At 36.2% G+C, this 72,089-nt stretch overlaps 1 protein-coding gene, 1 non-coding gene and 1 pseudogene across 2 annotated transcripts; 1 reads left to right on the forward strand and 2 right to left on the reverse strand.

Moving 5' to 3' along the window:
• Nucleotides 1–4,053: 4,053 nt before the first annotated feature.
• LOC150078308 (soma ferritin-like) lies at nt 4,054–54,264 on the reverse strand. Its single transcript, XM_090385221.1, has 5 exons — nt 53,854–54,264; nt 37,486–37,601; nt 21,667–21,813; nt 11,558–11,686; nt 4,054–4,382 (listed from the first exon to the last, which is right to left on the reverse strand). The coding sequence occupies exons 1-5, from the start codon at nt 53,921–53,923 to the stop codon at nt 4,233–4,235; spliced, it is 612 nt and encodes a 203-aa protein (XP_090241347.1). The 5' UTR covers nt 53,924–54,264; the 3' UTR covers nt 4,054–4,232.
• Nucleotides 20,382–20,500, forward strand: LOC150078309 (5S ribosomal RNA; annotated as a pseudogene).
• TRNAR-CCG (transfer RNA arginine (anticodon CCG)) lies at nt 27,730–27,802 on the reverse strand. The gene has a single exon. It is a non-coding gene; the product is annotated as a tRNA-Arg (tRNA).
• Nucleotides 54,265–72,089: the final 17,825 nt, after the last annotated feature.

The raw sequence follows: 72,089 nt of genomic DNA on the forward strand, positions 1-72,089 counted from the left end.
GAGAATATCGTGTGTGCTTCCTACTAATATTCTCAACTTCTCTGCCAGGTTGTCTTACTGGTATACAATAATCTTCTCTCACAATTACAGAAGCATCGTTTATGGTTTCTATGGTGGTAGCAGCAATGGTTGGAGCTCCAGGCCCACAGATTTTTGTGATTGAATGACATTATCTTTAAACATTCTTAAAAGCACCTACAAGCTGTGCTATCTCTGCGTAGATTCACTATAAGTCCTTTACCATTTCATATGCTTCAGCTGATATTTTCTTCAGACAAAAACAAAATTTAAGAGCAACATACTGTTCCTCACATGTCACATGCATTGTCATGCAGGCAAAAGTGAACAGGTGTAAACTTGACTGACCGCCAAAGTCATACTATACACAGTTAACTGCGCAGTCACTATGTGATGCAGCTTGGTTTGGTCTTAAATTCTGCACTCAGCTAGAAACAGTAAGCAGTACAATTTTTTGTGAAATATTATGATCATTCTTTATTAAACAGCCCTCATACAATACAGGTAAAATCAATGTGTATTGTTTTATCTTTTAATGCATTGCAATGCATAGAGAAAAAATGAAACGATGAAATTACACAAATTATGAAAATATAAAACACCGCACAGACCATTAATATAATAAAAAGAGCAAAGAACACAAATAATTTTCCAAAAAAAATTAAAGCATTTTTAATTAATATTAGTAATGCATTTATTTGTAACTATATACCTGTGGGCCAGCCAGTAGTAGCAGATTTTCATATCTTGACAAAATATAGAGGTCTACTTCAGCAATGCTGGATGTTCTACAATTTTATGTTTGAACAAGTGTGCCACAGCATAATCAAATTCCTGCCAAAAACAAATCCAAACAAATTGGATTTGTTTTTGGGTGTTGTATGTAGATCCTGTCTTATGTTGTAACAAGCATTGGTATATAAGCACAAAAACAGTTAAGCATATATGTTCAATGACCCAAGTCACTCACTTCAGAGGCACCTCTGTAGCCAGGTGGGCAGGAGCAGTAGTGTGTAGCACACGCTTCTTGATTAGACCGGGGTTAGATCCCATGACCACTAAATACAGAGGATGCAGGAAAGTCAGGGAATGACCACCGCATATCCCTGGAGCAATATGGCCTTAGTTGCTAATGCTCCTAAAAACTAAATAACTCGCTTCAGAAAATAGCCATCACTATTTCCTATTCGGTATTCTTACATTGCCCTTTTATTTTGCCCCTGCAATTTGCAATTTTCTGATAATTGTTATAATTTGTTTGCTTTAGAATTAGTACTACAACAGCTAAGCCATGAGTCAGCAATATATGTAATGGCTACACATAAATTGCATGCACTGTGTAGTGCATTTGCTGGAGGAAAAGCAATGTAATCATCACCCAAAACTAACTTAGCCACAGTACAAAGAGCCCATAAAAATTCCGGCATAATGTTGTGGAACTGCAATTATAACCATCACGCTAGTCACAAAGGAATTGTTCTAGAAAATCAATTTTTGATTCTGCAGCTCCCCGAAATCTGATTAGAAAGTTGCAGCAGTACTCCCCCATCCCATAATTATTTTAGTTAGGATTCTATAACAATACACATTTATTATATATATATATATATTTTTTTTTTTTTTTATTAAATACTAATAAAATAAATGTTACATAAAAACATAACTAAAATGAACTTCAAATTTCTGCAGCCTTCAAGATTACTAGCTACTTTGAGATAAATGTAATTACACATTTTTGCATAATAATTCAATATCCTATAATATTTGAAATTACTACTTTTAGATTTGCCAACACTTGCATTGAAAGACATGCATGTGCTTGTTTTTTTAATTACCAATAATAGTTTTGCAAAAATTATGTTGATGTAAAGGGAATTATCAAAGGGAATTTGTGGCAACTGACAAGTATTTTTGTCATTTATTTACTTCAATCAGTTCTTGCACTGATTGCAAAGTATGGTAATATTTTAAAGCAGCAGCAGCAGATGTTTTTATACAATTGTATTCACTCAGTAGTTGAAGGCTATGCAAGCACAAGAATGCTGGATTAAATTTCATGTAAACATCATTAGGAGGGTTACCATTTGGTGCAGATGCCAAAGTCTGTTTGCATGATTTTTTGCAAAACTTTAATACATTTTGAGCACTTACAATTTTTTAAAAATTGTTTCTGTAAAAATTTATTATATTATTTATTTCTATTATATCTTCTGACATTTAAAATTATATTACTATATATTTTAAAAAAGGCATGAAAGAAACAAATATCTTGAGTGGAAGGGAAGAAAATGGTATCCAAGGGATATTACATATTATGCAATGACAACAATGGTCACTGTGATAGTGTATCAAAAACTGTTGAGAGAAGAGGGGGGGGGAGTGTATCCTTTAGAAATATCACAAAGCAAATATTTTAAGATGCAACAGCATCCCATAAATGAGAAATTGAAACAACAAAAATCAAAACAGTTTAAAAAAAAGTAGTAATGCCAAGAACAAGTGTCCTTTTCCCCCCACTAGAAATCTTGGTAAATAAACTACATTAATAAGAGTAGCTTTAAATAAGAAGTACAATTTTTAAATCTAACTGCCTTTAAAACTTCCCTGAGACATAGTAAAATATAATGCAGGGATAAAACTGACTAAGGTTAATGTGGAAGTTAGGATACAAGCCCTGTACCTATACTCATGTTTCCAAAATAAGTGATACATCTAACAAACATTATATACAAACTATATAACCTGCAGGTGACATTAAAAGTTTCTCCCATAACAGCATAGGTTAAAAAAACAGTCACAGCTTCTTACTAGACACATGATTAAGTTGTCACTGGTATATCTAAATCAACCTGCCAGGAATTACTACCATTTATTAGCATGATCAGAGAATTGTCAAATGGCAAGATATTTGCTTTCAATTTATAAGCAATCAGTTTTTTTAAATCTAGCCATACCAATCCAACTAGCAGGATTGTTTCTTTTATTACATGTATAAAAAATAAAATAAAATGAATATTTCCAGGATTATGCTTCACTAAAGCTACTGTCTTTTACAAAAACTGCAACAAGGAAGCAGAATATATTTAAATTAATGTTTTAATGATTGAGGTACAAAGGAAGCTAAGTTAAAGTACTGGATCCCTCCTACCCGTGTGTGTGATTCTGCTCAGATGCTATGAAAGATATAATATATATTTCACAAACCATGGGAAGTTGTACTGTCCAACACAATTCTCAGATTCAAATTTTAAAACCTAAATACATTTTGGAATTTTTTTTTTTAAGGCCAAAGATGTAATCTCTCAGAATCATACCCATAAAATCAGTCTTGCAATATGGGAAATTTTGGTTGTATTCTGGAAGGCATAATCATTATTAATGGCTGCACCTCCCCCCCTCAATAAAATACCTTGGAGCCAGCTCGTAAATGAAATTCTAGAAAATAGATATCCAGAAAATGGAGCAGCCAAATCTGCACCAACTCTAGAGCATGCCTTGGATGTTTTTGGAAGTCATCCTTAAGTGGGCTCAAATGTACCTTCAAAGAAAGGATTTATTACCTGCTCTTTATTGAATAAAGGATTTTGTACTGAAGGATTTATCATCTTGTTGGCAACAGGGCTTGACGTGAATAGCAGCGAGAAGTAATTAAACTAACTATTAATCCTTTTACAAGTTCATGATGCACATTCATGGTTTTTTTACTAGTTATTTATACCTATACAAAAATTATTAAAAAATCACTCAACTGGTGGTGATAAGATATTTCTAAAAATGTACACCTTCCTTTGCTTTCACAAGCAATCACATATATATTTTAAAAATAATAACGTTCCATAGTTGTTCCAAGGTACAAAACTTGCTGCTATCTCAATATCAATTAAAATGTGGAATTTTTTTATTAATGCTTGTAAATAACCATTTCACAGCCTATATTTTATCATATGTAATGATTATATAAAAATAACTATATTAAAAAAAAAAAAAATTCCATAATGATGAGGAATCAAAAAAGAGAATTCTTACACTGATGAGTACATAAACAGTATAACTTGTAATATACAAGTTAAAATGCAAAACATTTTTTTTATTTTTAATTTCTTTAGCATGAGTTATGCTGAGAGATATCGTTGCCCTGAGTATATTTGTTACTATAGGTTTAATTTTTTGTGAACAAAAACAAAAAAAGATAATAATATATATATATAAAATTTTTAAAGTTCTGTTTTTCCTTGGAGCTTTTCATCCAATAGATATTCACCCATACCAGTATCCATTGCTTTTAGAATGTTAATATAACGATGCAAACCATCAATGGATTTAACTTGTTCTTCTAAGTATTCAGATTCTAAGAAATCCATGAGCTGAAAAAACAATGAATTAAAATCATCACTAGAATAAAATCAACTTAATAAAATAAGACTTTAAAAATTAAGTTGTTTAAGTCTCTCTCTCTCTCATAACAAGTATAAAATTAAAAGATATTTATAAAGGGCATTTGAAATGTTAAAAATGTTAAATACTTACTGTGTAACAAGGTATTTTTTGAAGCATTTGCATGTGGAAGACTTGTCCATTACGTGTCCTGAAGTCAACGTTGTATGAAAGAGGAAAGATGGGCAAAACCATTTACCCTGCAGCCATCCAATATTTAGGAAAAAATAGGACTAATGCTAAAGGCAGTTTGTGGGAATATGGTCACAACATTGGAAGATGATGCACCTTCCTATTCCATGGTCAAGAAGTGAGCATCAGAATTTAAATGGGTTTGTTATGTTATTTTGGTTTTTAGGAGCATTAGCAACTAAGGCCATATTGCTCCGGGAATATGCGGTGGTCATTCCCTGACCTTTCTGCATCCTCCATATTTGGTGGTGATGGGCTCGAACCCCGGTCTAATCAAGAAGCGTGTGTTATGCACTGCTGCTCCTTCCCACCTGGCTATGGAGGTGCTGCAATTTAAATGAGGGGGAGAGAGTTTGGAAGATAACCATGCCGTGTAAGACCTGCAACGTCCATCACTCCAGAAGTTGTCGACAGTGTGCACAATCTGGTGACAAGTGATCAATGAATTACAGCTCAGTACATTGCCAGAATCCTGGTAATCTCATCTGAATGAGTGTGCCACATAATAACAGAGGAGCTCTCACTTTTAAAAAAGTGTCAGTACAGTGGGAACCAAAGTTGACAGCAGATCAAAAACACACAAGAGCTGTCAAGTGAACATTTGCATTGTTTTCAAGCAGATCAATAAAATTTCCTTGCAAGGTTTGTGACCATGGTTGAGACATAGGTCCATCACTTTCAGTCAGCCAAGTAGCAGTCCAAACAGCTCGTCTCCTCTCCAAAGAAATCCAAGTTGATTCCATCAGCTATCAAGGTAATGACATCAGTTTTTTTTGGGATGCTGATGTAGTGTTGTTAATGGATTATCTTTAGAAAGGTAAGACAGTACAGAAGCATATTACAGTTGCGAGGCATTTAGATGAAAACAAACCAAGGAAAACTCAGCAAGTTTTGTTCCACCAGGACAACACACCTACTCGCAAGTCTGTCACTGCACAAGTACAACTTTGAAATCTTGGACCATCCTTCAGATCTAGCACAATTGGACTTGCACCTATTTCCTAATTTGAAATAATTACCTGGCTGACATCCAGTTTTCCCACCAACAGTGACATCATTGTGGCAGTGGATGCATTCTTGGAGGCCCAAGAGAACTTTCTTCGCAGAAAGATCAATACGTTGTAGCATCAGCGTATTGACTGCAAAGGGGACTAGAAAAGTAACATGTTGCCACACTCCTCAAATAAACCCTTCATACGCAGGCCGTGGACTCCTCAAACATCCCTAAGCTACAAATATTTTTCTCTTCAAAATATTAGGAGTCTCCCTCTTAAGTGTAAAGTTTAAAAAATTTAAGGACTTGTTTCTTCTTGTTCTTTCTCCAGTGTAAATTTTAACTTAATGTACATATTATTAAAAGTTTGCAAAACTTTGTTTGTAGTGTCTTTATCCATTATAATGAGGATGTCATCGAGGTATCTTCCATAATATGTGATTTTTGGTTAAAACTATTAAATGTATGTAAAATTTTTTAAACTTTACAATTAGAGGGAGGGCAAAAATATTAATTTCAGTATTTATCACAAGCCCACGAATACGGGGATGTTTCTACACTATAGTAGCTACCACCCATACTCATAAAAGATCGATCATGTTAAATCAGTTCTTAAATGCACTCAAATACTCTTCTACACAACTTGCCCTACAGATAGAAATAGAAGAACTGACGAATAGGTTCCTAAATAGAGGATACCCGATTACCTCTATCAATAGCATTAAATTAGAAGTTAAAGACAAAATAATCAATAACAAACATGACAGAATTAATAAAAAATATTTTATTTCAATGCTGTATGTTGAACGCTGGTATAGACAAATTAACAACCTTTTTAGAGGTACAGAAATGAAAATAGTAGCAAAACCGGGCCGTAAATTATATGCAACTAAAAAATCGCATGGTACTATCGACTTCCGAACAAACACACCTCGTCTACCACATTTTACGTAAGGATTGTGATTCTTCTTACATTGGATCTACCAGATGTATTTCAAATACTCTAGGGTTAAGCAACATGAAGCATCAGTCCATGCATCACGTGCGAATGCATCGGAACTAGATTCCATGCGATAAATGAAAACCACACATTCCTGTTTAATGAAGCCAAAATTTTAAATATTCGACATAATTATACTAAATTATTGATTGCCGAAACTTTAGAAATTAAATTACAAAAAAACTAACACCAACGCCCATTTTTCTTATCTAATTCGTGGTCATTCGAACGCATGCTTACCAAAGACTAATCTCTTATTTATAAGATTCCGAACATTATAAGATTCCGAACACACACCCAGTTCATTAATTTCATTCCACCCTGTGAACATGACACTTGTCAAAGTTTTAGTCCGCTTAAGGGAGGAATTTTTAGCATTTTAAATTCATTGCTTTGTCGTACTTTTATCTCATTTTATTTCTTTTGTATTTCAAATTCGCGTTTATGACAAAATGTCTTCCTTCACTAAAGGTTGCATGGGGGTTTTGATATTTCTGGGGTCGGGTTGGGGTTCACCACTGTGATCCTGGAGTATTGGACTGCCCGTTTGTCAACAGTGAGGAACACATTATGAGTTTTAAATTATGTAATCTGGTTTTAACTATCATTTCATAATTTATTCACATAAGGAGAATTGGTAAAGAAAAAATCCTACTGACTGAATAAAAGGTAACTCCTTGTTTATTTCTAAAATATTAATAGAATGTAGGAAAAATTAAGCTTATGTAAGCTCTCATTTATATAATAACAGATAAAGAAAATACAAGTCATAGAGGTAACAGTTATGATAAATGGAAAAGTTATGAAATCATAGAGAAAGTATCTGAGAGGTCTGAAATCATACCATAATCATTCATGTTTATTCTATCCATATGAATATGGATTGAATAAATAAAATTAAATTAACTACCTCTGTGTTTCCCTCCTCTACCAGGTGCCTATCCAGCTAACCTTTGAATTTCCCCAAACTATCAAGCCTCAATTATCCACAGATAACTCTTCCTACAATCCAGTCTAAATTTTTTTTTTTCCCCTGTAATTTGAATTTACAGCTTCTGGTTCTGGAATCATTTAAACTGAAAATTTGGCTTCAGTTTACTATCTCTTCTCAGTCTTATAGACTTCAGTCATATCCCCTTTAAGGTACCTAAGTTTCCAAGGTCTGTAGTCTGCATATTCAGCATTTTCTCATATAGACAACATTTTGCTAGTATCACCAGGAGTGCTACCTATTTTTGGACCTTTTCATGTATCACAGAGGGATTTTTTTTTTTAAGCCAGTATTCCAAGTTTGGTCTTGCAATTGCCTCAGAGGCATTATAACCTCCTGTCCCTAGATAACAAAGAAAACGTCCTACAATCCAGTCTGTGTTCAACAAATCATCAACAGGACACCATGAGACCTCCTACAGAGAAAAATACATGTCCACCCATATAACTTCCAAGTACTGAGATGTTACCAGATGTATGGATTTGGGCACATTAACTAACGACTTAGGCCATATTATGCTGTATATATATTATGTCTGTGAGGTAAGTTACATGTGTTCTATGGTCAATTTGCCTGTTTGCTGAACCCCGCAGGGTTTGTTGGGTCTCTTCCTGGTTTAACTTACATCATGGGATTCAAAACTCTGGTCTCTTCCAACTGGTGTGGAGAAGACAGTGATTCTAATAACTGTGCTACCTGCAAGGGAAACAGTTTCTTCCACTACTATTTTTAATTCGATCCCATTGTGTATAAGTTATTTTGATGTTGCTGTTCTCCAGGTAAGACCTTGAATTTTGCTGCATTAAAACATAGCTGCCACTTTTCTGACCATCCTTTGGACCTATTTAAGTTGTTCTGCAAGTTGTTTTGTCCATTTAGTGCATTAACTACTCTTCCAATTGCAATATCTGCAAATTTTGACACCACATCCTTTAACCCTTCAAGTCATTTAAAAAAACCAAAACAGTGGTCCTAGTATTGATCAAAGGACCCACTTCTAATATTAGTCCAATCTGAAGAGTATTAATCGCAATCCTGCCTCCTACCCTACAGCCACCCTGGCTGTAGGCAGGATTCAACTAAACATCTTTTCCACAATCCCAATACAGCTTATATAGTAAGCTCCTATGGGACTGAGACAAATGCTTTGCTAAAACCCAAATAAACAATGTCATCTAGCTCATAAGCAACTGTTAGAATAGCTAAACAGGTTAGTTAACATGATTTTTCATTTACAAAACTATATCACATTTCCTTCAGAATACCATTTATCTAAATGCCCCATATTGCACTCTTGATCATTGCCTCCATGATTTCCCTACCATTTAAGTCAGGGAGAATGGTCTGCAGTTACATGCCTCATGCTTAAGCTCACCTTTATACTAGCAATATCCAAAAGGATATCTCTTCCTATTCCAATGATGCCCTCATAATTAACCTTAAATGGTTCAATGCACTCTCACCACCTCACTCAAAATTATCTAGTATATGCCATCCAACTGTCATGGAAGTCTGATATTTATTATAATTTTAATTAATAAATACAGTCAGTCCTCGTATAGCACGATAGTTGTGTTCCTAGAAACCCTCGTGCAATGCAAAATCATGCAATATAAACAACAGGCCCTATGGGAAAAATAGGGTTAGGTGCCAACCAAACAAGATTGAACACACACATTTGTAACCAAAACATTACCAAACACAATAAATAGTTGTAATAAAATACTTAAGTATTTTATTACGATTATTTATTATTATACTTAATAAATTACGTAATATGTAAGCATTTTAATTACTAAGTATTTTAAGTAATACGTAAGTATTTTATTACGTAATAAAATATTGCTAATGCTTTTGCTTCTATCGTAAGCAAACTTTTGTTTGATTTTCTTTCCAAACAGATGACAGCCATCCCATCTCTTCCAATTCTTTGTGTCTTAATCTAATGGATTTTAATTACACTTTGATTGTTCCTGCTATTAAAGTTGTTTTTATTTTCTCTGCATTCTTTGTAATTCTCGGCGTTGCCTCATTTAGGCCTGTAGCACGTGCAATATCACATGGTCTTTCATTTCGCTCAAAGCGTTTCACAATTTCATATATTTTCTTTATCGACAGACTGGCCATAAGCCTTACCGGGGAACCCCGGTGGGCCAGAGGCCGGTGTGATTTTGCCCATAAACCACAGTATGAGGCCACTATAAATTTCCCCGAGTAAGAATTTTTGATCCAGTCCGCCTCTGTTTATCGATATTGCTTTTCTTTTTCTCTCTGAATCTGCAGTGTTTTCACCAGGACGCTTCCTTTTCACATCTTTTAATTAAGAATTTTACTCATTTTTAGGGAATAAAGCACAATTACAAAACAAGGAGGCACGCTTGATACACATAAACAAAGCTGCGCGCGTGTAGCAACTGAATAAACAACACCGTAAAGGCAGAGATACACTATTAACACCTCACATTTTACTAAAGCACATTTCTAGGGGTTACTACCATAAAACAATAAACACAATTTCCAGTTGCGTTTCTGCTAGTGGAATCTGTTATAAACTGGTAGTAAATTCAATCTAATTGCATTTGCAATTATACCGATAGCTGGAATTGTGCTGGTTTTTACGTTATTATGGTGAAATGTGTTTCCCCTTCACTGATATAAAAAACAAATACATTTTAAGAATCTTCTCTTCATTCCTATCGTGTTGTATGCAATCGTGCATAAGTGAATTCGGTTCGTGTTATATAAGATATCATTCCCCTATTTATAAATCGTGTATGATTGAATTCGTGTAATTGTAAACACGTGTTATACGAGGACTGACTGTAGTTTGTTTTTTCCCTCGAGTTTTGTATTAATGGAGTAAAGATGTGTGAAAAGTGTAGGCAGTGTTTATTATGAAATTGGAAAAAATCTGCTTCTCACTCTCTCCTATTCAAATATGCCCATAATGGCTCAAATAATGTTCAGGTCTAGTGACTGTGCAGGCAATGGGAGATGCTAAGCCTCAGTTTCATGCTCCTCAAACAAATGGTCACATTTGGCTGTGTGTATTGGAGCATTATCATCTTGAAACAGTGTTTGCACCATGGAATGAACCTGGTCACTCAAAATATCAAAATAGTCAAGGGCAGTAATTTGCCTATTGAGGGTGGTGACAGGACCTAAAGAATACAAAAATATTTCTGCCCAAACCATTGTTTGGCATTCATGAAATAAACTCTTCCTGCCGCTGAAAAAAAAGCGTGAACGATACCCATCTGAAAATATGATATGTTTTCAACTATCAAGTGTCCAGTTTTTGTACTCCTTACACCACTGCATCCTTTTTCTAGCAATACCATCAGTAACAAGAGGCTTGGCAACAGCACTTCCATAAATTTCAGCTTTATGAAGGGTTCTCTTGTCAAACTGTTTTACTAGAAACTGGATTGCTAAGACTCATTAAGTTCTGCAGCTATTTTTGAGGCAGTAACTTTTGTTTTTGGGCTACAATCCTTTTCAGTGCAAGATAATTCTGATTTTTGTACACAATTTATACTATCAGATTTTCCATACTTGGTGGATGTAGGCATCAATTTCATTACAATTGCTCTGTGTACATTAAAACAAATCAGCAGTTCAGTCACTGATGTGTCTGCTAAAAGTGCACCAACAATTTGAGATCTTTAGAATTCAGACAGGTTGATCATTTTCTTCATGTACCTTTTTTGTATCATATCTAAATAAACATCAGCTTTTATCTTGTTTCCTTCACAGTACTACCTGCAAGAAAAAAAAAAAGGAAATCGTTGAATGTTCATCAATACGTCATACAGCCATTAACAAAACCTATTCAGGTGTTTCCATTATTTTGTCCACCCTATGTAGACACACAAACAAAAATTACTCTGTAAAACTAGATGGATAAAATTATAAACATGGAACTTACATGAGGATCTGAGCATGGTTTTTCAGCCAAACTATGCAATCGGTAAAGCTTGGTATTAACACGATTTTCTAAAGCCAAAGCATCTTGTAGAGCATCTAATGCACTAAGCCAGCTGGTCCTTGATGGCATCTAGTAAGAAAATTTTTTTTTTTTTTTAATATCAGACCTACCAGTATTCACTATTAATAATGATTAAAAAAAAAGCACTTTCCTTACATACTGTAATAGAAATATTATCTACTGTATTACTATCAGTTTAAAAATTATATGATGGACTAATAACAGAGACAATAATAAATCTGGAGGCTCAGTTACCCGAGTATCCAATACTATGCCAAATGATGCTGTCCTGAATCATTTGGCCCTGGGAATGAGTCCCAGGAAATGACTGGTTTAGCTCTGAGTGAAGTAATTTTATTGGGGGATTGAAATGCCTTCCTGATGAAAGTTCATGATGATACTAATCACTTGCAAGTTCTTAAGAGTGCACAGTTATCCATGTGATAACAGCACCTTTCAATGGAGGGTTTGCTGAATGTGTATGTCTTTCACACTGAACTTTCAGTAGTAGTGGCATCTAGAGAGCAAGTACTTTTGCAAAAATGTAAACTTCATACATGAATGCTTTAAAATCTTAATGTGTACTTATTTTGACTTCAGTGCCCAACCCTAATAAAACTGCCAAAAATCAAATCAGAATTAAAAAAAAAAAAAAAAAAGTAAATAAAACAAGGCATTACTTTTTTGATGTAATGATATCCTACGTTCTGTGTATTACTTGATTCAGTTTTATCGATTCTGGATCTGAATTCCACAGAAATCAATTTTAGCTTTTATAAATCTAAACCAGACAATAGGTTTGATCTTCTCTTCCAATTTTCAAAGCTATTTTCATGCTGCCATCTATTTTAAAACTGTCTACAATTAGTAGAAAACATACACAAAAGGAGAAGCACATACTAGAAATAAAGTTAATTCATACATCTACATACATACTACTTAAATGGCTAAAATGAAAAAAGAACTGAGGTTTTCAACAAAAAAAAAAGTCATGCAGAATAAATGCCATTGTTTTAAATCAGGGTTAGAAACCAAAAAGTCTGAAGCCACAAGGAGAAATACTTTGCTTAAAATTTTTTTTCTATATGTCTACCCTCTTGTAGGCTAAAGATCACTTAAGGACACCCTGAAAAAGAAGAGAGAATTAGTTCAAATTCTCAATTAACTATGGCTCCAGGACTTTTCAAACATCCTGTACTTACATACATTTGAAGTAAACTTAAGCTAAATCAAGAAAGTAATTAATGAGAATTTTGGCACTGGTGTTCTCCAGAACATTATATTTTTTATTTCTATGCACTATGATCGACCAAAATATGCTTTCCAATTGACCATTATGGCAGCATGTGTTTTAAACCATGTTGATAAAGTCCTAAAATGGAAATTAAAAACCTATACAAATAAATAGTTATCAGAAAAATCCATTAGTATTTTTTATTAATAAATAAATTATTATTTTTTAGTTAAAATAATCTAAAATTTGTATTTTATGTGAAAAAAAAAAAAAAAAACTTTCAGAAATGTTTTCACTACCTCCCCAACTCAAATCATTTTCAGGTGGGAGATTTTGAAAAGGTAGCAAACCTAAACATGACAGAATGGATTACATTACATGATGATAGCCCTGTCAAGTTTAATACTCTAGCAACTGTCAAGTTTAATACTCTAGCAACTATACAGCTTGCAGTAAAAGAAAACAAATGTTTTTCAGTAAGACCTAGCCCTAGTTAGGAATCTGTAATACATTTAACGTCACACAGGAAACTGCTAATTGGAGAAGAGAGTCTAGATCTTGATTACAAGTGTGGACCAAGATTCTTACATCATTTTGAATGTCTGATTAGGATGGCTCCATCTTCAAAAGCAGTTGCATTTTTCCTCTTATATTAGGTACCAATCCAACCCTTTGAATTTCAAAGCAACTGGCCTCAGCTACCCATAACAGTGGCATAACCAGTATGGGGCTGCAGCCCCATCTGAGCCTATACTCTACTCTGATATTTTTACTTTGTACTACTATTTTCCTATTTCAAAACACTATTCCAATTTCATTACTATTTGACAACACTGCACAAACAAAAGTTCAACTATGTCCCTTACTGTACCGAAGTTATCAGCTTGAGCTCAGAGTATTTTTGCCACCGTCCATCTGGCTTTCGCGGCTTTTGTTTGGTTGGTTCAACTGTAAAAATGCATAAGTAATTAGGCTAATGCCTAACAAGGTTTTCGGCTTAGTTGTAGAGTGACATCAGTGTGATTTGCAGCTTTTGTTTGTATGTGTTTCTTTGGTGTAGTTACAATTCGTGTTTCTGTGAAAATTTATAATCCATGCTTGGATAAATTTAATTGCAAGAGGCAAAATATAGAAAAGAGGTAATTAAATTTTAAATTGGTGTATAAAGTTTATATTGAGTATTTGACTAAAAAATGAATAGCAAATGCTTAGAAAACAGTACTCACCTTGTATAAATCTGCAATAAAATTTTTTTTGGTAGATGGTGGTTAAATTTAGGTTGAAAGAAGCATTAAATAGAACTAAGGCGGGGAATGGGATGAAAATATTTTAAACAGATTTTAAAATGAGCGCAAGGAAGTAGAAATGCAGATCTCCAATCCTTGGTTATCATAAAGAGGTTAAAAGACGTAAATGAAAAATGAAAAAAAGAGAGAAGATTGGTGGTGCCAATAGTCGTTACGATGGACTTTCGTGAGTAAACCGTCATCAGTTGGCAAATGGAAGAGAAGTGAGCACGTGTTGTATTTTAAAGTTTATCTAAACTCCCATGATGCTCTTTTTGACACGTGGGAACTTTAGCTGCGAGAGGTTCCAAGCCGGTGAAAGGTTGAAGGGAAGTTTAGCGTTAATAATGTTGAGATCAGAATGGTGTCGGTACCATTCGATGGTGAGGGCTTCATATTGAAGAATTCTGTAGCTCGATTTAAGTTTAATAATAGTGATGGCAGAGTCAACAAGGGGGGTGTGGTTGTGGGTTTGAGCATGGGTTGTTAACTCAGTGCAGGATTGACTTGTCTTGAAACTGTTGAAGTGGTAGTATGCGCGGGTATTGGAAGTTGTGGAGGAACCGAATTTGGTGGTTGTGCTGCTGATGTAACAGGTGTCGCAGTTCGGTTGGCATTTTATGAGATATATTAAGTTATTGAGATCATTGATGGGATATTTGTGTGTATCTTTGTAAGAATTAAATAGGGAACCTAGTTTATTGTAAGTGGAGAAGGTGAGGGAGTTGTTGGTATCTTTGAATGTACGTCGGAATTGTGCTGCGAGTTCACTATGGTAAGGGAGAACTATGCGAGTATTTGTCTTGTGACTGTGTCTGGTGGGGTTATTAATACTGTTTTTAACTGTGGATATTGTGTGTTGGATGAGTTGAGGGGGGGTAGCTCCTGGCTATGAATTTATCAGTAAGGTATTGAAGTTCATTGTGTAGATCGTTTTGTGAAGAGGTGAATTTGATAGCGTTGTAGATTTGGTTGTGTAGGACGGCTTTTTTGGTACTAAGGGGATGATGTGAAGTGAAATGTAGATATTTACCGGTGTGCGTATTTTTTCTGAAAATCTTGGTATTTAAATTTGTGTCTGTTGTATAAATAGTGAGGTTAAGAAAATTAATCTGGTTGTCCGTTGCGATTTTGAGGGTAAGGTTTAGCCTGTCATGTATTGTACAGAATTTTAAAAAAAAGATTGTCTATGGTTGTTCTGTTGCCTATTATTAGGATATCATCGGCGTAGCGGATGTATAATTTAATTTCAGAGGGGAAAGGTTGTAAAATTTGGTTTTCAATAGTGGCAAGATAAATTTCAGAAAGGGGGGCAGAAATGCCTAAACCCATTGGTAAACCAAATGTTTGTCGATAAATTTTATTGTTGAATCTAAAATATCTAGCGTCTAGTAAAAGAGTGGTAAGTTCAAGGATGTGGTCAACTGAAAGAGAGGTACGTTTCGTTAAAGTGTCATCAGCTGTTAGGAGTACGCGTAATGCTTGCAGGGTGAAAGGAATATGCACATTAGTGTATAGGGATATGACGTCAAAAGAAGCTAATACGTCTCCGTCGGATATGGTTATATCTGATGGAGACGTATTAGCGTTTATATGGATAAACTTTAAAATACAACACACGCTCACTTCTCTTCCATTTGCCAACTGATGACGGTTTACTCACGAAAGTCCATCGTAACGACTATTGGCACCACCGGTCTTCTCTCTTTTTTTTCATTTTTCATTTACGTCTTTTAACCTCTTTATGACAACCAAGGATTGGAGATCTGCATTTCTACTTCCTTGCGCTCATTTTAAAATCTGTTTAAAATATTTTCATCCCATTCCCCGCCTTAGTTCTATTTAATGCTTCTTTCAACCTAAATTTAACCACCATCTACCAAAAAATTTTATTGCAGATTTATACAAGGTGAGTACTGTTTTCTAAGCATTTGCTATTCATTTTTTAGTCAGATTTATCACGGTATTATAAGGATACTATAATTTCACTATTGAGTATTTGTAAAAAATTTAGGATTTCATTTTGTTGATTCTCACAGTTGCTTTCGTTAGGCTTTAATTTACCAGCATACATTTATTGACTAAATTACTCAATATAAAAGATAAGCTTTTTTCATTAAAAATTTCATTAATCCCAAACTTGGTGCTAAGCTTGGGGATCTAGCTTCTAGAAAACTAGATGTAAGAGAACGAAGTCTGTTAAATTGGGGCAATGTTGCGTAACTGTGGCCTAATAATGATCTGTTGAAAAATGAATAAAGAGGTTTACTGGAGGATTAAACTTGAGAACTATCTGATCAGCGGCACAATTTCTATTCGACAGAAAAACTAAAAACAAGTCTTCCTCAGAAGTTAAAAGCGAAAATTCAAAATTTTACATTTTTTTCAAAATTCTCGAAAACAAAACAAAAAAAAAAAATTTTAACAGATTAGGCCCCCAATTGTGCAATTTACACCAATTTAACCGACCTTGCATCTATTTCTGTTTCCGAGATCCTCATGCTTAGCCTCGAATTAGAAGGTATATAAAAAATTTTGCTTGACTTGGTTTATTTATTTTTTTTTCTTTTTTTTTTTTTTTTTAGATAAAATGGAAAAATGAAAACGAAGTTCAATGTTGCAACTTATGGCAAAAAAAAAATTCAAAACGAGTGATGATGGTGCATCTGGGCATCAAAATTCTGTTGAAGTCCAGGATATGAAGTCAGTGAATGCAGAGGAAATTGAAGTTCAAATCAATGAAAAGTGTGAAGTTAATGACATTGCGTTACTTAAAGACAAAAAAATGCTTATCGTGGATTTAATCAAGACTTTGGGTAGTGTTTGAGTTCCCAATTCTAACTATAAATTTCCTCGATCTACTGATCAAAAAGAAAATTTTCATAGAAGTTTTCAATTTTCTTGGTTGAGAAAATAAGACTGGTTAGCCTATTCAAAAATAGAAAATGCTGCATATTGTAAACATAGTGTTTGTTTTCTAGTACAAATATAGATATTTGTAAAAATATCAGACTCAACAGGTTGGCATATAGTGAAAACTGGGTATAATAAGAATAAGTGGAAACGTGCCACTAGAGATTTTAACTTGCACTATCATGGAATATCCTTACGTCAAGCTAACAATTTACACCAAGTTCTTAGTGGCAAACGTTTATCCATACAAGAATTGCTGGATAAAGCAAAATACGAAGAATGAATGGAAAATCGGAAAAGACTGGTGCTAATAATTAAAACTATTCTACTTTGTGGAAAGCAAGGAATATCATTAAGAGGTCATCAAGACAGTGGGCCCATTAACTTATCAGAAGCTGTAAGCTACAATGAAGGAAACTTTCTAGCTTTGTTAAGGGAACGAGTTGACACCAGAGACATGTTTTAGAAAATCATTTAAGAACTGCCGGTAAAAATTCATTATACACTAGTGCAGGCATCCAGAACGAAATAAGTGAATGTTGTGGTTCTATAATTCAGAAACAGATTGTGAACAAAAGTGAAAAAAGCTAAATATTTTTCTGTGTTAGCTGACGAAACTACAGACATTTCAACAATTCAACAAATGTCGTTTTGTGTCAGATAAGTAGATGAAACAAATTTTCAAATATGCAAAAATTTGCCCCTCTAAATTCTGCAACTGGTGAAAACATAGCAAAAGAAACACCTTGTCCACAGATATAAAAAATATCTATGGACAAGGATATGATGGCGCTGGGGCAGTGAGTGGCAGAATAAATGGTGTCCAGGCTCATATACAAGAATTAAAGCCAAAAGCACTTTACGTACACTGAGTATCTCATTGCTTAAATTTAGCAATTTTGGATTCATGTTATTTGCAAGATATCCGAAACTGCATGGGAATCATTCAAAAAGTTTACACATTCTTTCAGTATCCAAAGAGGTAGTTGGTATTAGAAGAACAGATAGAATTGTCTGAATTCCAAGAAAAAGCATCTCGAAAAAATGGCCCCATTAGATGGGTGGACAAGCATGAATCTGTATTATATTCAGTGAATTGTTAGAACTGACGTTTGCAGCATTAACAGTAATAAGCTCATGGGAAGATAAAGATACAGCAACAAATGCCCAATTACTTCTCAATTCCATCCAGAACAGTAACTTTTTGGTTGCTTTATATATTATTAAAAAAAAGTATTCAGCAATAGTATTGGCTTGAGTAAATACTTACAAACCATTAATATCAATCTAAAGAAAGCAATTTATCAGACTAATTTGTTAAAAATAGTACTACAAGAAATGAGATCAGATGCTGACAAACAATTTCATCATCTTTTTTTTAGAAGTTCAAGGTTTATATAAAAATTACCAAATAAGTTTGAAGGTACCACGAATTACAGGTCGTCACACAACCTCTGTAATATACCATGCGATAATGTGGAGGACTATTATCGGATCTCTACTTCTGTGCCCTTTTTAGATAATTTCTTAAATCAGATAAGAGTCGTTTTTTAACACATAAGGATGTTTTATTTTCTTTTATGTGTCTCCTTCCAAAAAGTAATGTTATTGAAGATATCTATATTCAAAATTTAAAAAAACTATTTTCGTTTTACACAGATGACCTTTTAAATAGCAATAACTTTGTTAATGAATTAATTTCTGAATATAACCTCTGGCAGAAGGAATGTGCGAAAAACTATGAAATACTGTGACCACCATAGAATCCTTAGCAATATGTAATAAAGATATATATCCAAATATATATCAGTTACTGAAAATATTTGCCACTTTACCGGTATCTACTGCAAAAGTGGAAAGATCTAATTCAAACTTAAATCATTTAAAAAGTTATTTAAGAAACCGTATGGGGAGGAAAGGCTGGAGGGATTAGTTCTTTTGAATATATACTATGACGTAATCATTAATCCTGAAGAAGTCATAGATCTTCTTGGAGAAAAAAGGTGTTTAAATATATAACTAGTTTATGTTTCTAACACCCAATTAGTATTTTGTTGAGTATAAAAGGCTTCTTTTTTTTTTTTTTCTCTTTTGTGTTTGAATGCAAATGTATAGTTTTATGCTAATATTTTTGTGAAGAGTATAAAATGTTTATTTTTTATTGTAGGTCCTTGAAATAAAGTTTGTGAAGACATTTATTTTGTTATTTTATTTATCTATGTTCAATTTGTTTTTAAAGCTAATAAAAAGACATGTACAAAAAAAAAAAAAAAAAAAAGGATAATGGTCCGGGGGGGGGGGGAGATCTGTAAAATTTCGAAATTTAAGGACTAGTAAAAACCTACGTACAATTTTTCTCGAGGTATGCAGTTATTTCATTATAATTGTGTTGTTCCATAAATCACTGGCTGGACAACATTGGGCCTTCCGTGGCCCCTGATAAGACTACACCAGCTTCCAACATCTGTGGCCAACTTCTGGCAAATTTTCAGGCATAATTTCTGATGAAGACATGTTGCATAGTAGTCTCCAGTTACTGATCTTCCACATGGCACATGATCAGCAGCACAATAATACCCTTGTGATTGGGCCACAGCATTTTATTTCACCTTTGATTGTTGCTAATGGCACTTGGGGGGGGGGGTAAAAATGGATGCTTCCACCGAATATGGTTTCTGCTGATGACTTCAGTTCAGGTTCAAAGTTGCATGTCCAGTTCTCATCAATGGCAATAATGCAGTTTAAAAAAAAAAAAAAAAAAAAAAAAACCACCTTATAACAACTATCACAATGTGTTGTCCATAGATATTCTCAGTCTACCTAAGCATTGCTTGTCTTCAAGATTAGCTGCACACTTCCTGCAACAATTCATAAATTTGTGTCAGTCTTTGCCCACAAAGTTTTAATTTTGATGAAAGAAAGATCTTTGATCTGAAACTAATCTGACCTGAAACAATATCACTATCCATTTTTAAAAGTAGCTACACAAACATTCAATGCAGGAACTCCGTTTGAAGCACACATATGTAAAGTTTAAATTATTATCCTGATAAATGTCTGTCCAGAAAGCTCAGGAGACCCTGGCAGAGAATCACGGGTAGCCTGGCTACCTCTTAGCAGTGTGCGCAGGCAATGTGGTGTCCCACCAGGGGCCCTACGGCCAAAATCCCAAACACACAACAGAACCCAACACAATAGTTCACACAAACATCACTTTTTCTGGCTTGCAAAGAGATAATGTTTATCTCCAGAGAGTTCATATGGTGCAGATGTGGGAAACCACCAGAGGTACCTTTCCCCTAACACTATGTGCAGGCAATGGCATGAGGAGCATAACTATCATACTAGGCTGAATACATCGGTTCTCGTCCGATCACCGAAGTTAAGCAGCGTTAGGTCCGGTTAATACTTGGGAGGGTGACCACCTGGGAATGCCGGGTGTAGTTGGCTTTTAAATACCCCAGGGGCTCCCATCTGGTGAGTATGGGCTTGGCACACCCAGGGTCCTGAGCTGGATATCATCATTCTTCTCTTTCTTGGTGATTCCTTTCGACTCTCTCTCTCTCTCTCTCTCTCTCTCTCTCTGTAACACTTGGGAATTTTTTTTTTTTTTTTTGGCTGGTGCAGCATAAGCCTCAGGCTTCTTTGCACCATATGGCTAATAATAATAATAATAAACATTACTTTTGGCAACAAGAAAAGCTACAGGCTTTTGCTGCACCAAAAGTAATGTGCATATGATGTCAGTTGGCAACATACAAGAGGGCAAAAAGAGATGAAATGGAAAAGGTCAATGTCATAGCTGCACAGTATCAGCTTTTCATTCACCATCACACTGCACAGTATCAATGCAACACAGTCTAAACCACTTTCTACGCAATTTAACTTTTTCTCCTAGTTTTAGTAGCCTTTATAACTGTAAACATTTCACTTTCTTTCATTTTACTATTCCCTTTCTCAAAGCCATACAGATTTCATTCAGGTCTCCTCTAAGGTACCTACTTACCAAGCTCCACATATCAAGTTTTTCCTTGTGCAGATCTCAACCAAAGTGGACTGCCCATCTTTGAACCCTTTAAAAAAAAAAAAAAAAAAAAAATGCTTTTTTTTTTTTTTCATTTTACTTACAGCCGTTTTATAATACAGCTTAATTACTTTCTAATTGTTTGTTATTTGGTTTTTAGGAGCATTAGCAACTAAGGCCATATTGCTCCGGGATATGCGGTGGTCATTCCCCGACCTTTCTGCATCCTCCGTATTTGGTGGTGATGGGCTCGAACCCCAGTCTAATCAAGAAGCGCACTGCTGCTCCTTCCCACCTGGCTACGGAGGTGCCTGCTTTCTAATGTAGGTGAAAATTAACCAAATAAAACAAAAATATCATAAACCATAAATCATTAAAAAATCCACTTCCCCTTAACCATAGTGTAACGAATAATAATCGTGTTGAATTGCAGTACAAGTTATCCACAAAAATAATTAAAATCTTTTAAAAGATATACATAGTCTTATAAAGCCTACAAGAACAAATTAACTCAAATTCTGAACTAGCCACATTCCAAACTACCTTTTAGATCAGAGCATTGAATACAAGTGTATGATTGTTCTACACATACCTTTATATCAAAGTTTTCAAAGGTTGAACCACGCCTATTTAAATAATCAATAAGTTTTTGTGCATGCTGCCTCTCTTCCTCAGAATTTTCAGAGAAAAATTTGCTGAATCCTTTACGTGCAACAGAGTTCTGGTCAAAATGTGCTGCCTAAGGAGGTAAAAGAATAAAAGAAAACATCTTAATAATAATTCTTCAAAATAAGTCTATATTTTGAACACCTTATGGACACGGTGTATCCATAAGGTCTTTCTACCCTTTAAAACTGCAAACCTACATTCCACACAAGGCAAAAAACCTGTAAGATGCACTGGAAGGGTAATTTATTCTAGTTTTTTTGCATGTATTCATAAAATTGTTAAAATTCAACATAACCTCATTCATTATTGATACAAAGTGTAATACATTTTTGCAATGCCATAAACACATTCTAAAGTTGTTTCAGTGATGGCATTAATTGAATTTATGATCCTGGTATGAAGATCATTTAAAGAGTGATTTTGAGAAGTAAGCCACACTTTTAACATGCCCCATAGAAAAAAGTCCAATGGAGACAAATTTGGTGAGCAAGCAGGACAAGCAATTGACCCACCTCTACCAATCCATCTGTTTGGGAAGACTATATTTAAAAATTGTCAAACATTCTGAGCAAAATGCTGAAAAACCATACTGGCTTCAGTTCTTAGTTCAGCAATTAAAAAGAAAAATCCTGTAAGACTGCAAGATAACTATCACCATTAACCACTTTTTCTTAAAAAAAAAAAAAAAAAAAAAAGTGCATTTTTCTCATGGCACATAAGTCAATTTTTTTCCTCCAAAAATTGACTTTAGGGGAATCCCTTTCATGTTTCCAGACTCCTTATAATTTCTGTGTCCCAAATACAGTCAGTTCAGCAGAGAACCGACTCTGTAATGCAACTGATATATTAGGGAACAATGCAAATATAACACAAATTTTCACTTTGGCTCATGCATGACTTTGTCTGCAAGTAACACCAGATGAATGCAAAACCCAGCACCAAGTTGAACATAGCGACCTGCACAGCAATACATAAAGTTTACAAAGTTTAAAAAATGTCAAACATCAAATGTGTGACAGCTATATTTCCAATTACTGCAGTTGTATTGGTCGGAGACACTGTTGTCATTCACTGCATTAACAAGAAAATAGGTGATATTGTGGGCCGACTCACGTTCTCAGGAGCTCACATTCTTCTGTTCAAACAGAAATTTTGAGGTGTGATAGAGTAAGCAGAGGTGTACATTTCTGGAGGTCACTAGCATAAAACAATTTGCATTTCCTGGTTTATTAGGCTTTTCTGTTAGTGCAATCTAATTATAAACGGGTGGTAAACTATCTTACTTCATTTGCGATAATACTGATAGCTGAAATTGTGTGGGTTTTTACATTATGGTGAAATGTTTCCCTTCCCATGAAATCTTCAATCATATAAAAAGCATAAGTAAATTTTCAGAATCTTCTCTTAATTCCTATTTTTTAAGCATCCCTATTTTCCCTGTAATATTTATTTATTTATTGGAAATTTAATGTTTAAACCTGTTAGCAATTTTATTGGGTCTTCAACTTTTTTTTTTGGTGTTTTACTTACCAGAGTGAATTTTTTTTTTAATTTTTATCGTTGTGTTTATTGCGTGAAATACTATAATGCGGGAATTTTTGGGAACACATGTACTGCGTTATAGCAGAATTGACTGTACAGCAATTATGGCAAGTAACTTTACACTATTGTCAAACACTGTTTCATCATTAAACAGACTGTCAAGAAATTGACATTTTCAATGTTTTCATTAAACTACTGACAGAAATTAATCTTGCACGGTAGCCTTCTTCCAGCAACATTTGATGCAGTTGTATCTTGTAAGGTTGCTTGTGCAATTTCACTGTAAGAATTCTGTGCATTGTTTCTTAGGAACACAGTTCCACAGATGCAGTCTTAGCAATTTTCATGGGCTTCGCTGAAAAGCTTCCTTAACAAATGTCCCAGTCTCCTCATTTAATGCAAGCCATCAATTCAGAACCAGGTCGCTTTATACTTCTTAATCCAGTCTGAAATTGAATTCTGTGCAGCGATTCCTTTGTGCAACATGTCGTAAGTTTTCTTCTAACCACTAAGCTAGCCAGAGGACACAGTTCACTACTCTCTTCTGTTGAAACCATCCGGTGCTTGAGGTTGTCACAGACATTCTCTCAGATGTGCCAAACAAGATGTACTTGCTACCTGGGAGTCTAAAACGCTGATGGAACTGATATTCGGGTGACATTCAAGTCAAGTGGACCCAATTTCGGCGAAGTCCGGATGGTCTGTGACAGCCAAATCCTCTGCTTGCACCTTCACGATGGTGAAACTGTTACTAATCCTGGGTATAACCTCCAGGCACAAGCACGCTGTGGGTGACCACCCAGGTGTGAACCAATGTAAGCAGGGGTCAAGGTCTGGTGCCCACACCACATGGAAGAATGCCGCCCCTCTGTGTTACCAGGCAATACTAGGTGGTAGATGACTCTCATCAACCAGTGCAATACCACCACTTTGTTTATTGGAGGCTTGAAGTCGTGGAACCCATGTTTAATCTCCAAGAGCTAAGTTTAGCATTAGCATTAGTAGAGGCATATGATGCAAAAAAGCAAGCTTATGCACCATCAGTCAAAAAAAAAAAAATAATAATAATAATAAATAAATAAAAATAACCACTTCCAGTTCACCCCTCTGTTCGTTCGTAATACCTGTCCAGCTGAGCCTTAAACTTATTTAGGCTATCAACTTCCACGACAACGGATGGAAGTCTGTTCCACCAACCAACCAATCACCCGCTGGCTAAAGGCAAATTTCCTCACGTCTATCCTACATCTGTCTTTCCTCAATTTGAATTTATGCCCTCTCAGGTGATTATTCTGAGCAAGAGGAAGAATCCCATCAGCATTGAGCATGCTCAAACCATTCAATGCTTTATACACCTCTATCAGATCACCTCGCTGGTGCCTAGTCTCCAGACACTAATTTGCAAAACTTAAGCCTTTCTTCGTGAGAGCACCCCTTTGTTCCATTCACCAATCTTGTTGCCCTTCTCTGTACTCATTCCAGCATCTCTACATCCTTCTTGAAAGAGGCCTCCAGACCTGTATACAGTACTCTAGGTGTGGCCTGACCATTGCCTTATACAAGGGAATAATCACCTCCTTATCCCTGCTAGAAAAATTCCTATATATCATCAACAATACACCATGAGCTACTCTTGCAGCCCGTCTGCACTGTCTCAGAAAACTTCATATCTGCCTGCACAATAACCCCCAGGTCCCTTTCATTCTCTACCACTCTCAGTGTAGTACCACTGAGTTGATACGTTGCTCTGGAGTTGCTGTTTCCCATGTGTAGTACTTTACATTTGTCAATGTTAAACTTCATTTGCCACCTCTCAGCCCATCTGCTCAACCTTTCCAGATCCTTTTGCAGCAGCATAGCGTCAGTATTGTCCTTGACAACCCTGCCAACCTTCGTATTGTCTGCAAACTTGGACACTAAGCTTGATATACCATCATCAATATCATTTATAAATACAGAAAACAATAATGGACACAATACTGAACCCTGAGGGACTCCACTAATAACATTAGTCCACGATGAGCAATGTCCATTGATTACCACTCTCTGTCTTCTCCCCCTCAACCACCCCTCCCTTTATCCATAGCAGCAATTTGCCTCCACTGCCACACTGCTCCAATTTGTGCAGCAGTCTTCCATGTGCAACAGTATCAAAAGCCTTTCTAAGATCCAAGTATATAATATCAAAGTTATTCCCTGCATCCAGTTCTTTTGTGACTGCATCATAGTATCCAATCAAATTGGTCAGGCAAAACATCCCCTTAACAAAACCATGCTGTGTCCGAGCTATAACTGAAGTCTTGTCTAGATGACCCTACAGTGCTTCTTTAACCAGTGTCTCCATTAATTTTCCTGGAACAGAAGTTAAACTCACAGGTCTATAATTACTTGTGTCAGCCTTTGATCCTCCTTTGTGAATTGGGGTCACATTTGCACATCTCCAGTCTATGGGTACCTCCCCTGAGTCCAAGAAAGCTCTCATAATTATGGCTAAGGGTTTGCTTACTTCCTTTGCTGCCTCCTTTAATATAACTGGATAGATCCCATCCACCTCAGGTGCCTTTCTTGTGTTTATCTTCAACAATTTCTCCTCCACTTTACTCTCAGTTATTACAAGATTATTTAGCTTAATGTCAGAGTTGAATACACCTCTGGCATTCCTCTCGCTGAATAACTCCTCATGTGTGAATGTCGATGCAAAATATTCATTTAGTTTGTTAGCTACCTGAGCAGGATCATCAACTGTTGAACCATCGATATCAAGTGGACCGATCCAATTCATCCCCTTCCTTCTAGAGTTTACATAAGAAAAGAACTCTTTGCTGTTTTTCTTTCATCCCTTGCCAACGACTTCTCGTAATCTGCCTTCACCTGCCTGACCTCCTTTGTAACTTGGTTACAGATCAACTTATATCTATCATAGGCTTCTGTGTCACATGTTAATTTATATGTATCCCATGCATTTTTCTTCTCTGCCATATGTCTCATAGTTCATCTGACATCCATTTAGGCCTAAACCTTAAACAATATTTCTTAATTGGTATGTAAAGCCTAGTAGCTTCCAAGATAAGTTCTTTGAATGCTTCCCATTTTGAATTGCTGTTGGTAACATCATCAGATGGTCCCACTGTATAGAATTTAAATACTATCTAAGACCATCGTAGTCGCCTTTACGAAAGTAATAACCCTTCCCTTTACCCCTGATGGTAGTTACCTCTTTGAGTAAATCCCTCTTCAGCACACTGTGATCACTGCCACCTAGTGGTTCCTTTATCTGCAAATTCTTAATGCCTGAAGATTCACTACTGATAATCAAATCAAGAGTATTACTCCCTCTAGTTGCCTCTCGAACATACTGATGTAGAAAACAATCATCCAATAAATCCACAAAAGCCTTGCTAGTGTGTGAGTGACCAACCTACAAATTCCAGTCAATATCTGGGAAATTAAAATCCCCCATTATAAGACTCTCTGATTTACTGGCCCACTATTTCCGTGTATAGTTTCTTATTATACTCATCAGAGTCATTCGGCCTATAGCACACTCCTACTCTCAATTTTGATCTCCCAATGCTTATGTCACACCAAACTGACTCAACACTGCACTGTCCAGTGATGTCGACTGGCTTCACTTGCTTGGATTTTATGTGTTTCTTAACTAAAAGCATAACCCCCTCCTCCCTTCCTATCCTGTCTATCCTTTCTGTAGACGTTGTACTCCCCAAATTCCAGTTCTGCATTCCTTATATCTGTGAGACCACGTCTCTGATATCCCAATAATATCCGCCTTTGATGCTTTGAGCAATACCTCAAATTCATCAAATGTATTTACCAAACTCCTAGCATTGGTGTACACGCAAGTATATATGCACTTGTTCCTATTCTTAGCTACCCTAACAACCCATGTGTTTACTTGTACTGCAATGACTCCCAGCAGTCTCTGAAATATCCTGCATCTTGTTTTCCAGGCTTCTGCTCATTCCAATAGAAAGAGTGCAAGAATCAGTTTCATCTCTGCCAGTGGCTAATGTTAATCTTTTAGTCCTTGTATCCCCCCAAGCTATCAGTTTTCTGACCCACCTAACACTGCCTCGATAGCATCAGCAAATATTCTTGCACCCTTTCTATTTAAGTGTATCCCATCCCTGTAGAAGCAGTCTCTCCTGTTAACAAGTACAGACCAGGCTGAAAAAAATTCTACCCCTTGAGCCTTGCACAATCTTTCCAGGGCCGAATTGATCGACCAGGCTCTCATCATATACTCCCTCCTATTGTGTCTGGGCAGAATTGCAGACACTTTCAAATTCAATCCTAATTCACGGCTTTTTTTCAACGGTGACCTGTACTTGTTAAGTAATTCTGCCAGTCTCCTACTCTTAATATCATTAGTGCCAACATGTACAACTATATCACATTTTGTGCCCTTAAAAGATGAAAAATGTAACACCCCTGGTGGGACTTGAACCCACAGTCTTTGGCTCCGGAGGCCAACACCTTATCCATTAGGCCACAGGAGCAACTGCAGTTCCGGTCAAACCTTCCCCATCTCTTCCATCATGCAGTACGACTGATGACTTTTGAGGTTATGATGAACATCATGGCGAGATCCGATCTTCCTTACATTTTGAGGGTACAGCTCCAAAACAGTGTTCACAGGTTGGCTGCTAGTTAGTACACTGGACCAAACCTACTGGTAACTCTTTAGGAGGCTTCCAGATCAGCTAGTGTATAATCTTGCTACCTCTACTCTGGCAAGTAGTGACTGAAGGAAGTTAGAGTAGGCGTAAGCGGGGGGGGGGCATTGTCGAGGCCACGTTATGTCAAGGATCTGGGTATATTCTTACCACGTGTATGCCATATCCAAAAATTTCGTTACTTCATACAGCATGTCCTTACACTTTTTCTTACTATTGAATACACCATGAATTGTCAAACTAAACCTTCCAAACATTTCCTAGTTCATTTCACAAATATAAGTGGTCTAATCTTCCTAGTCAATTCTAATCTTCCGTTCTCTGAAGACACGGTGCCCCACCTACTCATCTTTTATAATAACAAGCCTTCCGTCACAAATGGAAAAAGTGCTCAATAAAACGCTTCACAGACAGACCAACAAAGCAGTCCAAAATCTCTTCTCCAAATGCATAGCAATCAGTGGCCCTATTATCTACACATACTACACTTACACTCTCCTCTCATCACAGAACTCAGCTGTTCAGTGTTTACCTTCAGAATTGCAAGAGTATAGTTAGTAGCCTAAACCAATTTAGAGCAATCCAGGGCTCACATATTTATGACATTTACCTTTTTTTTTTTTATGTGAACCCCAAACACGAGAGGTATTAGAACCTATAGTACTTAGTACTGTGCTTGGGTTGGAGGTTGAGAAGACGAAAGAAAATATTTGTTGACATTGGACTTGAACTTCTGTAGATTGTAATTTTCAGGAAATACGTATGAAGGAAGGTTGTTCCAGAAAACGGCAGTTGAATGAATAAATGAGGAAGATGAAAAGTTAGTTCTGTGGGTTTGAAGTTGGACATTAAATGGATGTTGGCTGGTGGCGGCACGTGTTCGGACTGTTTTGAAAGAGAGAGTGGGAATTATAGAAGCCAATTCAGAAGAACAGTACCCATGGAAGTATCTGTAGAAGAGGCATCAGCAGAAACAGTACGTCTATGAGAAAGCGAGTGGAGAGACTCTGTTAGAGATGAATCATTAATTAACCTAACTGCCCTCTTCTGAATGGAATCAAGAAGCCTGAGAGAGGTTTTGGGGGCACCACCCCAGATGTGGGAACAATATTCCGTGGCAGGGTGGATTTGCGATTTATACAGAGTGAGCAGCTGTTTGGAACAAAAGTAACACCGAGAGCGAAAGAGAAAGCCAATTTTTTTAGATGCAGAGGAAGCAATATTTGTAATGTGCTTGTGCCAAGATAGATTAGAAGTCAGGGAAATCCCCAAAAGAGATATATCATTTTGCCTAGAAATCGGAGTGTCACTAAAGATAAGCATAGGAGCAGAAGAATCCTTTTTGCGAGATATAAGACATGACTGAGTTTTAGAAGGGTTGAAATCAACTAAGCTGTCTTTGCCCCACTGGAGAATTACCTGAAGATCGGCATTTAAGGAATTAGTAGCAGATTTTCGAGAAGTTGAAGCTGATTGAGAAGGACAAGGTTTCTCAAAATGGAAAGTGGAATGCAATGTACTCTCATCGGCAAAACTATGGATAGGATTTCCAGTCAATAGAAGGTCATTAATATACAAGAGGAAAAGAGTGGGGGAAAGAACTGAACCTTTGGGGACACCAGCATCAGTGGAGAAGTTAGAAGACAGAGCCATCTACCACACCCTCAGTGAGTGATCAGAGAGAAAACTGGATAACCAATTACAAAAAACAGTTGGCAAACCATAAGATGGAAGCTTGTTTAGAAGACCTTTATGCCAAACACAATCAAAAGCCTTTGAGATGTCAAGAGCAACTACTTGTGTTTCACCGAACCTTTCCATTGAATTAGTCCATAAAGTGGTAACATAAGCCAGAATATCACCAGTGGATCGACACTGACGGAATCCATACTGGCGATCGTTGATCAGACAGAAAGTTTCTAGGTAGTTTAAGAGTTGGCGGTTAATTGATTTCTCCATTACTTTAGAAAGAATAGAAGTAATTGCAATGGGAGGGATTTGTCACCCTTTTTAGGAACTGGCTGGATATGAGCAAATTTCCAAGCAGAAGGAAAAACACCTTTGGAATAAGAAAGTGAAAAAAGGCGGCAAAGAATAGGAGTAAGTTCAGGAGCACAGGTTTTGAGAACAAGTGGAGAAATACCACCTGGAGCTTTCTTAGCATCAAAATTCAAAATCCTTCTGATATCCTTTTGACGGAAGACCACAGGAGGCATTGAATGGAGCGTGTTGGGAATGGTGGGAGGTGTTTTACCAAGATCATTAATACATGAGCTGGAAGAAAAATGGGATGCTAGCAGGTCAGCTTTATCCTTGGCTGAAGTGACAACAGAACCATCTGGTTTGGACAGAGGTGGGAGCAGAGATAGGTAAAAGTTGTGGCCAATAGCTTTGGCAAGAGACCAGAATGCTCGGCTACCATTAGGGCAAGAAGCAAGTTTTCTACTCTTAGCCTGTTCAAACTCTAGTTTGGACTGATTAATAACTGCTTTACAATTGTTGTGAGCGTTGGTGTAGGCAGAAAATGAAACTGAAGAATTAGAAACAAGCCAATTACGATATGCAACATTCTTCTCTTGAACAGCCTTAGCATATTTATTGGAAAACCAAGGTTTAGATAAAGGACGAGATTTTAAAGTGGAGTGTGGGATAAAGGATTCCGTTCCTGCAAGAATAATTTCACTGACACGATCTGAGCAAACGTCGACATCAGAAGTTTTGAAACAGTAATCCGACCAAGGAAAAGAAGTCTCGCCAGGTCATCCCATTTTGCATTCTTGTAATGCCAAACAACACGAGGTTGGGAATAGCCATGAGATAAAGGTTCCATTGGAGAAGAGACAATCACCAAGTTGTGATCTGAAGTGCCTAAAGGACCTCTCACTTAGACCGTGTACTTAGAAGGGTTGTTTGCGAGAAAAAGATCAAGCGTATTGGCTGTATGATTAGGATTGTCCGGTATTCTTGTAGGTAAATGAACAATCTGTGCTAGGTCATTAGTAATTGCAAAAGCCTCAGCATCTCAAACCTGCTGGGTCGGTGTGACTAGAACCAGCTCACTGAAACTGAAACCTGGCTCTCAATAGATATTGATGACCAGGAGATTATAAATGGGCAATATATATAATCAGTAGAAAAGACAGAGGATCTCGTGGAGGCAGAATAGCTATTATACATTCTAACAATATACTCTGTGAAATTGCATCAAATTTCACAAATATTGAATCAATATACTGCCTTCATCTTGGCAAGTTAAAATTTTAATCGTATTACTTTATTTTTCACCTCCCTTAACTAATATCGACCTTCAGTACTTAGAAAGCTCGGTGGAATCTATCTTCCTGCTAATTCAATCTGCCAACATAGCAATGGTTTTGGGTGACTTTAACTGTCAACTGGCCAATTTAGGATCTTCTTCTCCATTACTGCAGACCAGGGCTCTCTTTAATATGCTTCACAGCTATGGTCTTGAACAAGTCAGTAATTTTCCAACCAGAAAAAAACGCCTACCTTGACCTAATATTCTCGTCTACTCGTACAGAGGCTCACAAAGATAACCCTATATTTCACTCGGATCATTTGCCAATTACTTTTGACATCACTATGACTTCTCATAACTTCAAATGCAGCTCCAGTTCTCCACGATTCGATTTCAGAATGGCTGACTGGCCTCTGCTCAACCCAGCTCTCAGCAACATGGACAAGCAGCTCTTTGATGCTATGGATGACATAGATGTGCTCACCAATAACCTGATCAACTGTGTCCACTCAGTTATACCTGACATTGTTCCTCAATCCCATCTGACCGCACGCTCTACCTACTCACACTGGTATAACAGCAAACTAATATATAAAATTAAATCCAAAGAATTCTATAGAAACAAGTATAAGCAATCAGGTGACAGTCAATACTATGAAATATTCAGCCAACTCCGCAAAGAAGTGAAAACGCTCATATTAAAATCTTACAATATGTATACAGAGTCAGTTCAGGATAGTCTGCTTACTCACAGAGATATTAAACATTATGGAATTTCATGATGAAGCACAAGAATATAATCAGTAGAAAGTTACAACTCCACAACGCAGATGGAATTCTCTTATGGGACGAATTCAGTATTGCTCAAGAGTTTGCCAAACCTTTTTCCAGAATTCAAACAAATGATACATAGAAACCTGCCTCATTTCCTGACTTCACACCTGTTAAAGATGATATCCTTATTAACCTCTTTATCACAGATGAAGATTTAAATTCGGCATTAAAAAGCATGAGAAATTACTATACTAGAGGTCCAGATGACATTCCAGGCTTATTTTGGAAAATGACTGTCACTACCTTAAAACCCCTCCTACTGCAGATCCTCAACTTGTCTCTCAGGCTGGGGAAGTATCCTAAGCACTTTAAGCAGGTCAATATAGTTCCTATTTTCAAAAAAAGGGGATAAAAATGATGTTACTGATTACAGACCCATATCATTGCAAAACAGCCTGGCTAAACTCTCCGACACAGCAGTACACAAACATCTCTTTGAATTCTTCAGGCCTTTCATTGATCAGAATCAACATGGTTTTTGCAGTGGCAAGTCAGTAGTCACAAATTTGCTTCCTTTCTGGCAATACACCTCTGAAGTTCTTGATAACCACCTTCAAGTTGATGCAGTCTGCAAAGATATATCTAAGGCATTTGATAAAGTCCTGCACAAACAACTGGAAAAACTTAAGCTATATGGTATCCATGACCCTTTGCTCTCATGGCTACGCAGCTATATTACGCATCATTCCTTGAGCATTATCATCAATCAAGTGAACTCAAGACTGTTTTATACCACTAAGTGGAGTACCTCGAGGCTTCCCCTCAGGTCCTCTACTTTTCATTGTTTTTGTAAATGATCTTCCTTCTTTCATCTACACCAAGTTGCTCTCTATGCAGATGATCTTAAGATCTACTCAGCAGTGAAGGAGATTACCGATTCTCAACAGCTTCAATGTGCTCTCAATAAATTCTCTCTGTGGCTATCTCTGAATGGCTTGTCTGCTAACCCCTCGAAGTGCAAAGTAATCTCTTTCTTATCCTGCAGATCTCCACAACTAATAAATACGAAGTACACTAACTCTGAGATCATCGAAATGTGTGACCAAGTTAACGACTTGGGGATTCTCTTCTCCAGCAGTGCTAAATTCGATGCCCATGTCCTTAAAATTACCAGCAAAGCATTCAAAACACTAGAATTCATCAAACGGAACTCTTACAAGTTCACAAACTACAGATATGCGGTTATCCTTTATAAAATTATTGCTCTGCCAATCCTCGAGTTCAGTTCACCCATCTGGAATCCTCACACAAAGACTAACTAACAAAATTGAAGCAATCCAAAAAAAAAAAAAAAAAAAATTTTGTCCATTACCTTGCATACTATAATCCTCTATTCTATCACTCAGTGTATTATGAATCGCTGTGTGATTACTTTCATCTGAGGCCTCTGTGCACTAGAAGAGTTATTGCTGATATCACTCCTCTAGCCAAAGTAATCACTGGAACTTATGAAGCATCTGATATCCTTAGTAAAATCAACTTCAAATGCTCCTTGTAGACAAGTCAGGAACCTTACACTGTTTCACCTTGACTTTCCCACCACGGACTTTATGAAGTTCAGTCCACTGAACAGAATCAGCAAATAACTCTCTCATTGACTTCTTTGACAACTCCCAACCACTGATGAACTCCATCCACAAATTTGCCTCTTCTCTTAAACTGCAAAGTGACTAGCTCTGATCTAATTATTGTAGTTTATTATTATTTGTTTTATTAATTTTCTATTCTCTAACTGATTAATTATTATTGTTTTACCGGTAACTTAACGCAATCCTCTTTTGTATATATGATTTTAATGTTTGAATCTATATCAATGTTTATCTCCCTGTGGGATCTCTTATTATTGTTATTGCGTTCATTGTTCTTATCTCAGATACACTGTTAATGGTTACCTGTTGTGTATCTTGTTATTAATAAAAATAAAAATAAAATAAAATTTTAATCTCAACAATGTCCATTTCCACTTAGTCTGCCAAACACCATGTACTTTTTCTGAGACAATCTCAGTTATCAGTTGACTCAACTACTACTCATCTCAGTTGCCCAAATTATTCACTGTATAATTCCTTTCACCTCAAAAGGTAGTACTTGTGCATATGTCCGTTCCGATATTCCCTGTCAGAGACTTGGTAATTTGGCATCTCCTCTTTTTGATCTTCTCTGGCTTAAAATCTCTCTACCTCATTGTGTCAAAGTCATCTGTTGTCTCTACCGTTCTCCCAACTCCACTAATCACTTGGAGCTCTGACTTCCTCTCTTTGCAACTTTACTTTCTACAGTACAATTTTCCTAACAATGAGGCAATTTTCCTTGGTGAGTTTTAATGTTCACAACTCCAGCTGGCTTCTGTTTTCTAGTCACACCAACCCAGCTGGTCAAGATGCTGAGGCTTTTGCAATTACTAATGCCTTGCACAGATTTTTCATTTACCTACAAGAATACCGGACAATCCTAACCATACAGCCAACACGCTTAATCTTTTTTTCACAAACAACCCTTCTAAGTACACAGTCGAAGTGAGTGGTCCTTTAGGCACCTCAGATCACAACTTCGTGATTGTCTCTTCTCCAATGGAGCATTTATCTCATGGCTATTCCCAACCTCGTATTGTTTGACATTACAAGAATGCAAAAGGGGATGACCTACAAGATTTCTTTTCCTTGGTCGGATTACTGTTTCAAAACTTCTATATGTCAACGTTTGCTCAGATCGTGTCAGTGAAATTATTCTTGTAGGAATGGAATCCTTTATTCCACACTCCACTTTAAAATCTCGTCCTTTATCTAAACCTTGGTTTTCCAATAAATGTGCTAAGGCTGTTCAAGAGAAGAACGTTGCATATCATAATTGGCTTGTTTCCAATTCTTCAGTTTTGTTTTCTGCCTCCACCAAAGCTCGCAAAAATTGTAAAGCAGTTATTAATCAGTCCAAACAAGATTTTGAACAGGCTAGGAGTAGAAAACTTGCTTCTTGCCCTAATGGTAGCCGAGCATTCTGGTCTCTTGCCAAAGCTATTGGCCGCAACTTTTGCCCATCTCTGCTCCCACCTCTGTCAAAACAAAATCATTCTGTTGTCATTTCAGCCAATGATAAAGCTGACCTGCTATCATCCCATTTTTCTTCTAACTCATGTATTAATGATCTTGGTAAAACACCTCCCACCATTCCCAACAAGCCCCATTCAATACCTCCTGTGGTCTTCTGTCAAAAGGATGTCAGAAGGATTTTGAAGAATCTTGATTCTAAGAAAGCTCCGAGTCCTGATGATATTTTTCCACTTGTTCTCAAAACCTGTGCTCCTGAATTTACTCCTGTGCTTTGCCACCCTTTTTCACTTTCTTATTCCAAAGGTGTTTTTCTTTCTGCTTGGAAATTTTCTCATATCCAGCCAGTTCCCAAAAAGGGTGACAAATCCCTCCCATCCAATTATCGTCCCATTGCAATTACTTTACTCTTTCTAAAGTAATGGAGAAATCAATTAACCGCCAACTCTTAACCCCCCTTCATCGATTATCCTGTGACATCTCTTTTTTAGTTTAAAAAGTTATTTGGAACTACACAAAATATCTCGGGATACAATAATACCACCAAATTTAGGACTGAAACGTATTTTTGGCATAGATAAGATAACTCGGGATAGCCCAAATGGGTTAATTACTCCGGTGTATTTTCTATGAAAAAAATTAATAAAAAACAAAAAACTATACAATGAGTATTCGCATGATGCATAATTTTAATCTGTAAAATAAAAAGTCGATCCGTTACGGCACATTTTCCGGAAAAAAAAAAAATATTCCAGGAAGGGGTTAAACTACCTAGAAACCTTCCATCTGATCAACGATGGCCAGTATGGATTCTGTCAGTGTCGATCCACTGGTGATATTCTGGCTTATGTTACCATTTATGGACAAATTCAATGGAAAAGTTCGGTCAGTTGCTCTTGACATCTCAAAGGCTTTCAATCGTGTTTGGCATAAAGGTCTTCTAAACAAGCTTCCATCTTATGGTTTGCCAACTGTTTTTTGTAATTGGTTATCCAGTTTTCTCTCTGATCACTCACTGAGGGTGTGGTAGATGGCTGTCTTCTAACTTCTGCACTAATGCTGGGGTCCCCCAAGGTTCAGTTCTTTCCCCCTGCTCTTTTCCTCTTGTATATTAATGACCTTCTTCCATTGACTGGAAATCCTATCCATAGTTTTGCCGATGATAGCACATTGCATTCCACTTTCCATTTTGAGAAATCTTGCCCTGCTCAATCAGCTTCAACTTCTCTGATATCCACTACCAATTCCTTAAATGCTGATCTCCAAGTAATTCTCCAGTGGGGCAAAGACAACTTAGTTGATTTCAATCCTTCTAAAGCTCAGTCTTGTCTTATATCTCACAAAAAGAATTCTTCTGCTCCTATGCTTATCTTTGGTGACACTGTAATTTCTAGGCAAAATGATATCTCTCTTTTTGGGATTACCCTGACTTCTAATCTCTCTTGGCACAAGCACATTACAAATATTGCTTCCTCTGCATCTAAAAAATTTGGTATTCTCATTCGCTCTTGGCATTACTATTTTTCCAAACACCTGTTCACTCTGTACAAATCACAAATCTGCCCTATCATAGAATATTGTTCCCACATCTGGGGCAATGCCCACAAAAACTCTCTCAGGCATCTAGATTCCATTCAGAAGAGAGAGGGCAATTAGGTTAATTAATGCCTCCTCTCTAACAGTCTCTCCACTCGCTGTCTCCAAGACGTACTGTTTCTGCTGCATGCCTTTTCTACAGATACTTCCATGGGCACTGTTCTTCTGAATTGGCTTCTATAATTCCCGCTCTCTCTTTCAAATATTCCAAACACGTGCCGCCACCAGCCAACATCCATTTACTGTCCAACTTCAAATTCACAGAACCAACTTTTTATCTTTCACAATTATTCATTCAACTGCTGTTTTCTGGAACAACCTTGCTTTACACGTATTTCCTGAAAATTACAGTCTGCAGAAGTTGAAGTCTAATGTCAACAAATATCTTCTTTCGTCTTCTAAACCTCCAATTGAAGCAGGGTACTAAGTACTATAGGTTCTAATACCTGTCATTTGGGGTTTTCATAAAAAAAAAAAAAAAAAAAAAAAAAAAAACACCATCTCTTGTAGGGTAGACCATCCAAAGAAATGAAAAACCAAAATTAGAGAAAATTAGGTAATTATTTTTGTGCATTAAAAACTACAATAAATTACCTTCCAATGCATTTTACAGATAGGCTTCATATGAGATAACAAGGTTACTGCAGTTTTAAAGTGCACAAGGACTTTGTGGAAACCCTGTATAATAATTACAGCTACTTATAAATAAATAATTACATTTATAATTGTCTTTCCACAAAATTGTCTCAATATGATAATAACAAAAACCCTACCATTTTCATGTAAACAAGGCTAGCATGCAATTCCTCATTGACTTGTTTCTGTACAGCATGAATACACTGTGTATGAAGTGTATAATGATCCTTATGTGATTCCATTGCTTCATTATCTAAAAAAATAAAATAAAGTGAGAAAAGAAATGTGTAAAAAACAAAATGTGCACAGAACTCAAACTAAAATTATCTGCTAGTACATTTAGTAAGATATGATTGCTGAAAAATGCATTTATAGTTCATTCTGGCATGTAATTTCAAAAACTTGTTTGTTTGTTATTTGGTTTTTAGGAGCATTAGCAATCTTCCCACCTGGCTACGGGTGGGAAGGAGCAGCAGTGCGTAGCACACGCTTCTTGATTAGACCGGGGTTCGAGCCCGTCACCACCAAATACGGAGGATGCGGAAAGGTCAGGAAATGACCACCGCATATCCCCGGAGCAATATGGCCTTAGTTGCTAATGCTCCTAAAAACCAAAAAAAAAAAAAAAAACAAACAACCTGGCTACGGAGGCGCCTAATTTCAAAAACTCTGTAGGAAAAAGGAACCGAGAATACAGTTACATAAAACACTAGAAATGGTCTGCATCTGGTAATCAAAACTAAATTAGAACAACGAACCATATAAATCAGAAGGCTTTTGTATAAAAAAAAAATTTATGGGCGTCCCATTATTTGGTGTCAGGTGTAAAAACAGCATGAAGTCAGCTGTCATTGGTTAGCAGTCATCAATACATCCAAATTATAAAAAAAAAAAAAAACTTAAGTCACAAAATATAAAAAGTAAATTTAATAAAAGAAAAATATTATTTAAAATTACCAAGTTCATTTTTGCAGAGGCTCACTTTTTACTTAATTGATTAGTTTTTTCTTCAAAAAGCAAGTAAGGCAATGCAATGTGTATTTATCTGAATTTTATGTTCTAAAGACAAAAAGAATTCACTTGCTTTGTGATATTATAAGAGTTTCTCCAGCACGAAAGCTGGTTTTTAAAAAAATATTTTTTAAAGTTCTTAATGATTAATAAAGATGAGAAGTTAAGAATTATCAATACTGTGCAGTTTCCAATTTACACTAGGTGATGTAGTAGTAGTAGTGGCATGTGATGCAAGAAAGCAAGTGTATGAGCTTATGCAGCATCAGACAAAAAAAAAAAAAAAAAATATCACACCATTCCCTCCAAATGCCTGTCCAGTTCCTCCTTAAATTTATTTAACCTATCAACTTCCACAACGACAGATGGAAGTTTGTTCCAGCAGTTAACCACCCGCTGGCTAAAGGCAAATTTCCGCACATCTATTCTACATCTGTCCTTTCTTAATTTGAATTTATGCCCCCTTAGGTTCGTAATCTGAACAAGTGGAAGGATCCCATCAGAATTCAGCATGTTCAACCCATTCAAGGCCTTATACACCTCAATCAGATCACCGTGCAGGTGCCTAGTCGCCAGCCATTGCAATTTGCAGAACTTAAGCCTCTCTTGGTAAGAGGATCCTTTCATTCCCCTCATATATACCTTCATCAATATCATTGATAAATATACAAAACAACAGTGGACCCAACACCGAACCCTGTGGGACTCCACTAATAACGTTAGTCCATGAAGAGCAGCACCCATTGATTACCACCCTCTGTCTTCTCCCACTTAACCATCCTTTTATCCATTGTAGCAACTTACCCTTAATACCATTCTGCTCCAATTTGTACAATAGTCTTCCATATGCAACAGTGTCAAAAGCTTTCCTGAAATCCAAATATATGATATCAAAATTATCCTATCAACAACTCCTTGTGAGCAGCACAGTGCATATAAACAATGGTCCTCCCTACATCAGGTGGGAAAGGTCTGCATTCGAATCCTGTCAGTGACAAAAGGAATTTGTCCTTTTTTCCTAAAGTAGTTGAGTAAGTTGTCTCGGGCAAGGATTGCATGGTTTTTTCTTTCAGAAAAAAGTAAAATCAACCACAGAACACACGCACTCAATTTACAGACAAAATATATACAGCAATATGGTCTAAGTCACCAATGCACCCTAAACCCAAACAACAACCTATAAACAGCAATTCAAATTGGGTTTTTTTTTTTGTATGTATCACATGTTAAAAAAGGGAAGACATGTTCCCACTGTCATATTTTTGGGCTCTAATGTAATGCACTTAATGTAAGCTTTACTTTACTCATTAAAACAAAAATTACAATCAATATTAAAGCAGAAAAGTGATAAAGATACAAATATGTATTCTATTAAGTACACAAATACATCTGTTATTCATATACTGTATTAATGATAAAGATTCAATCCTTGAGCTGGCACCTCCATTCCATGCAGAAGTCACCTTAAACAATGATGGCCAATGTTTTCTTGAAAAAACAAAGCTTTAAATCATCCTTTTTGTAAAAAGCTATTATTTTTATTATTAATAGTATTTTATTATTATTAATATTATCTCTCTCTCTCTCTCTCTCTCTCTCTCTCTCTATATATATATTTTTTTTTTTTAAATAGCAGTCAAGCATTCTGGTCTTTTGCCAAAACCTATCTCAATTCCCACCTCTGTCAAATACTATTGCCACTACAAGCAAAGAGAAAACCGACTTGCAAGCATCCTACTTTTCTTCTAACTTGTGTTTTGATGATCTTGGTAAACCACCTCCTACCATTCCCCAGTACACTCCATTCAGTGCCTAATGTGGTCTTCTGTCAAAAGGATGTCACAACAATTCTGAACAATTTTGATGCCAAGAAAGCAGCAGGTCCTGATGGTATTTCTCCGCTTGTTCTCAAAACCTAAGCTCAGTCCTGTTCTGTGTCGCATTTTTCACTTTCTTATTCCACCAGTGTTTCCTCTTCTGTTTAGAAATATGCTCATATCCAGCCAGTTCCTAAAAAGGGTGACAAATCCCTCCCACCCAATTATTGTCCCATTGCACTTACTTCTAGTCTTTCTAAATTGATGGAAAATTATATTAACCACCAACTCTTAAACTATATAGAAACCTTCCATCTGACTGATGATCACCAGTATGGATTCCATCAGTGTCGATCCACTGGCGATGTATTGGCTTATGTTACCCATCTATGGACAAATTCAATGGAAAAGTTTGGTGAAATTCAAGCAGTTGCTCTTGACATTTCAAAGGCTTTGATCATGTTGGGCATAAAAGTCTTCTAAATAAGCTTCCATCTTATGGTTTAACCAACCATTTTTTGTAACTGGGTATCCAGTTCTCTCTCCGACTGCCGACTACAGGTGATAGTAGATGGCTCTTTATTTTCTAACTTCTCCACTACTGCAGGTGTTCTGAAGGTTCAGTTCTTTCTCCCACTCTTTTCCTTTATATATTAAGGACCTTCTTCCAATGACCAGAAATCCTATCCATAGTTTTGCTAATGATAGCACATTGCACTCCACCTTCCAGTGTGAGAAATCTTGCTCTGCTCAAACAGCTTCAACTTCTTTAATATCCACTACCAATTCCTTAAATGCCAATCCTAAGCTAAGTTACCTTTTCTCCAGTGGGGAAAGGATAACTTAGCTGATTTCAATCCTTTTAAAACTCAATCCTGTCATATCTTGCAAAAAGGATTCTTCTGCTCCAATGCATATCTTCAATGACACTAATTTCTAGACAAGTTCACATATCTCTATTGGGTATTACCCTGACTTCCAATCTCTCTTGGCATAAGCAATTACAAATCTAAAAAACTGGATTTTCTCTTTTGTTTGTGGTGTTATTTTCCTTGCAAACAGCAGTTCACTCAGAACAAATCACAAATCCGCCCTACAACATATCATTCCCACATCTTCAGTAGTGCCCCCAAAACCTGTCTCGGGTTTCTAGATTCCATTCAAAAGGAGGGCAGTTAATTAATGACTATCAATAACAACATCTTTCCACTCCATCTCACAGACGATCTTTTCTGCTGCATACTTTTTCTATGGATACTTCCATGGGTACTGTTCGTCTGAATTAGCGTCTATAATTGCTGCTCTTTTCCAAACCAGTTCGAACATGTGCTGCAACCAGTCATCACCCTTTTACTGTCCAACTTCGAACTCACAGAGCCAACTTTTCTTCTTCATTTACTCCTTTAACTTCCATTTTCTGGAACAATCTCCCTTCATATGTATTTCCTGAAAATTACAATCTACAGAAGTTCAAGTCTAATTGTTTGTTGTTTGTTATTTGGTTTTTAGGAGCATTATCAACTAAGGCCATATTGCTCCAGGGATATGTGGTGGTCATTCCCTGACCTTTCCACATACTCCGTATTTGGTGGTCACGGGCTCGAACCCCTGTCTAATCAAGAAGCGTGTGCTATGCACTGCTGCTCCTGCACACCTGTCTACGGAGGCACCTTAAGTCTAATGCCAACAAGTATCTTCTCTCATCTTCCCAACCTTAATAAATCCATGTGTGGTACTAAAGTTTCTAATTTCTCTCATGCTTGGGGTTTCATAATAAATAAATAAAAATGCAGATGTACAATTGCTCTGTAAAATTGCTTGGCACTGTTCATTTATGATTCTCATAATCTTTACACACTCTGCAAATTTTGACATCACACCCTTTATCCCTTTCATATCATTTATGAAAATCAGAAAAACAGTGGTCCAAGAACCAAACAACCACACATCTATACTGCAACCATTACTCAGTTTTAATTTATTGCCTCCTCACGTGTGTAGTATGAGCAAGAGGAAGAATGTCATCAGCACTAACCTTCTTCAATCCACTAAAAGCCTTCAATACCTCAATCAGATCACCTTGCATGTACCTAGTCTCCAGATGCTGCAATTTGAAGAACTGAAGCCTTTCTTGATAAGACCTTTGATTCCCTTCACCAATGTCACTACCTATTCCAACAGATCACCATCCTTCCTAAAATGAGGTCTAAAGATCTGTATACAGTACTCAAGATGCAATCCAACCACTGCCCTATACAATCAGATAATCACCTCCTTATTACTGCTAGCATAGTTCCTGAATATCATTGACAAAACCCCATGAACTGTCCTGGCAGCTTGTCTGCATTACTCAGACAACTCCCTATCAGACTGCACAATTATCCCCAGGTGTTTTTCATTTTCCACTACTCTGAGTAAAGTACCATACTCACTAGGCAAGGTAATCTGGGATTGCTGTTATCCATACACTGTAACTTACTTTTTTCAATGTTAAACTTCAGAATTTATCAACCCATCTACCCAATTTTTTTTTTTTTTTTTTAATTTTGTTGCAGTAGCTTATCCTGATTACTGTCATTAACACTTAAATAGAAAGGGAAAAATATTTGCTGATGCTACCGAGGCAATGTTAGGTGGGTCGGAAAACTACTGGCTTGTGGGGATTCACAGACTAATAGATTAACAGTAGCTGCAGGCAGAGATGGATATAATTTTTGCACAGCTTCTATTGGAATGAACAGCAGCCCAGAAAGCCAGTTGCTGAGGATTTCATAACTGCTGGTAGTCAAAATAAGCAGTAGTAGTAGTGGCATGTGATGCAAGAAAGCAAGTGTATGAGCTTATGCAGCATCAGCCAAAAAAAAAAAAAAAAAAATCACACCATTCCCTCCAAATGCCTGTCCAGTTCCTCCTTAAATTTATTTAACCTATCAACTTCCACAACGACAGATGGAAGTTTGTTCCAGCAATTAACCACCTGCTGGGCTAAAGGCAAATTTCCACACATCTATTCTACATCTGTCTTTTCTTAATTTGAATTTATGCCCCCTTAGGTTCATAATCTGAACAAGTGGAAGGATCCCATTAGAATTCAGCATGCTCAACCCATTTAAGGCTTATAATCAGATCCCATTCAATCAGATCACCACACAGGTGCCTAGTCTCCAGCCACTGCAATTTGCAGAACTTAAGCACTCTTGGTAAGAGGATCCCTTTATTCCCCTCACCAATCTTGTTGCACTTTTCTGTACACGCTCAAGCAAATCTACATCCCTCCTAAAATGAGGTATCCAGACCTGTATGCAGTACTCAAGGCGTGGCTTGACCAGTGCCTTATACAGAGGGACAATCACCTCCTTTTCCCTGCTAGCAAAATTCCTATATATCATTGACAAAACCCCATGATCTGCCCTGGCAGCCTGTCTGCATTACTCAGAAAACTTAAAATCTGACTGCACAATTACTCCCAGGTCTTTTTTATTTTCTACCACCTTAAGTGTAGTACCACACAGTTGATATGTTTCTCTGGGGTTACCTTCTACCCATATGCAGTACTCTGCATTTATCAAGGTTAAACTTCAGTTGCCACTTCTTAGCCCATCTGCCCAAATTATCTAGATCCTGTTGCAGTAGCACACTGCCATTACTGTCATTAATAACCCTGCCAACCTTTGTATCATCTGCAAACTTCGACACTAAGCCTGATATACCTTCATCAATATCATTGATAAATATACAAAACAAGAGAGGACCCAACACCGAACCCTGTGGGACTCCACTAAAAACATTAGTCCACGAAGAGCAGCACCCATTGAAATAAGTAAATACATGGGCTGTGTTAGAGTAACAGAGTAAGAACAGGTGGATGTATCTTTGCAGGTATGCCAATGCTAGGAGTATAATAAATAAATTTCAATTTGAAGTGCTGGTTAAGACATCCAAGGCAGACATTGTTGGAGATATCAGAGATGTGGTGTCACTCAGATATAAGGGTGGGGGGGGGTAATGGCGCATAAGCTACACTGGCTATAATGTGCCAATATATAAGGGATGCAGAATTGGAATTTGGGGGAGTACAATGTGTACGGAGAGGATAGACAGGATAGGAAGGGAGGAGGGGTTATGCTGTTAGTTAAGAAACAAAATCTAAGGAAGTGCATCCAATTGACATAGATGGACAGTGCAATGTTGAGTCGGTTTGGTGTGACATAAGCACTAGGAAAGCAAAAATGAGGGTAGGAGTTTCTTATAGGCCTAATGACTTTGATGAGTACAATGAACAATTATACAGAGAAATTGTGGGCCAGTAAATCAGAGTGTCTTATAATGGGAGATTAACTTCCCAGATATAGACTTGACCTTGAGTTGGTCACATACACACTAACAAGGCTCTTGTGGATTTATTAGATTGTTTTCTACAGCAACATGTTAGAGAGGCAACAAGAAAGAGTAATACTTTTGATCTGATTATTGGCAGTGATTATTCATGCATTAAGAATTTACAGATAAAGGAACCATTATAAGGCAGTGATCACAGTGTACTGATGTGGTATTTACTTAAAGATGCAACGATCATCATGGCTAAAGGGAAGGGTGTTTGCTTTCGTAAGGTGACTAACAGTGGCCTCAGTGATTTTTCAGGTTCTATACAGTGGCACCAACTGATGATGTTACCACAGCAAATTCTAAATGGGAAGCATTCAAGAAAGTAATTTTGGAAGCTACTAGGCTTTTGTTCCAACTAAGAAATACTGCTCTAAGTTCAGGCCCAAATGGATGTCAGATGAACTAATGAGATGCTTGGCAGAGAAGAAAACTGCATGGGATGCACAAATTGTCAGGAGACACAGAACCTATAGTAGACACAAGCTAGTCTGTAATCAAATCACAAAGGAGGTTAAGCAAGTGAAGGCAGATTGTGAAAAATTTTTGGCAAAGGATGCAAAGAAAAACATCAAAGACTTCTTTACTTATATAAACTCTAAAAGTAAGAGGATGAATCAGATTGGTCCACATGATATCAATGGTTTGACTGTAGATGATCATTCTCAGATAGCTGTTGAACTAAATAAGTATTTTGCATCTATATTCACACATTAGGAATTATTCAAGGAGGAGAGGGCCTGACGTTTATCAATCTAATAGGGAGTTAAATGATTTTGTAATAACCGAGAGCAAAGTGGAGGAGAAACTGTTGAAGTCAAACATAAAAGGCATCTGGGGTGGATGGGATCTATCCAGTTATATTAAAGGAGGTGGCAAAGGAAGTAAGCAAACCCTTAACCATAATTACGAAAGCATCCTTGGACTCGGGGGAAGTCACCACGGACTGGAGATGTGCAAATGTATCTCCAATTCACAAAGGGCGACATCCTGTTAGTTTGACTTCTGTTCCAGGGAAAATAATGGAGTCACTGGTTAAAGAAGCATTACAGGATCATCTAGACAAGACAGCAGTAATAATTCAGACACAGCATGGGTTTGTCAAGGGGAAGTCTTGTCTGACCAATCTAATTGGATACTATGATGTGGTCACAAAGGGACTGGATGCAAAAATTAATTTTGATATCATATACTTGGATTTCAGGAAACTTTTGATACAGTTACAGATGGAAGACTACTGTACAAATTGGAGCAGTGTGGCATTAAGTTGCTACAATGGATAAAAGGATGGTTGAGTGGAAGATAGAGTGGTAATCAATGGATACTGCTCTTCGTGGACTAATGTTATTAGTGGTGTCCATCACAGTTCGGTGTTCAGCCCATTGTTGTTTTATATATTTATCAATGATATTGATGAAGGCATATCAAGCTTAATGTCAAAGTTTGCAGATGATACAAAGGTTGGAAGGATCATTAATAACAGTATGCTGCTGCAACAGGATCTGGAAAAGTTGGGTAGAAGGGCTGAGAAGTGGCAACTGAAGTTTAACATTGACAAATGCAAAGTACTGCATATGAGTAGCAGTAACCCCAATGAATGTACCAACTGAGTGTCATTATATTCAGGGTAGTGGAGAATGAAAGAGACCTGGAGGTAACTGTACAGACAGATATGAAGTTTTCTGGGCAGTGCAGACAGGCTGCCAGACTATGTCATGGGGTCTTGTCAATGATATACAGGAATTTTGTAAGCAGGGATAAGGTGATTATCCCCTTGTATAAGGTAATGGTCAGGCCACACCCTGAGTACTGCATACATGTCTGGAAGCCTCATTGTAGGAAGGATGTAGAGTTGCTAGAAAGAGTGCAGAGAAGGGCAACAAGACCGGTGAAGGGAACAAAGGGGCGTTCTTATGAAGAAAGGTTTAAGTTCTGCAAATTGCAGCTTCTGGCGACTAGGCACCTGCGAGGCAATCTGATTGAGGTGTATAAGGCCTTGAATGGATTGAGCAGGCTCAATGTTGATGGGATTCTTCCTGTTACTCAGATTACAAACCTGATGGGGGCATAGATTCAAACTGAAAAAAGACAGTTGTAGAATAGATGTGTAGAAGTTTGCCTTTAGCCAGCAGGTAGTTGATTACTGGAACGAACTTCCATCTGTTGTTGTGGAAGTTGATAACTTAAAATAAATTCAAGGCAGAACTAGACAAACATTTGGAATGAATGGATCAGTGAAATGGGAAGGGTGTTTTTTTTTTGTTTTTGGCTGATGCTATATAAGCTTGCTTTCTGGCATCATGTGCCTCTACTAATGCTAAGTGGCACCACACTTCTATATACGTTATGTCCACATCTGATAACCAGTATTTCAAATTTGTTTACTATACTTCTAGCATCAGTATACAATGAAAATATACGTATTGTTATTCCTCTTAGTAACCCTAAGAAGGCCAGATATTTGCATGTCTCATGAAGACTCCTACCAGGCTTTATAATCTTAGACACCTCACTTTTCAGACTACTGTATATCCCAATAAAAACAGTGCAAGAATCACTTTCACATCTGTTTGCAGCTGCTAATCTACATATTCCTCCCACATCTTAAACTAGGTTTACCAATCCACCTAACACCGTCTCATTAGCATCAGCATATGTTCTTTCACCCAGCTATTTAAAAGTATCCCATATCTTTGGTAATAATGGTCACTTCTGTTAACAAGCACAGACTATGCTGGGAAAAATTCTACCCCATGAACCTTGCACAGTCTCTCTGGGGCTGAATTGATTGACAAGGCATTCATCATATACTTCTGCCTATCATGTCATTAAATTTTTAAATTTAATCCTAAAACTTACAACTTTTTTTTCAAAGTTACCCTGTACCTGTTATGCAAGTCATAACTCAGATCTCCTATCCTTATTAGTACCAACAGCTTCACATTTTAGTGCCTTTAAAAGATAACTCTACACTATCATTAACTTTAGAACATATACATCCTGTTTCCTATTCCACAATATATTTTCCATTTGTCAATAGAGTTGCCAACTATAGATACCTCCTGTGGGACCACAGTTATGTACTGTGGAGGATGTTGTGCTGTCTGTTGCTAAAGCATCAACTCTAGCATTGAGCTCATGGGCAATTCAGCCTTGGAGAAATTAGTCATAGTACTTCATAATTTTGCTCCAACCCCTTTTTCCCCAATTCCTCCTTCAAACTATCAAAAAAAGGATCATGCACAAAGAAATTAAACATTTCAATGTTAATAAAAAAAAACTGAGCTTACCATAATAAGGCAAATAAAATTAAACATAGGAAAAAACTTCTAGCTAAACATTTTATTTTCGGAAAAATATACTAATAAAATAAACCAGATAGTAACCTTAAGGATTACTGTATCTAATGCTACATGCAAATTTAGTAAGCAGGGATTTTACCACTAGAAGGTAGCCACATCCAAGTCAATAAGGGACCCATGTCCTATAAGAAAGAGTTAGAATCTCCATCCCATAAATTAACCTTTACACACAGAGTCAAAATTACATATACACACTTTAAAAATCCACAATTCATGAATTATGGATTTATATTATTTCTTTTTTCAGATTGGCTGAAACCTATAGAAATGAGAGAAAACACACAATTAAGTTTTTATGAGAGAAAGGCAATTCTTAAATGGTACTGGAAACTTGAAAATGGCATAGAGGTTTGGCATGCTTGGGAAAGACAACATGGAACAAAGGGCATCTACTGTTCTAACAATAACCCATCTGCATGATAAATTTCAGGAACATGGAACTATACACAATACCAATAAGACAAGCAGGGACAGAAAGGGAATCAAGAAGTACTGAAAATGTTGAAGCTGTCTTAACAAATTTGAATGTTTCCCCACAGAAGTCAACAAGACAGTGTTCATGAGAAATGCAAATGAGTCAATAGATTATTAGATGAATCTTAAAGGACATAAATTTTAAGCCTTTTAGTGTATACACTACATGGTGGTGCATACAATACAGGAAGATGATCCAATCAACAAACAAACAAACACAACTTTGCAAGTGGTACTGTCATAAAAATGGTGGAATCAGTGCTCTTGAGAATGCAGTTGTATGGTAGGAGTGTTGAAAAAGATGTTATTTATGCATGTGAGCCAGAGGAGGGTATTTTGAATATCTTGAAGTTTTTTTAATAGATGCCAAACACACAATTCAGCCTGTCATAGAGGATCTTACAGATTCAATAGCCAACAGATTCACACATTATGAATTGTTAAAATGTATGTATACATAATTCTGACTTGCCTTGTATATAAACACAACCTGTTCAGCAAACATTTGTAATAGCATTGTACAATAAGTTGATAAATAAAGATTTCCCTATCGCTTACCTGAAATACCACTTCAGGAAGGCGATAAATATAATTAATTTCAAAAATTTATTTTCTAAACCCATTGCTTCAATATAATTACCATATTTACGGATTTAGAGCCATGTATATTATGTAGTACATAGGATACACTTTGCTTTCTTGGTGTCTTACGGCGTAGAAAACTTGTACCCACCGGCCTGCAAATCATTCATAGCGTATCATTTATTTTATCTTATCTTATAATTACACTGTATATACTTAAATTCACGCTAAGGTGACATGCAAATTCAGCTCAGGGTCCTACTATAGGAACGGGTTTGCGATCCCGGGCATACCCAAGCTACAACTTATATCTTGTATTGTCTTTAAGCTGTCCTACACTCTTTGTTCTTATTTCTCCAAAATTATTAGGGTAATCCGAGGATGTAGGAGAAACTATTTCTTATTTGTACTACTATATTTTCGTCTTTATGGAGTTCAGGTTCTATTATTCCTACTCTGTTAGTTTTTATTCTTCTTACTATCTGCATGTTTCTCTTTGCGTTAACTTAACTTTAATTAATTATTTATTTATTTATTTTTACCATATCCATCACATAGAGGTCACCACATATATATTACCTCACTAGAAGGATTGTTATTTCATCATGACTATTGTTGTTACTACTTTATGTCCTGGATACGGTAGATATGCCTTATACTTATTCTTATTTTAATTATTAAATTACATTCTCTGTCGGGTCAATGATGTTCAATATATGCTTACATTTATAATATCTTCCTTTTGATTCCAAAATTTAACTACCTTTAATTGGTTTAGATTCAAATTACTTAATCTCTTGATTTTTTATACATCTTAGCAGATATTGATCATTACAGAAACAGAGAACTTCTTGTCGTTTTTTGCCTTCAGCTTGGTGGTTGGCCCCAGTTGAAGTCATTTAGATTGTGGGTAGACAACGATAAGTTTTATGTATATATATTTTTTTTTATATCCCTTGCATTTCTTTAAATCCTGCTTGGTATTGTCTGCTTGAATTACCTTCTATATAATTATCTTAAATATTACAGTATACAAAAAAAAAAAAAATATATATGTGTATATATATAATTAGTATGCATAATAGGTTAGATTTTAGCTTATAGTTTAATGAATACTTATGTGCAACGTTAATGCCAATTGGACATTATACGTGCCTGTATATATATGTGAGTGTATGTGTTTTTTTTTCTCTTTTTAATGGCGCTTTGACATATAAGTATTATTGTGCATACAAATCTGGTAATCAAGTTAGCTCAACTAGGTTATGTTAATTCAGAATGGCCTATACATATTAATTTTAAGTATATTACTATATGATAATGAATTTTTCATTACACTTTACTGATGAATTTTCATTACCTTCAGCTAAAATTATGTTTAATTCAATACTAATTTTAAATAACAATACATTTACATATATTATAATATAGAACATTCCATCACGTGGCCATCAATCCCCTACTTCTTGAGGGGCTTTGAGTGGATTGACAGCCCATCTGATGTAATGTCTCATACCTACCCGTTTCTGTTGTCCCTATACCAGTTTGGCCTTTTTGCTATATTAATTTAACTTTCAAATTTACATTTTAAATATTTCATTTACTTATTTTTATTTCAGTTTAAATTTTTATAATCATTCTCTACAGCAAACTGTGATAGGGGACACAAAGCCCAATGGGTAAGTATCTGATATTGCGAAGGCTCTTACCTACTGTTACTGTCCTGAGGAAGTTGTAGATTAGAAAGGGGTTATTTCCCGCCTTCTAATATATAGGTAGCGAAGCTTTTTACTGCGCAGTCGCCTTACTTTCTACTGTGTTGTGTTGGTGCATTAACCTCAGGCCCCTGACATCCTATGCTAATGTCTGCTGTGGGGGGGGGGTTTATTTGGTTGTTGGCTGGTTGGTTTTCTGTTAATTCTTTATGAAATATGCCAACAATGGGATTTCAGTTTGTTTTATCAAATTGTATTTACATTTACCTTTGTATTTACATATGTTTTTACTGTTATTTGTACATTTATTTCTGCCTTACCTCGGACTCAAAGCCCCCAAAGAAGTAGGGGATTGACGGCCACGTGATGGAATGTTCTATATTATAATATATGTAAATGTATTGTTATTTAAAATTAGTATTGACTTAAACATAATTTTAGCTAAAGGTAATGAAAATTCATCAGTAAAGTGCAATGAAAAATTCATTATCATATAGTAATATACTTCTTAAAATTAATATGTATAGGCCATGCTGAATTAACATAACCTAGTTGGGCTAACTTGATTACCAGATTTGTATGCACAATAATACTTATATGTCAAAGCGCCATTAAAAAGAGGGGAAAAAAAAAACACATACACTCACACACATATATATACAGGGTGTCTCAAAAATATTGGTACAAACGTTTAGGGGAGGTAGGTAACATCTAAAAGAATGTGAATCGCATAGGAACCGATAACCGGAAACGTCACCGTAAGTTCGTATACGGTGCTGTTCATCAGTTCGCGAGAGGGAAAATTTCTGGTTTACTCATTCAAGCAGTAGTCGCCGCACGAAGAGCATGCATCGATATACGAACTGTGAGCTGGCAGACATGCACCTAGTGTATGGATTAGCAGAGGGAAATGAATGAGCCGCTCAACGAATTTAAGGAGAACGCTTCCCAGACAGACATGTACCAGACCACCATTTGTTTGCACGTGTGCATCAAAATTTTTCCGATTATGGGTCATTTAGAAGTAACAGGTGTAGTGCGGGCAGACCACATTCGAAGCGAACTCCCACCAGGGAAGAAAGTGTGTTGAATGCCGTCCAGAATAATCCTACTACCAGCACACGTGCCGTTGCCTCTGCCTTAGGAGTGTCTCGTTGCAGTGTACAGCGTGTCTGGCACGACGATTCCTTACACCCCTTTCATCTCCAAAGGGTTTAGTTACTGCTCCCCCAAGATCATCCTGCACGTGTGGCTTTTGCGCAGTGGTTTCTCCAAGAAAGTGTTCAAGACTTGAATTTTCCAGCCTGTTTTGTTCACGGATGAGGCTTATTTCACTCGGGAAGGCTTATTCAATCAGCACAATGCTCGTGACAACCCACACGGTGTCCACCCCCGTGCAGCACAACATCGCTTTGCAATAAATGTGTGGGCAGGTATGGTCGGTGACTGGTTAGATGCCCCATACCTGTTACCATCCCGCACGAACTCCGCTAAATATCGAATCTTTCTTGAACGTGTTCTACCAGGGTTACTTGACGATGTTCCGGGTTGAAACCAAATGTTGAGACACAACATTTGGTTTCAATATGGCGGAGCACCTGTCCATTATGGAGTGTGTGCGTTCGTGACCATTTGAACAGGCGTTTTTGGCGTAGATGGATTGGCTGTGGTGGACCCGTTGCTCGATAGCCTCCATGCTCACCTGATTTATCGAGCCTTGATTTCTTTCTGTGGGGGCCCTCATCTCTATCGTGTCTGAATCGCCTGTGGAGACGGAAATGGATCTTGTGGCGAGACTCGTCTGTGCTGCTGCTGCTACTGTCAAAGAAACTCCAGGTGTGTTCGACCGTGTCCGCCAATCCATGCTGCGTCAGTGTTTCTCATGGTGGAACCTTCGAGCATCTGTTGTAACATCATGAAATGCATCCATCTCGTACTCCATTGTTAATATTATGTCGACTAAATGTTTGCCACTAATTACTGTCTTGTGTCATTTCTGCTTCTTGTGCCTCTGCTACTACTTTCCCGTGACATTTCCAGTTATGGGTTCCTATGCGATTCACATTCCTTTAGATGGTACCTACCTCCCCTAAACGTTTGTACCAATATTTTTGAGACACCCTGTATATATAGTAAGATCGTTATTACAAACTGTTTATACAAAGCACTTTGTTCCCCTGTAAAAGGGAATATTATTCTTGTTATTGTTAAATAAAAGTTAGTTATGGTACCATTTGACATATCGGCAAAACCTTGTTATTAGTACTGTACACTTAAATTTATGTCCCTTTGAATTTTGCATTAACAAGATTCTACTACACACGCGCACTTATGTCATTTAGCATAAAATCACCATAATGCAATCAAGGTGAATAACTCGTTTACTAGAAAATGATATAGAATAACAAAAAAAAAAAAAAAAAAAAAAAAAGGATGCTTTATAAGGTAAATATAAATAAATCAACTGCTAACTTGGTCTACCCCTCATATTTTAAATATTTTCCTAGTTATACATTTGTTATGAGTGCAGCCTCAATTTACAGTAGCTTAACAGAATTTCACCTAGTAAATACAAACGCGTGCATTCACAAAATTAAAAAAAAAAAAAAACTGCATAGGTGCACACAACGGCTCCTTTTGTAACAATGAATCGCGGCATGAATGAATGTTATCTTTGCATTTCCAATAACGGAACCGCGTGCCGTGTATTTGTGGTGTTTGTAGGTTCGAACACGTGAAGTGTATATATACTCCACGAAAGTATGTTCATTATAGGTTATGTAGATCATCTGCAGATTCAGTAACACACCTAAGTCATACGTTGTAAGGGGAAAGGGAGAGTACAATCTAAAATGAAAAATCCCGTTTTTAGATTTAAAATAATAATAATAATAATAACCAGACATGTAATAGGGTATATCAGAACTAATTCGAAACAGCATTCTAAAATGGCATAGGAATCAAATATATTTTTAATTTAAAGTGAAAAAATTTTTTTCTAATCTTATTGTAGAAACGCTAAAACTTTTTGTAACTTAAATGATGAAATCGAGCTGAATTAATATAAAATAGGTGACTAACCAATTAAAATTAACTTGTCAATGAATTAATGTCATTTAGAAGTTTAATTATTCCGCAAATTAAAAAGAAAACCCCTTTACCTGTTAACGAAGCTACTGCTATTACTGACAAAACCAGAAAAAGAGACAAAACAGTTTCCACGACGCTCATCTTGTTTTCCGCAGCAGAAAACGACAATGACAAGAGTAATAAAGATGAAAGGCAAACTAAGGTCAAATTTTGCCACAAATGAATACAGAAGATTAAATGATACGAATACTTCCAATAAGTAGCTAATGAACTTCTTATAGAAACTGTTATCAGTCTTTGTACACACTGGCACAGAAGACTGCGTCCAAAGTACTAAATGTCTGTCAACCTCAGCTGTAAACAATCTTATATTGTTCCATGTCACATGACGGCGTATTTCTGCATTTCAGTTCCGTGCTTGGTACTGTATACCGATAAAGATAGTGCCACATTACTGATGTGAGTAGAGAATATTCGTGGAGAATTTTCGAATAATATTCTGTTCTCTGGGGAATTCGCATATCATTAATTAAGGCTTCAAACACTTGGGACTTTCCTTGTCTATTATAAATAAATAAATAACATAATTAAAAATAAGTGAGACTATTCTCCAAAGTACTTTTTTTTCTCGAAAATCATCCATCGTTACACACGTATATGGTGTGTTGGAGTGCTTTTTTTTAGTGTAGTGGCCTAACTTATCCCCTCCCCCTGCAAATTAACAAATAATCCACACAGCGCATCAACCAATTATTTATCTTTCAATTTAAACCAAAGGAAATCTATGTAAGAAAAAAAAAAAGTAAAAAAAAAAAAAAAATTGTGTAATAAAAATTCTTTTTATACACTTCCATACAAAGCTGGAACTGGCTACATATTTTGGGGAAAGTGCAATTAGAACACTAAACATGCGAGTGCAGCAATGATCGATCAGGTCTCGCTTAACACCGAGGCCATCGTAACGCTGCGATGCGTGCTTGGTAGCAATGCACTCACATCATGACTTCCTCAGTGACTGATGTGAACAAAAAAACTAAACTAATTTCTTTGTTTCTTTTTATACTGTGATATAGATGCCTGTCTATAATAATAGTAAAAAAAAAAAAAAAAAAAAGCCGAAGCTTTAAGCAGAGGCCCACTTGATCAAAAATTCTTACCGGGGAAACTTGTTGCGGTCTCATACTAGTGTTCATGGCCATCAACAAGTATGAAACGCCAAAACTTTTTGTTTGGGGGGCGTGATTACAAATAACTATAATAATTATCTACTCTTATTGTGATTTTCTTAGGAAAACATGAATGTTTTAACTCCTTAGCATCTATTTTAAAAACTATAAAGAAAAAATTTTTTCTTTATACTTTTTAGACCCTTGGAAAAACTTTTTAATGTGGATACGAGTCGTGTTGATGCCAAAGTATTGTTAGTAGATATTTACCTTATCAAGTAATAGCAAAACCACGGCATCGGAACTTGGAATTAAAATTATTCCTTAACTCAAAAAAGCTTTATATCAAATAAAATGGGCAGTGACTTTCGATTTGTGGACAGATCATTTTAGAGAAATTGGATATTTATGTTTAACTTTACAATGCATTAAAGCAGCTGTTCCCAAACTGGAGTCCTTATGCCTGTTCCAGGGGGATCCGCGAAACGACCCTTGAAACTGGTCAAATTATTCGTTCTATATGTAGCAAATTGATAAATAAAGTTATTATTATATATTTATGTAAAAATAAGAATAAAGTTGAGTTGTTTTAAACATAAAACTCAGTGTTCATACATATATACACACACAGAAACATATGCTTATATGTTTAGGGAATCTGAAAACTTTTTTTCATTTTTGAAGGGGTCCGTAGATCTCAGTAGTTTGGGAACCACTGCATTAATGGAATTTGGTCTTTGGTAGAAAGCATTTTATGTAGAACACAATGCGATATTTTCCTAAAACACAGATGTTAATATTAACTCGGCGATAATTCAAAGTCCTGGTAGTTGTGAATTAGATGATTTTTTCCTAAACCTAGTTTGTGCAACCAACTGTGGTGAAAATATGATATCATCATTAGAAAGTGATGAACTTTCTAATGATGATATCGTGAAAGTGAGGAAACGTTTGAACTGTTCTGCATATCTACTAAACAATTTTACATCACGCGTGAGAAAATATAGATAATCTTTTGAATTTAGAAAATGCATGCAATCAGCTCTGTAAAATCTCGTTATATATATTTTAAACAATCAAATCTACAGTATTGTTTAAAAGAAACTCTCAAGGAGAAGTATCTTCTTGATCATTTTAATGCTTAATATAAAATATAGTAGGGTTTCTGAAGCAATTTAAAAAAGCCTCAGATGCGTTGGAAGCTTCAAGCAAGCCAACGCTACATTTAACTACAATCTGGTTTAAAAGACTAGAACAGCACCACCGGCCTTCAATTATGGATGGAGAAATGATTATTGAAAAGAAAATGTCTGTCTATCCTGTAACAAAAGTTTCTAGCGCATTTATTACATAAAATAGACTTGTTTTTTTTTTTTTCATCCGAAACTGGAAAGTTTAAAACTTTTGGATAACAAAGCAGAAAGAATAGAAGTAAGAAACGAAGTAAGGCTGGTAAGCAAACAAAAACAACTTAAATAAATCGTTCTTCCTTCTTTTTCTTTCTTTCTTTCTGTCGAATCTTTTGATTATGGTCATTAACAGGGCCGTGCGGAGCCATTTTAGTAACTAAAGCAAGAATGAAAAATTGCGCCCTACTGTTAATGATGGCAACGTTGGCAATTATTTAACCTTTTTTTTGGCGTCCCTCTCAGATTTTCATGTGAGGCAAGAGCCTCGTTTGCCTTACCCTCGGCACGGCTCTGGTCTTTAGATCTCGTGTGGCAATAATGTCACTGCTGCTTCTAGTTTAGTATTAATGTGGAAATTTTAAGTGATGAAAATGCTCCGCCTGAAGAAATTCAAAATTATATCAAAATGAAACTTCAAAAACAAATTTCTGATGGCGGAGAAGATTTTTAGTTGTTGAAGTGGTGGTAAAAAATTATGTATTTTTTCCGATTCTTACAGCGGTGGTTCGTTTCGTTCTTGCCACCCATGCCAGCAGTGCATGCAGTGGTTTGAAAGAGAGTTTTCTGCAGTGGGATTTCTCATTCAAGAAAGATGGACTCGTTTGAATCCGGAAACTGTTAATGAAGTCCTCTTTCCGTACAGCAATTTAAAAATGTATAAAATTAATTAAAAAATCGATATTGTTGATCCAGTAATTTATTTCATTATTACTGATATTTTAAAAAATTAAGACAAATTTTCTTGTCAAATCTTGTCAAAATGATTAGTTGTAAACTCTTTTAACCCCTATCCGTTCTGAGTATAAACAAAATGTTTTCCCCATTCTTCTTAATGTTTTGAGACCTCTTTAAACTTTTAATTAGGTATATAACAAAAAGAAACAACAAAAAAAAACCTTGATTGAAAAATAGTAAAAAAAAACAACTCAGAAATCAAAACACTGTTATCCGTAAAATATACCCTTCCGAAAGAGCGTTCCTGTCGATTTCTTATATCGTCTTCTTCGTATGTACGTGCATTGTACACGTACGAAGTTGCACATTTTGTGATTACTGCTAAGTATAATGACGAAATCCTTGAACTTTGTCACATTTTAGGGTTGTGTTCCTAGTTCCTTCTATTGAATGATAATATGTTCATAGTTCCGGTGACATAGATTCTGGTTACCTTAGTCAAAGAAGGGCGGAAGAAGTCAGAGTCCTGAATATCCACCGAAATTTGACGAAATCCTTGAACTTTGTCACATTTTAGGGTTGTGTTCCTAGTTCCTTCTATTGAATGATAATATGTTCATAGTTCCGGTGACATAGATTCTGGTTACCTTAGTCAAAGAAGGGCGGAAGAAGTCAGAGTCCTGAATATCCACCGAAATTTGACATCGAATTGAGGACACATCAGAATTGATTATTTTATTTTTATTATTATTATTATCAGCCATATGGTGCAAGAAAGCCTGAGGCCTATGCTGCACCAGCCAAAAAAAAAAAAAAAATCCCTATTACCCTGAGAGAGAGAGAGAGAGAGAGAGAGAGAGAGAGAGAGAGAGAGAGAGAGAAGTAGAAAGGAATCACCAAAATATAGTCTCTCCTTAACTTAACTTCCAGATGATGTAAAGTGATAACAAATAAGCATATCAGCCAGGGGCGTAGCTACGGTATAGCAAAAGTAGGCAAAGCCTAGGGGCCCAACTTCACCAGGGTCCATAAACAGATGCAAGTATGGGTCGCCCCTACTACGCTAGGGCCTATAGACAGACGCAACATGTAATAAAAATATTTTTCTCACTGAGCTTCTCAACAATGTTATACATCTAGATTCTAGAATAAGAAGGAATTCTTATATGTTATCGCCAAAACATAACAAACCCAGGCGGCGGCAGTCTTTATTTTGCTTTTACTTTATCCCCAGGGGCTCACATCTGGTGAGTATGGGCTTGGCATACCCAGGGTCCTGAGCTGGATATCATCATTCTTCTCTTCTTGGTGATTCCCTTCTACTTCTCTCTCTCTCTCTCTCTCTCTCACACTCTGGGTAACTTGGGAATTTTTTTTTTAGCTGGTGCAGCATAAGCCTCAGGCTTCCTTGCACTATATGGCTAGTAATAATAATAATAATAATAATAATAATAATGCAACTTTGTATAGTGATCAGACACCCGTTCTGTTACTGTATGTGTATGCGTCATATCGTATGGTGTTCGGGATCTCCAACTTGACAGGAGGAATTGGGGGGAATACGCTCCACCGTATACGAATATTTAACCATATACGATGGTCAAAAGTTGTTAGTTGATTAATTTCAATTCAAGTTTGTTCAAGTTCAAGTCATTATCAAAACAGCAATTGACATATAAAATGTATTTGTTTATTATTGCTATTTATATTTAAAACCAAAAGTTTAAAATTAAATTAATAAAAATTTTAGTTCAAAATGGATGAAAAGAAAAAGGGAAAGATTGGAGCCCAAAAAAGAACAATGGATAAAGCAAAAGAACAAGCAGTCAATAAATTACTTAAAGTAGATCATTTCTTTACAAAACACAGTAATGAATTATGTCCAGAAGAAGATGAAGAAAAATTTATTGAATCGGAAAATGCGGAAAAGAATGATATTGGTGTAAATACAGGCAGTTCTCACATTACGAGTTCCAGGGTTTACGAGTTTTTTTTCCCCCAAGTATCAAGTATCAACAAAATCGAAAATACGAACATTAATTGCAAAAAATGAATGTTAAACATTCATAAATACCGCATTCCAAACCACGTGCGTAGCTATACAATACAGTGAACCCAGCTTCACGATATTAATCAGTTCCAGAGACACTATCGTACCGTTAAAATATTGTAATGTGACCCAATAACACATTGTTTTTTGGTAATTCATTTCAAGAATTGCGGCACCCAGGTTGAAAACCTGGGTGCCGCAACAACATTCCAGGGGTGCCACGAAATTTGGGTTTAAGTTACTTAAACTTATTATTTTTTAATTTATATGTTTATTTCATTATAAAAAAGTACACACACACAGAATCGGATCTAACAGGGAGAAAATTGAGTAGGGGTGCCGCAAAATAAAATAAATTACTTACGGGTGCCGTTATTAAAAAAGGTTGAAAACCACTGCTCTAAAATATCATTTGTAAGGTCATGAGCATGACCCTAAGGCCATATAAAAGGTCGTGAGCGTGGTTTGTAAATTGTATTAGTTACTAATTCAAATCATTAAAATGCACTACACTTTCATCGTTATCATATGTTCTGTTATAAGAATCAATTTTAAACGCCTTTGTGATATTTTTCTAAATCACATTTCTGGAGGTCACGACCATAAAACAATAAAAACAATTTGCACTTTCCGGTTTATTGGGCTTTTCTGTTACCGTAAGCAATTATAAACGGGTAGTAAACTCGATCTTCTTGCATTTGCGAAAATACCGATAGCTGGAATTGTGTGGGTTTTTACGTTATTATTGTGAAATGTGTTTCCCCTTTACTGGAATTTTTAATCGTATAAAAAACATAAATAAATTTTCAGAATCTTCTCTTCATTCCTTTTTTTTTTTTTAAACTTCGTAAACTTGTTACTCCACGCGAATCGTGTTAGTTGCAATTTTTGTGTGCCGTTAAAAAATGCTTATGCATGCAACCGTGAAATTTATAATTAAAAAAGAAGATTATCTTGGAAACAAACCCTCGTGAAACATTCCTTGTGCAACAAACCAACGAGTGCCGAGCCAATAATGAGTGATCAACGAGTGTGCATTTAGTCGATGATGACGAAGAATAAACATTCTTTAACATATGTAAGTCGTAAATAATTTCTCTTTTATTATAAGTTGCTTGATTTTACAGGCTACGTTTTCATTTGTTTCAATAAATCAATCATTGTTTAAACATAAACTAATTAGCTAACTAATTTCATTGTTGAGAACGGAACCCCTATTTTTAACCTTATGTCTATGGGAAATAAATTCCCGCTTTACCAGGTTTCGCTTTACGAGCGCGCGCTAGGAACGAATTAACTCGTAAAGTCGAATACTGTACTACCTGTATATCTGCAGACCATCTACTCAAGCAGATGGTCTGCAGATGAGCTTTGCGTCCGAAATTAGCGTTGAACGCACTGCACCGTTTATTCCCTCAAGTTACCTTGGAGAATACGTGGACATCAACATTTCCAATGAAACAAAAAGAAACATTATGAGTTTGCCACCTCAGAGACCTAAAGGACCATTTCCAAGGGATCCTGGAAATAGAAATTTTAGTGACACGTACCACTATTCTACTTCAACGTATGGTCCAGTTCCTCGTTTGTGACTGTGCTACTCCAGACTACGAGATTGGAAAAAAAAAAAAATCTATCTTTTCGGATAAAAACTCAGTGTTTCTGAACATCATATCAATGCGTGTGCTATACATCAAATGTGGCAAATAACGCAGCGATCGATAAAGATCTTGAGGAACAAGTAAGGTACAGATCCTCCTTTTGCAAAATGGTACTAGAACGGTTATTTCGGATAACGCTCATGTTGGCTAAAAATTCTTTAGCATTTCGCGGTTATCGGGAAGGATTTTCGGAAGATTACAACGGCAATTTTTTATCGTAAGTCCGTTTACTTTCCTACTATGATGACGTAATGAAACAAATTATTAATAAGCCATCTGGTTCAGTAACTTATTTAAGCCCCACTATCCAAAACGAATTAGTATAATGTTTAGGTACCAAATTAACAAAAGAAAAGTGTTACACTCAACATTAATTCGGTACCATTCTATTCACAAATTTTGGATACTACTCAAGATCTCACAAAAAAAGATCAATTAAGTGTTATTGTACAACATTTTTACATAATTCGCGACGAAAATGAAAAATCCAAAGATTTTGAAATTTGTGAAACGTTTTTAGGATATTTTGACGTGATGATCTTCGGCAGAAATGACGACGGATAATATAATGAAAATATTACACAAACTAAATATTCCCATTGAAAAATGTTATGGTCAGGGATATGATGGGGCTAATGCTACGGGTGGGGTTTATAATGGTGTGCAGTCACGCATTAAAAGGATCCAATCAAATGCAAAGTACATTCATTGTGCAAGTGACAATTTAAATTTAGTTACTAATGATAACATAAATTGTTGTAATAACTTTTCATCAATTTTCGAGATTCTTCAAATTTTGTAAAATTTTTTTTGGAAATAGTACAAAAAGATGCGATCTTCTTTCTAAATTTACTGGGGAATCTGAAGTTACATTAAAAAACAAACTCAACCCTACTCGCTGGTCTGGTAGATTACAATCTACAACAGACGTATAAGTCCGTTTTGTGGATATAATAAAAGATTTGAAAGATATTAATCTTAAATCAACTAAAAAAGCAGACCGAGACGAAGCGCATAGGATAATGAAACAAATTATGACATTTGATTTTATTTTCATTTGTATATTTTTGAATAACGTGATGTACGAAATTAATTAAGCTTCAAAAACTCTACAGAAGTATGATATAGACCTTGATAAATGTACTTGATTAATGTACCTTGAGTACTGGGTACAGGTCTGATGGCCTCATTTTAGGAAGGATGTAGATTTTGCTTGAGCGTGTACAGAGAAGGGCAACAAGGTTGGTGAGGGGAATGAAGGGATCCTCTTACCAAGAGAAGCTTAAGTTCTGCAAATTGCAGCGGCTGGAGACTAGGCAACTGCGAGGTGATCTGATTCAGGAGTATAAGGCCTTGAATGAGTTAGGCACGCTGAATTCTGCTGGGATTCTTCAACTTGTTCAGATTACGAACCTAAGGGGGCATAAATTCAAATTGAGGAAAAACAGGTGTAGAATAGATGTGCGGAAATTTGCCTTTAGCCAGCGGGTGGTTAATTGCTGGAACAAACTTCCATTTGTTGTTGTTGTGGAAGTTGATAGCTTAAATAAATTTAAGGAGGAACTAGACAAACATTTAGACGGATTTGTTTTATAAATTTTTTTTTTTTTTTTTTGGTTGATGCTGCATAAGCTCATACACTTGCTTTCTTGCATCACATCCCACTACTACTACTACTATTACTTCTGTATTGGACCGAGTCAGTAAAAATTTTAAAAACATTCCAAATTCATACGAACAAATTAAATACGAATCTGAGCAAATTGCCAAGGAATTCGGGGCAGATCCGAAATTTGTAGACAAACGACAAGTAGAACTAAAAGACAGTACGGTGAATTTCTTCGTATCGAATTAGCTTCGATTTGTTTGGTAATAGAGATTAGAGGTTTTTTTGTTTTGTTTTTGAATCAGTGTTTTTTACTGTAGTAGTGGTAGCAGTAATAGTGGCATGTGATGCAAGAAAGCAAGCGTATTTTGGCTGATGCTTAGCATGCATCAGCCAAAAAAAAAAAAAAAAAAAATTTTACACAACCATTCCCTCTAAATGTTTGTACAGTTCCTCCTTAAATTTATTTAACCTATCAACTTCCACAACGACAGATGGAAGTTTGTTCCAGCAATTAACTATCCGCTGGCTAAAGGTAAATTTCCGCACATCTATTCTACAACTGTCTTTCCTCAATTTTAATTTATGCCCCCTTAGGTTCGTAATCTGAACAAGTGGAAGAATCCCATCAGAATTCAGCGTGCTCAACCCATTCAAGGCCTTATACACCCCAATCAGATCACCTCGCAGGTACCCAGTCTCCAGCCGCTTCAATTTTCAGAACTTAAGCCTCTCCTGGTAAGAGAATCCCTTCATTCCCCTGGCCAATGTTGTTGCCCTTCTCTGTACCGCTGAAGCAAATCTACATCCTTCCTAAAATGAGGCCTCCGGACCTGTACTGTTTTAGACAAAATTATAAAACAAATTAAAAATCGTTTCAAAAGTATGAAGTTAGTAAAAAATTATTTTTAAATACTGGAACCAAAAATAATAATAATAATAATCAATATGTCAAATGTTGATATATTAAGTATGAAAATCTCATAAAAAAGTATTCATTTGTTCTCTCTCTCTCTCTCTCTCTCTCTCTCCAACCGCCGATTAAACATTGCAATTTAACCACACTTATTAAACAAGATTTATCAGCAGACATGTCTATCAGACAATTTTTTTTATTTGACTTTTCAGAAATTTTTACTTTAAGTTATTTTTTACCCTGCCAGCTGCCTCTGCCGAAAGAAGATCATTTAGTAAATTACGAATAATAAAAGGAATGCTATTGGTCAAAATAGACTATGCAATCTTGCAATGTTGGCTATTGAGCATAAATATGTCAGTAAAATGGATTTTATTAATGATTTCGCAAATGCAAAAAGCGCTAAAAGTAACGGTTTAACTTTTTTTTTGTAAATTTATTAGTTATAGTATAAGTTTTTTTTGTTTGTGAAATTGTATTTAATAATATTAATTGTAATATTAATTTTCATGTTTTGATGTTTGTAAAATTATAAAGAAATCATAAATAAAATACATATTTATATTATTAAAATGATTCAACATTTTTTTATATTATACCTAATTAAAATTTATTTTAATAAAAATATGGGGCCCAAAAAACTTAGCTATGCCACTGATATCAGCTGTTTTAGGATCTCATCAACGTGAGTAGTAATTTGCTCGAGGGGCCATCCATTCTACCACTATACAGCCCATTCAAACTCGTTCAATTAGCTACACTGGTTGTGGTATCTTCAAAGTCTCTCTCTGACAAATTGACTCAATATTCAAGTCAAAACATTCTTTGCCAAACTGACCACTTCAATAGCTCTATATCTGTTTATTTTGCTTTCAACTTGTAGCTTCTCTGATCTTATGCATGTAAATTTCACACTTCCATTAACCCTTTAGGGGGAGAAATTAGTTTTTTTGACACTGAATATATGTAGTACTGACATCCCTTTCCCTATTTACCCTCTTCATTCAAGAATTTTGCACCATTGTAATTCTTGAGGACCCACTGGCTTGGCATTTTTTGAGCTTGAAAAAACATTCACACCTAGTGTTCATGATTGTATTGCTTTTAATTTTGAAGCAATTTTGAAATTCGTGGATTTCAAACTCCTGATCATTACTATTATTATTTTCCCGTCGGATATCAAATTATTTATACGTTACGCTGACACATTTTGCTAGTTGCTGATCGAACTAGTATTAATAGTCTCTTAAAGAATTTTTTAAAATTTTTATTAATAACAAAATAATTCATCATCATCAGCAGACATTTTCAATCCACCGCAGGATGAATGCCTCTCCAGCAACTTTCCAGTTCCTTCTGTTTTGTGCAATGGCCATCCATTTACTACCACAAACTCATGAATTTCATCTGTCCATCTCCGTTGTTGTCTTCCAGGTTTTCTATTAGCTCCTTTTGGGTACCATTCTGTTATTTTCTTAGTCCATCTGTCACCATGTCTTCCAGCTATGTGTCCTGCCCAGAACCATTTTAGTTCTTTATTTTTGATAAGAATGTCCTTTATTTGAGTTTGCTGCCTAGTGTATGTGTTTTGTTTCTCTTCTTATCTAACAGTCTGATTCCCAGTATAATTCGTTACATTCCTCGCTGTGTAATTCTCAGCTTCTCTTCCATTCTTTTGGCGAGTGCCCAAGTTTAACTTCCATTTGTCATGGTGGAAAGTATACATTGGTTCATTATTTTACGTTTCAGACAAATTGGGACATTGCTGCTCAGTACGTGACTATATTTCCTGAATGCTATCCATCAAAAATTTATTCTTCTCTTGACTTCCAGCCATTTATCATTATTACAGCTAATGACTTGTCCCAGATAAGTATATGGCTCCAACCTTTCAATTGCTGCTCCTTCAATCATTATATCCCTTTCTGTGGCATACTTGTTCATCATTACTTTTGTTTTAGCCATATTCATATTTAGTCCAAAATCCTTACTAACTCTGCATAACTGATTCAGATTTTCCTCTAATTTTTGGGGATCATGGCTTATGACCACAACGTCATCTGTAAATCGTAAATGGTTTAGGTACTCTCCATTCTCATTGACTCCTTTCTGCGACCAGTCTAATCTTCTGAAAGCTTCCTCAAGGGCAGGAGTAAACAACTTCGGAGATATTGTGTCTCCTTGTCGAATTCCTTTCTCAATTTTAAATTTACTACTGTCTTTGTCTAGTCTAATAAAGGAAGTAGCATTCTCATATATTTTCTTTAAAATCATAATATATGGGGTATCTATGCCTCGTTTTTCCAGTGCCCGAAACATTGCCTTATGCTGTATGGAGTCAAATGCCTTTTCATAATCCACAAATGCCAGGCATAATGGTGAATATAACACACCATTATGCCAGGCATAATGATGTGTTATATTCATTTGCTTTCTCCATTAGCTGTGATATTACGTGAAGGTGATCCATAGTTGAGAATCCTGTCCTAAAGCCAGCTTGCTCTTTTGTTTGATTCTCATCAAGTATTCTTTCTATTCTGTTAGTAATGACCCTTGTGAACAACTCATAGATGTGAGATAACAAGCTAATTGGTCAATAATTTCCAATTTCTGATTTATCTCCTTTTTTATGCAGCAAAACTATGATGGCATTATTCCACTCCTTAGGCGTCATACCTTTTCTAATGCATTTTGTGAAGAGTCTTGCCAGTTTTTGTGTCATGTGTCTTTCTCCCAATTTTAACAACTGTACAGTAACTTCATCTTCCCCATGGGGGTTTTCTCATTCTTCATTTTCTTCAACGCATGTTCTACCTCATCAGGAAGGATATCAGATATGTTGTTGTATGTGTTACTAATTTGCGATCCATCTTCCCGACTGCTGGCATCATTCCTTGCTCCTTGTATAACTCTTTATAGTAGTCTTCTGCTATTTGAATTATGCCTTCTCTGCTATTTATGAGTCCACCATCTCTATTCTTCAGTTTCAGTATCATTTGTCTTTCTGTATTACTGCTCATGGCTGCTGATTTAAATCTTTTGTTTTCCCTTAGTGCTTGTTCTATTTTTCTTGTGTTAAACCTTCTTATGTCCTCTCTGAGTCTCTTTCTAATGGCTTTGCATAACTCAGTTTACTCAATTTTTTCCCTGTCAGTGTTTTTCTTGCTCTTCATTTGTCATCTTCGGTTCATCATGACAAGCGTTTCTTGACTGATTTTTTTCTTCTTTGGATTTCTTTTTACCTATAGGTTTCTTGGGTTTTATCACTTTCAGAAAGTTGTAATATTCCTCGTCGATACCTTGGTCCTGAACAGTCTGCAGAAGCTCAAACTTGTTCTTAAGTTCCAGTACGTACTGCTTTTTCTCCTCTTCTGTTATCTCAAAGACCTTTGTATTATTTATTCGAGTCAGTTTTTTCCTTTCTTTTCTTACATCTATATCAAGTGTGCATCTTACCATTCTGTGATCACTTCCAACATTTACCTTTTTCAAGACAGTAACATCATTCACGATATATCTTCTGTTAGTGAGGATGAAGTCAATTTCATTAGTTGTTAATCCATTTGGACTCTTCCATGTCCACTTTCTGTTCACCCTATTCTTGAAAAAGTGTCCATTGCTGACATTCCTCAAGATTCTGCAAATTCCACAAGTCTTTAACCTCTTTCACCAATTCCAAAATTTCCTATAGTTCCCCTTTCTGCGCTATTTTGTCTCTTTTCAACCTTAGCATTGAAGTCCCCTATAATGATAGTGTAGTGAGTTTTCTGTTCATCTAGAAGACTCTCAACTTCGGTGTACATTTCTTCAACCTCTTCATCATCATGGCTGGATGTTGGTGCATAAATCATTATAACCTGCAGCTTATACCTCTTAGAAATCCTGAGTAGTAGTCTTGACACCCTTGGTGATGTACTTTTGAGTTCCAAAATGTTGTTTTTTATATCTTTATTGACCAGAAAGCCAACTCCACCTTCACTCCTTTCACTGTTTCCATTGGTGTACAGCAGAGTTACACTTGATAAACTTATAAGGTGATTCATTTCTTCTTCTTCTTTCAGCCAAACCGATGATATTCCAATTCACATTTTCTAATTCCTTTTCCAGTTCTAATATCCTGTCTTCACCGATGAGCGATTTTACGTTGTAACAGGCCAAGTTCAGTTTCCGTGCATGGCAGCCTGGTCGTACCCAGAGATTCTTAGCACCCTCTGCTTCCACTCTGATCCTCTCGCTGCCGTAAGAGGGGGAGTGAAAGCCGCTTGGGACTGAGGGCCATTTGTTTCGTCTTACTGTAATGTGCTAGATGGATTGGTCTTTTCCTCTTCACGCTGACCAGGCGTCTTAAAGAGAACCACTCTAGACGTTCGTTGCCACCCAAGTGACGTAACAGGGCTCACGTCACTTAGGTGGCACATCAAGAAAGTGTGCATGAGTGAATTTTATTGAGGCAGGCTAACCAGACTTCTCCTAAATGTTCTGAAATAGAAAGATATTGGATCCATCAGTGTTTTAGACTGAGTGTCTGATAACACACAGAATGCCTGTTACCCTCTAAGCCCCACAAGATAATTAATAACATTTAAATTTATCATATGTATTCTGGAATTAGAAGAAAATCAGTGTATTAATTTCCTTAATATTAGCATTTATAAATGTTATCATAAGCTTAAAACGCGTATTTATAGGAAAAAACACACAGGTTTTTACATTCACATCACTCCTACAGTGTGAAAAAATCAGTATTATACAGTCAAATTAATAATGCCATAAAATATTGTTACACACAAGATTTGGAAACAGAATTACAATACTGTATCTAATTAACGTGTTTACAAAGAGGAAACACCCAATTCAGTTAAAACAAAATACCATTTCAGAAGTACAAAAAAAAAAAAAAATAAATAAATAAAAATATATAAATAGAATTAATAATCCTTTTACTTTGAAACAGCTAAATAATAATGATAAATATTGCAGCAAAGTTACACTTCCATTCATAGTCAATTTGCTCGACGGCTTCGTGATATTTTCTAGTAATGACAGTTTTAATTTTTCTTCATATAATAGATTAGGTACGTTATTTAACAAATATAAATAAACATATACATATAATATTCAAGATATAAACAACATAATATATCTTATCAAATGTCAACACGACTGTAACTCATTCTATACAGGCAGCACAACTGTAAATACCAGAGGCTATTATTATAGAAAAAGCCTTCAATCCAATTATTCTGCAACAGAACTTAGCAACATGAACATTCACATAACCATAACCCTCAAATTGATTCTGCAATAACCTTAATGAAAGTAAATTCAAATCATAAACTATTATATGAAGCTTTGGATATCGAATGGTTTCGTCAGAACTCGCAAAATGTGATTCTCAATACAAAATTACCAGCTTACCTATCGCTAACATGGCGCCTAACGCATATAAAATTTTCTACAAGTGCTTTAGCTGTACATCCTGGGAATTAAGTTTCATCTATAAAAACACCCACAACTTTCTTTTCTGAAATAACCAACTGACGACGTTTTACGAAAGTCTCCAATTAAGATTTGGTTGCTCTGTTCACATCACAGTTTTAATTATGTGACAACCTAAGTAGAGAAGTGCACTCCTTTTTCCTTGGGCATTTTTAATTTAACTTTCATTTTAAATTCTGTCTTCGAACCATATGAATTAAGAGGTAAGCACCGTAAAAAGCATAAGCTCTTGCTGAAACTTAATGATGAAAATAATCGGTACTATAAGTCCTTTCTATAAATAATTTTCATATTATTATTATTTTAAATCTTCAAGGAAATGTTTGTTTTAACGACCCTGATAAGTCAATCGGAGTTCGAGAGGGTGATAATGAAATATATAGTCATAAAACCATTGATAGCAAATAGCGTGATTGACGTAATGGCATAATTGACGTTAATATATCCAGGAAGCAGTTGAGACGTTTCCTGTCCTTGAAGTAAATAATACGTTATCTACTGATTATCAATCAAGGTTAGAGGAAGATTCTTATTGGTCTTGTTTACTTCTGTTTTTATTTCTTTATTAATTTAAACAAGCCTTTAATATATTTAAAAACTGTAGAAGGCACTACCCAAAAAACTCCTTGTTATAGAATCTTGAAATTCAGTTAATTGAAACGTGTAGAATTCCCCCCACCCAGTCTTTCCAAGCAAAAGGTAAATTCAAATTTACCTTTTGCTTGGAAATAACAACTATTTGCTTTGATATAGATGATTTCTACAACGGTTGTATGAATAACATTAAAAATGAACATATCGAGCGATTATGCCAAATCATTTTGAAGACAATTTTTCTCCAACGAAAATCTTGCAATTCATATGCTCCAACAATTTAATGGCATTACAGTACTGCCAAATCTTTTCGTGGCACGGAGAATTCTTGTAGGGTTCCAATATGATCAGTGACCATCGCAGAGTGGAGCTTTTATAAGGTGAAATTAATCATATCTTTTATCCATGATGACACAAGATTTATTGGAAGGTCCGGCACTTTTATCAATTGAAACATATAATTGCCGAGGATTTAAACCGATACAAAATTATCCAAAAATCTGCAGCTGTTTAAAGGGAAAGTTTCGCGGGAGATTTAATCTTTCAAAGCTATATTTTAACGAATATGTAATGATTAATGCTTCTTGTTAATGGAAGTTAAATTAATAAATTGTATTTTTTTTATTTTAAGATTTTGAAAAAAAGAGAAGTGTTTGAAACAAACAAAATTATACCAATAATTTTATATTTTATTTTCGAACTTAAAAATAATTTTTTAGCTTATATGACTGGGATGGGCGCCAAATAAAATTTAGGAAATGGAAGGGTTCTGTTACTCTAGATCTTATGAGTAGATAACCTGGTTTTTGAACATGCAATTTGGAGATATGACACACTAAAACTACTACTACTAGTAGTAGTAATGGAGGCATATGATGCAAGTGTATGAGCTTATGTAGCATCAGCCAAAAAAAAAAAAAAAAAAAAAAAAACAATTTCACACATCCATTCTACTTCCACAACGACATGGAAGTTTGTTCCAACAATTAACCACCCGGGCTAAACCCAAATTTCCGCACATCTATTCTACAACTGTCTTTCCTCGATTTGAATTTATGCCCTTTCAGGTTCAAAAACTGAGCAAGCGGAAGAATTCCATCAGAATTCAGCATGCTCCACTCATTCAAGGTCCCTATACACCTCAACCAGATCACCTTGCAGGTGCCTAGTCTCCAGCCACTGAAATTTGCAGAACTTAAGCCTCTCTTGGTAAGAGGACCCCTTCATTCCCCTCACCAATCTTGTTGCCTTTCTCTGTAGACACTCAAGCAACTCAACATCCTTCCAAAATGAGACCTCTAGACCTGTACGCAGTACTCAAGGTGTGGCCTGACCATTGCCTTGTACAAAGGGATAATTACCTCATTTTCCATACTGGGAAAATTCCAGTATATCATTAACAATACCCCATGACAGGCTCTGGCAGTTTGTCTGCATTGCTCAATAAACTTTATATCTGCAATTCTGCCCAGACACGATAGGAGGGAGTATATCATGAGAGCCTACTAAAGCATCCCAGATTTTTGGCCTTTCCTTCCTGGGATCTGCCAAAGGTATGGGGATTAAAAGTGAACTGGGCAAGAGCGCCCCGTTCAGGTCACCGATGTCAACAGTCCCTGTCAGGTAATGGATCCATTATCCCAGACAATAAGTACTTTGAGGAGGTTGGCATTTGGTGTTATTTTGCTTCCTCCAGGTGTTTCTTGAGCTTTAGTGCTATTTTGTCTCCTCCTGGTGTTTCTTGGGTCTTTCTTGCTTATCAATGGCCATTGTCTGGAGAAGTCAGGTCCAGTTTAATTGCCTCTAATAGGACTGAGTCACAGTTAGGTGTTGATGGTCTACGTTTCCTTTTCTCAAAGACAACCATGGTGCATTTCCAGTGACTGTGCTGGCTCCCAATCAAAGTACTACACATCCGGTCTTGCAAGATCGTTCCTGGTCAACAAAGATAGGTCGTCAGCGAACAGTTTGATTTCACTCTCATTATTTCAAGTCAGTAATTCGTAGTAGTATATGTCAATACTCAGTGGGTCCTTAGGGTATTGATCCATCGGGTAGGTTATTTTCAGGATGCAATTTTAAGTTCAGGGTTTTCAAGTTAGGTGGTTTCAATTCCCTGTGTCTCTCATTGGAAGCATCATTATTTTGTCAATCCAAATTGTTTGTCAATTTTTGGTCAGTTTAGAGTATAGCTATATAGTCAGTTCCATGGCATGCATTTAAAAGGTCTATGTCAGTGTCCGTGAGCTAACAGTTTCAAGTCCCTGGTTGACAAGTTGGGTAATGTCATTTTTCAGTTGCCTTTCATTAGAAGTATTTATTTTGTTGGTCATTTATGTCAGGTCAGTTTGTCTAGGTAGTTTGTCCATTTTCGTTAAGTTTGTTTAGATAGTTTGTCCATTTTTGTTCAGTTTAGTCATGTAGTCAATTCCATGGCATTCATCAGTAAGATCCATGCTAGTGGTCTCTGTGGATGGCAATTAATGTCCTGCATCGGGCAAAAAGTTCCTGTGCATACTTAGTAAAAGCCTTGTACCCTTCTGGTGAGTCGAGGAGATGTGATTCCAGATTCTGCGGGAAGTAAGTGATTGTTGTCTTTAACCGGCAGCGAAGGTCCTCATAATGGGTACAATCAAACACAATGTGATGCCAGATCTACTACACTGACAGTGGTAGATAGTGAAAAGGACTTGGGGGTAATTGTGCAGGCAGATATGAAGTTTTCTGAGCA

The sequence above is a fragment of the Mastigoproctus giganteus genome, chromosome 11, assembly GCF_048544385.1.
Source record: "Mastigoproctus giganteus isolate SK-2022 chromosome 11, ASM4854438v1, whole genome shotgun sequence".
Taxonomy (NCBI): Eukaryota; Metazoa; Arthropoda; class Arachnida; order Uropygi; family Thelyphonidae; genus Mastigoproctus; species Mastigoproctus giganteus.

Bases quoted from the DNA above. Each gene is read 5' to 3' on its own strand.
- LOC150078308 (XM_090385221.1), bottom strand. From the start codon at position 53,923: ATGAGCGTCGTGGAAACTGTTTTGTCTCTTTTTCTGGTTTTGTCAGTA. The intron at 37,602-53,853 runs GTAAAGGGGTTT...TTATTTTTTTAG, and splicing joins AGCAGTAGCTTCGTTAACAG to ATAATGAAGCAATGGAATCA. The intron at 11,687-21,666 runs GTATGTGTAGAA...TTTTCTTACTAG, and splicing joins TTGAAAACTTTGATATAAAG to ATGCCATCAAGGACCAGCTG.